Source organism: Notechis scutatus, chromosome 2 (genome assembly GCF_049901735.1).
Source record: "Notechis scutatus isolate UNSWTSFEM ecotype Mainland chromosome 2, rNotScu1.2, whole genome shotgun sequence".
NCBI classification, from domain to species: Eukaryota; Metazoa; Chordata; class Lepidosauria; order Squamata; family Elapidae; genus Notechis; species Notechis scutatus.
The window spans coordinates 62,762,698-62,834,786 of NC_142010.1; the positions used below are offsets into that span (position 1 = coordinate 62,762,698).

At 38.3% G+C, this 72,089-nt stretch overlaps 2 long non-coding RNA genes across 3 annotated transcripts; both read left to right on the forward strand.

Annotated features, from left to right (window-relative positions):
* Positions 1 to 6,457: 6,457 nt before the first annotated feature.
* On the forward strand, positions 6,458 to 48,384 carry LOC148132042 (uncharacterized). Of its 2 annotated transcripts, none has more exons than XR_015747534.1 (3): positions 6,458 to 6,583; positions 39,192 to 39,273; positions 48,258 to 48,384. It is a non-coding gene; the product is annotated as an uncharacterized LOC148132042 (long non-coding RNA). The 2 variants fall into 2 exon arrangements; XR_015747533.1 differs by lacking the exon at positions 6,458 to 6,583 and adding an exon at positions 33,362 to 33,566.
* A 12,781-nt stretch (positions 48,385 to 61,165) lies between these two features.
* LOC148132043 (uncharacterized) lies at positions 61,166 to 67,581 on the forward strand. The gene is made up of 3 exons (XR_015747279.1): positions 61,166 to 61,350; positions 64,030 to 64,122; positions 67,354 to 67,581. It is a non-coding gene; the product is annotated as an uncharacterized LOC148132043 (long non-coding RNA).
* Positions 67,582 to 72,089: the final 4,508 nt, after the last annotated feature.

Sequence of the window (72,089 nt, forward strand, 5' to 3'; positions counted from 1 at the left end):
GAATATAACTACCACACAGGTGTAATGTTTAGAACTGCCTATGAGAAAATTCATTTGTATTTGTTGCAGTTTTAAGGATGGAACAAGCCAAAGAAAAACACCGGCCAACTTTTGATGGGAAAACTACTTTTATTATAAAAAATAAAGTTATCAGATCAAATACTTCGATATTCTATTTACAGTGAAACAACATACACTTTCTTAATTGTATGTGTTATTTTTCTATCTCCTGCCATATTGTTTCTTACGTAGTTCTTACCTTCATACTAACCACCTAAATTCCTAGGGTTCTATTTCTAGATATCTTATTTCTATTGTCTTCTCTTATTTCTACTTTTTTATTTCTACTTAAGAGAGAAGTAGCCTATTTGATTTGTAGATCTTGTCTTTTATTTCTCCTCCACCGTTATTCTTTGGTTTTATATTTAGACAATTCCTTTTCTCCCTTTCCTTTCTTTCTTTCCTAGCTATCCAGATCTCATAGCAACCTATTGGGCTCTAATTAAGGACTTAGCTGTCCTTGCCAATCTGCCAACTATATCATAGAGGAGAAATCAGCCTTGGCCTCCATTACACCAGTCCTAATTTCTGCCACACAGTCCTGTCACCCATTCTTCCTTGTGCTGTTTTGCTGAGGGCTATCATTGGGATCTTTGTGAATCCTGGCTCATATTTGTTGCTTTGAATGCAGCAGTTGTTCTGCTGCTTCAAGTTGCTTGTAGGTTGGAAGGAAGGAAGGAAGGAAGGAAGGAAGGAAGGAAGGAAGGAAGGAAGGAAGGAAGGAAGGAAGGAAGGAAGGAAGGAAGGAAGGAAGGAAGGAAGGAAGGAAACTGCCAATGCTCAGAAAATTCATGGGTCCCTATTGCCTAGTTCACCCTCACCCTACAGGCTGCCCTGGATGCCACTGATTGCTTTCTGCACCCTATATGGTTCCTTTTTTTGAAATTTAGCTGATCTCCACTTGCTACTCTTCAACTGACAATACCACTCTCAGTCACCTGATCTTCTCACTTCTCTACTCCAATCATCAGTTTTCTGTCATTAGTCAACAACGGCATTTTGAATGGCTGATTTCTTTCCTGGGATCATCTTTCACCCAAGACAAGATCACCCTCCATTCTTATGGCTTTGGCTTTCCTAGGTGATTAAGCAGGTAGAAAATGATCCGATCTATTGATTGTTATTGCTTACCATAGTTTAGGATTTTACTGGTTTTTACTTTATTTTTCCTTGTATTGGGGTTTTCTTTTTGTAAAATGTCAAAAGCCTCTGGTGTAGGCTGATTTATAAATCTTATAAAGAAATAATGCGTACATACATGCATGTATTCTTCAGCATTTTTGATTGCCTTCCATCATTCAACTCAACAGTGACTGCGCCAATATTATTTATTTATTTATTATTTTTAAAAAATGTTAAAACAATAAAACGATATAGCCTTCAGCCTGCCAGCAAACAGCAACTACCTCTCAAAAATAAAAAAAAACCACAACTTTATTGAAAAGTGTTGTGTACTTTGGCTTATCTTCAACAAAGGTAAGTGTATACATGTGGAATGAGCTGGATGTGTGAAAGGGAGGTGCAGGCAGCTTTGCTGCTTCAATTATCATTTTGCAAGATTATTTCAGATGGATGTGATCTTTGTGGGCAGGAAGCAACTGGAGACGGGAGAATAATAATAAGCAACAACATATGTTCACTTAACATATGTTCACCCAGCCTCAGCAATTCTGTGGTAGAAGAAAGACTCCAAGCAATAGCTATAGCACTTAGACTTATATACTGCTTCACAGTGCTTTACAGCCCTCTCTAAACAGTTTACAGAGTCAGCCCCCAACAATCTGGGTCCTCATTTTACTGACCTTAGAAGGATGGAAGGCTGAGTCAACCTTGAGCCGATGGGAATTGAATTGCCAAACTGCAGCCAGCAGTCAGCAGAAGTAGCCCGCAATACTGCATTCTAACCACTGTGCCACTCAGGACTCTAAGGCTTGAATTTCATAAGGAAACATTGAATAGCCAGTAATCTCAGATGTTCATCATGCAACAAGGCTTCTATTGTTGCTGACTTGCTAAGTACATGAGCATTTGAAAAAGTGAGCTGAAAAATCACCTCTGATATAAACAAGTTAGGATTTTATGATGTGTCTCTCAGTAGGAGATGGATGCACAATAGATAGATGAGAGATAGATGAGAGATAGATTGAGATCGATAGATGATAGATAGATAGATAGATAGATAGATAGATAGATAGATAGATAGATAGATAGATGCAGGACTTGTAGCAGAGATGGCATGTGCTTCTACCAAAGAGTGCCAGACCATGGCTGCACTTTGGACAACTGAAGCCCCATGTGCCATTCATTGCAGTAATCCAAGAGAATGGTGATGAGGGCATGAGTCACAACAGCAAGGTCTTGTCACTCAGGTAGAGCTGCAACTGGCATTCTAGCGAAAGTTGAATAAAACCTCACCCTTTCTGTTCAAGCAGACATTGCAACTACAAGAAAATCCCCAAGTCATCAAACTGCTTCTTCCCCAATAGTGTTTTCCTATACAGGCACACCACTGGACATACCAGAGAAACCAACAGTGACTCTGTTTTACTAAGATTCAGTTTGAGCCTGTTCTCTGACCTTTCCATATACTGGGATAAGAGTTCAGCATTATTCTAATTTGGTGTATTTGTCTGATTGATTTATAGTGGTTTATTATATTGTCTTGTTATTATTCTTAGCTGCCTAGAGTTCACATGTAAGATGGTGGGCCATATAAAATTTCTAAATAAGTAAATGAAGAAAAAGCATCAGCATCAGGGCCTGGAGTGGTGATGTAGGATTATCTTCAAAATATCAATAATATCTAACACTGAACTGCTGAATGAATTGTCCCCGTGGCTTCCTGTAGAGCCTTGATGGATTTGCCTGTCAATTTGTTGGAAAAGTTCCCATGCATACACCAGAATTCATCTGGAACCATGAAGAATCTTGGAGGGGCCAACCAAATGGATCCAGACCTGCAGACGTGACAGACAGCTGTCTACATCTAGACCAGTAAATGATCTGACTGCAATAAAGGGGTAATAGCAATGCCCTCCATGCCCAGATCACATAACAGTTTTCTACTACAAGGTCTAATACACCAGCAGGTAGAACTTCAATTCTAACTGGGACAGAGATTTTTGCATGTCAGGTCCAAATTACTGGGGACATATCTAAGGTTGCCATAGAAGCTATGAACCTCTGGTTTCTCTTAGATCTAGCCACCACCACATGGATTATTGCCTAGGAATGCAATAAGAAGGGATACGTTTAATGTTTAGCAGGCTATAACGCATGACATCATTAATGCATTTAACTTGGTATATTGTTGTTTCACAGATTTGCATTACTTTAAATATTTTAAGAAATGCAGCATAAAATTATATTCATTCATTTATTTATTCATCCTTCAGTAGTCTTCAAGAATCTATTTCAGGTTCTATTCTGACCATTCTGGATCTAAGCAGCCATCAAGCTGCTGAAATCTGTTTCCTGGTCTTCTGAAGGACTAACTATTCACATACAATTTCACCAGAAATCTGCTCTTCAAGAAAATTGCCTTTCACCTGGTATTCAGGTAGAAATTAACTATTTTTAAGGCAAGAATCAGCAGGAATTCGATGAAAATTTACATTTTATGCTAAATCTTGATATTTTCTCTTCTAGATTCATTTGCTAAAACGTTAGCATTGGCATTGAGTAAGATTTAATGAAACACATGCAGTCCTTGGCAGTAATGATCAGATAGGAGTAGGGGGTAGGTGGCAGCAAGACAAATAAGGAAAGAAGGACAAAAACTAAATTTATTTCTGAAATGGATACACATACATTCAAGAACACACATGCTCATCCGATTCAAGAAAGTCTGGGACATATTATAAACTGTCTTACTGTTGGCCTGCTGCTTTTTTCCTTGCAGGCAAAATAACGGGAGCCTCATAGGAAGGGGCCAGAGAAAGGGTTTTTCTCTGCAGCTGCATAAGCTTTTCTGCAAAGACCCCACTTGGATGCTTTGCCTTGTTCTTCCAGCTCAGGTTAAGCTGAAGTCACCTCCTCTCCAATCCCTTAATGCAGAGACAGTGTTGCCAACAAAAACAACGTGCAAAAGATCAGCCCTTGCTCCTCTAAGTTCTGTATTTCATTGATTCAATCAGCATACAATTAATGCTATTAACATATACATATATAATCGTGACTATTGAAACACAGTGGAGAAAAAATTGCAAAAAGTTTGATGTTGAGCATTTAATGGAATAACATGTTTCACTGATATTGAGCCCACATGTTAAAAAATGCATTTACTGGTATTTTTACCTATATTCTATGCTTGTTGCTTTCTCTAGTTGCATACAATTCACTGATCTATTCATCAGAATATATACAGTGATAATCTTAAGGTTTTATTCCCCTTTTCTCTGTTGTTGGTTTATTTTTTATTAAGTTTTAATTACACACACACACACACACACAAATTAAAGCTTGAAAAAAACCTATTTTATTGTGGCGTGTGTGTAAAAATATTCCCATTCCAATTGAGATACCTTTTTTCAGATTCATGCTAATAGTTGTATGATTACCACTCGATGAAGTAGAAAAATCAATGCAATTTCAACAGTCTAATCCCCATCATATGCTGTAAAGAACTGCGCAAGTTGATCTCAACTGCTTCAGACTATTTAAGGACATCTGATGAAATGAAAAAAAAAATATTAAAAGCTGTTACCATTGCAGCAGCACTATTCAGAATCCTGTGGTGATGGAAAATGTGGAAAAAAGAAAACCTTATCAACATTATTATGTGGGTAATCCAAATCAGAATCTTATTCTTTAAAACAGGGGCTGGTTAGTAGTCATCTAGATTTTACATCCCAGAGATGGTCACCTACCCCATATTATTAATGGGTCAAAATATCCAGCCTGAGGATGAACAAGACTGCATTTTGCATCTCAATAGCAGAAAAACTTATCAATACATGTTCCATAGGAACATCAAGAACCATATAAGCAAAACACAAATGAACAAACAAATAGGACCCTGAAGAGGAAGCAGTGCCTTCAGACACTGAGGAAGGTTTTTCAGCAGTAACTGCTCCCTCATCTTCCCTTGAAACATGCATCAAATGTTCTTTCAGTGCAAGAAGAGAAGAAGCAGCTGTGTGCTCTCCCTCCTTCCATCATGTTAGCCATCCCCAATCTCTAAAACTGGAGAATATTGGTGCCTGAACTCTCCTGCCAGAATTGGGTCCTGGGGCCCAGGGAACTCCATGCCTAGTCTCCCAATCACTTGCATTAGATTAAAACCAGTTATCTGAAACCATGTTTTAGGAGGAAAGTCATTTTCAGGGATATCTGCAGTGTGTGTGTGTGTGTGTGTGTGTGTGTGTGTGTGGTGAGGGGAATAAACAAAACCTAATGAATGTAAAATGGGATGGGGCTTCAGTGACACAAGTGTGGCTGCCATCTTGACTTTTTTGGCCCATTCTTTCATTCCAGTCCCTAATGTGAGGAGAATGTAAATAGACTCTTGGTGGCATTTTCCAAAATCTGCCTCTGAAGCTACTCAAGAATTTGGGGGCTTCAAGTGCAAGGAGAAAGATTAGTATTCAAAGTGGCACCAAACAGCTTCAGGATTGTCCCTGGAACACAATGCAATTAAAATTGTCTGGGCCTTTGGTAGAAGTTAGCATAGTTTTAAGTTTTCTTTAGAAGCCTTTCTTCTCAGTGTCTCTCAAAGCAGTTCTATTTTAGCTAGCAGCCAAAATAAGAAGGGCTTTTGGAAGGTCTGCCATTGTCACAAGTGAATTCACTCCTTTCAGTTACCAGCTCCCGTAATTTTATCATTGGCCATCTTGACCATGAACAACAATTTGGGCATTATCTCCAGGGCATTGCCTTGAGGAAGGATGCTTTCCAGGGCTTTGTGTCCTGAACATGCACATTTGCTATAGCCTTCCCTCCCCCCTTTTAAATCTCCCAGGATGGGTTATCTTAATATTGCTCATAGTATTCAGTATAATTGAAAGCAGCCTTGGAATTTTGGATTGGATGCTCCTTGGGACCTTTGTCAACAGAGCTGCGTGTATGAAAGAGGTTTTGTGTAATAGTTACCTCACTGATTTGGATTTTGTTCTGTTTCTTTGTGGGTTTTTTTTTTAACTTGCAGTTATGTGTGATTAAATAAATCTCTTGCCAAAGTAATCATATCTTGAGGAATGAGATTTTCTCATCCAGATACCTCCTGTAGTCCTGGCATTTATCCAGACAGTAAGCAGCAATCTAAGAACATTTCACAAAGCTGGGACAATAAACCACTGGTGAGAGACTTCTGGAAAAAGATGCCCATCTTTTTATCTATTTTGTATTTTTCACAGCACTCCTGAACAATTAAGATTTCAATCCTGCTTCTGGCTGATATATGGGATTAAGGATATTTTGTGGGAAGTGAGAAACTGGAAGAGGGATCCTTTTAATTCTCCAGGACTTCTTAATTACCTTTTGTATTCTTGACCATGAAACTTCCCAAACTGTTTGTCAAAGCTGAGTAAGTATCATCTCACTTCTCATTTTTTTTTACCAGTTCATATCCAAAAGGTGGAGCTGAATGTTGAACTTCAAAATCTCAGTATTTTTCAAATGTCTCCATAAATACAGGTCTGTACAGAAGAGGTTCTTCCCCTGCATAAATTCCAAAAGATGGAATGTCTTTCTTGGAAGTAATGGTTGATGTGTTTAGAAAAAGATGATGATGTATCTCTTTCCCTCTGCATGGTTTGAATAGTGGTTTTATTAATTGTGGATGTATTTAATTTTTCCTTATGATGTTGAGTCTCCATGTCTGAACAAGAATGGAGTAAAGAAATCAAACCAATAAATAAACAACTAGCAGCAACCAATCAATCAATAAAAATAGCAGAAAAAACCAACAGCAGCAAGCAGAATGTTCTTAAGTTAATGAACAGGAATGCATGTGAAATATAGATTTCTTTAGTTTTTCCAAAACCAGTTCTCTCTGGGTGACAAAAGGCTGGTTCTGTTTTGTTTTACTTCATTTCAGTAACCCGTGGTCGGATTGGTGGTGGTTGAGATACCGGGTGTTTCGGCTGGGTGTACCTTGTTGTGTTTTTTTTTTTTTTTTCTTGGTTCCTTGCTTACCTCATGCGGTGACAAAAGGATACTGGATTCTGTTTTATTGTTTTACTTCATTTCAGTTAACCCGTGGATCATTTACCAAATGGAAATTGGTGGTGGTTGAGAATACAATTCGTACAAGATACAGTTGCAAAGTTGGCACCAGCCTTAAATCAGTGATGCCTATCAGTCCTGACATCTTTTCACACTGATGTCAACAAACCTAAAGAGGATCAAGTCTAGTGCTAAGCAAAATAAGGCAGCTTATCCCATTGCATTGGCAAGGTTTAGCTGTGTCTGGGCTGCTTTCATCCCATCTCCTCATCTTCCAGTTCACAATAAACACTATAGAATGGCAGTGCTACTCTAGATTAGAGATGAAGAACAATTGACAATGACAAGTTACTTCCCTAGCAAAAAGTAACTAGCCAGGATGTACACTAGCTAGTATTGATCCTTTCCCCAAAAAAATCTGTGAATTTTTATAAGGTGGCTATTGTTCCTCATGCCATTGGTTACTGAATCTACTTACCTAATCATAGCTATTTACAAATAAAGGCAGCTTGGCTTAATAAATAACTGTTTCATGTCAGCACTCAGTTTTGTCTTGCTGGAAGTAGATGATTTTGTATATGTGTACAGGAATAGCACCAAAGCTGTTGCCTTCTTGGTTTCAAGCAAGTATAACTAAATTTTACTACCAGATTCCTTGTTGTTAGACATATATATTCCCTCACATATGCATAAGTACTAATGTTTGGAAACAACACGCAATTAAATATACATATTTGTTTGTTTTGATTTTTAATGTATCATCCCTTAAAATCTGGCAGGCCAGTTAAAGGGATTTGAGTATATCTGTTGCCTTTAGCAAAGTTTCTTAAGAAATATAAGAATGGGAAAATAAATCTCTGGGTACAAGATAGCCCCTAAAACTGGACTCTTTTCTCCCTGTCTCCCTGGGACTATCAAACTCCACAAACAAAAAGGCTTGTTGGAAGTAATCATTTCATCTTTTGGGCCAGAGAACTGGCTTGACTGCTTGAATTTTTGAAGCTTAATAGATAAGATGAAGGAAGCAATTTTACCTCCAGCAAGTCTCTTAGGCACAAAAAAAAGCTGTCTTTGTGTTGAGCTGTTTGCTCATTTTTGGCTTGGACTCCATTTCCTCAGTCCTGTATGTGGTGTCTTATGTTACTGCATTTCACTTTCCCCAAGGCCATCAAGGGGGCCAAAATCAATTTTCCAAAGGCAAACAGGCCAAAATATACAATGGGACTGGAGTTCTGAATACAGGATAATTTTACAGAGTGGCAAAACATGTTTGTCACACTTGGCCTTCTATGAAGACCTAATCAAAGTGTAAAACAAGCACCAAATGGTTAATCTCAGAATAAGCAACTCCAACAAAGCAGCTTTTGCATATGGATCCATGTAAAATCCTGCTGGATCAGGCTGAAAACTCAGCAAAGCATCTGTTTCCCACTATGATCAACAGGATGCATCAAAGACATCTGTAAGTAGGATATGAACACTCTCAGTCATATACCTTACATTCATTTTTGTTTTTGCTTTTTGGTTTTAAAAATGACCTACTAGTGATGGCTACATAGATAAATGCATAAAATGTTCTTTGCCAAAATACATAAATGATTTGCCATTGCTTTCTTCAGAGGGATTTTGTCAACTCTCCCATTTAGCCCACAGCTCTGGTATTTCCTAGTAGCCTCCTATCCAAATACTAACCATGTGTGACCTTACTTAGCTTTAGGGTCAAGAAAGCTTATACCTACTGTAGTTAATCTATCAAATCAAAAGTTGATTTGGGATATGTAGACATCACTAAAAGCAGCCATCATCAAAAATGTTACCCACTGAATTCCTATGACAGAGAATTCCATAATTTGTCTACTATGTCAAGCGGTATCTCTGAATCAATATTTAGCTCCACTAGATAAGCTTACCTATTTGAATTAAGAATTCAAAATTGAAATAAGACCAATATTTCTCTATTCATTTTATCCACAATTTATGTACTTAAATGCAAGTGTCATATTCCCATTCACTTTCCATTTTTCCCTAGTATTTGATGTAATAACCATGGAGTCCAAGCTGGGAACCTCTCAGAGAGGTTATTTAGAAATAAAATATAGGTCCTGTGGGAGAAGGTTCAACTTAATTTCTAGAAAGACAAGCCCTATAGAGCATGGGTCTCCAACCTTGGCAACTTTAAGCCTGGCGGACTTTAAGCCTGGCAGACTTCAACTCCCAGAATTCCACAGCCAGCCGGCTGGGGAATTCTGGGAGTTGAAATCAGCCAGGCTTAAAATTGCCAAGGTTGGAGACCCCTGCTGTAGAGCAACTCTTTAGAATTCTTTGGATGTCAACTAATTATTGGCAGATATTGTTTACTTGAACTTTCAAAAGTTTTTGATAAAGTCCCTCACCAAAGACATCTTTGCAAACTGGGCAGCAACAGGACAAGAGAAGAACTCTTAGGAAAAGAAGAAAAAGCAAAGAATAGCAACAAACAAATACTTTAGTCTCTGAAAGGATGTGACTTTGGGGAATTGGTCAAGGATTAATGAGATTGAAAAATGTGCTAAAGTCAGTGGTAGGTTCCCAGAAAAATCTCTCCAAATTGGAGAATTGACATCAATTTGGAAAATGCAAATCAAAGTAAGCAAAAAAAAAAATCAATATATCCCAATTTAACATATGATTATGGAGACAGACCAAGAGATCCTGAGGTCATGGTTGCTAGCTTCAAACAAATGTTGATTAATCATTGACTGTGGTTTAAAAAACAAAACAAATTGGGAAGTATTGACATTTGTGTAAGACTTCCATACAATTCAATTTTATGAGTATGGTTAGAGTACAGAGTACAGTTCTGATCAGTGTGATTCAGTTGCTGAATTGGAAATGATACAAACAGCAGCCTATTTAGCAAGGATAAATCACATTAAAGAAAAGTCACATGCTGTTACTCTTTACTTTAGAAAAATGGTGTGGGATTGGCAAAAATGTTTAATTTAAATCCAAATTGTTGGAAGTGCGGGAAAGAAAAAGGCATTTATTTTCATATTTGGTGGACATGCCCAGAAGTGAATAAATACTGGAATACAATCAGACAATGGTGAGAGGAAATTATAAATCAGAAAATTGAATTTAATCCAGAATTTTTTTTATTAGGTATAATAACACAAAAATGTAGTAAAAAAGATAGGTACATTATATTACGTATGCTAACTAGCTGCAAGGATTTCATATGCACAACTTTGGAAGGAGAAAGGGATACCATCAGAGGGCATGGTTATAAAGAAAATAATAGACTGTATAGAGATGGACAGGCTAAATTAAAACACAAAGAAGATTCAATATATCATAGAGCCTGGGATGCCTGGTATGAGTGGTTTAGAAATAAAAAGAAAAGAAAATGGCAATAAGGAAAAGAATGAGGAAGTATGTAAATATGTATATAGGTTATAAAAAAGATTGAAGTGTAAGATGAAATATATTGATTTGTAACAAGAGTAAGATGTAATGGTAATGAAATAAGTCACCCTATATTGAAAAATGTAAGGAAATGTAAAAGATGTCTTGATGTGGATAACAATGCATATAGTTTTATTTTATGTTTTTAAACTTTGGAAAATTAATAAAATATTTAAAAAAAGAAAAAGAAAAATAGTGTGGGAACATAATAGAGATGCATAAAATAATGCATCATGGGAAATGGAGAGAAAGAGAATGGTTCTTTCTTTTGCTTTTACACTAGGCTTTAAGGCCTAGTGATGGTTCAATATTATCTGAATACCAGAGGCAGCATGCTTCCAGCTGAGATAATTTAACAGTGGATCAGTTTCTCCAGGTCCAATAATCAGGACGGTCAAGTTCTGTCTCCAATATTAGAGGCAATCTGTCTCTTGATATCAGTTGCAGTTAAATTAATGGGGAACGTTGCTGCTTTCATCTTATGCTTATGCATTTTCCATAGATCTCTGTTGCAGCTGAAGAAACAGAATGATGGACTAAAGAGTCAATGAATATTTCAGCTTCAACCATAACAATACAAGAGCACACAATAGATACAAACTCAAGGTTAACCACACCAAACTTGATTGCAGGAAATACGACTTCAGCAACAGAGTGGTCTTTTTCTGGAATACTCTACCTGACTCTGTGGTCCCTTCCCCAAACCCCAAAAACTTTAACCTTAGACTTTCTACTATTGACCTCACCCCTTCTAAGAGGTCTGTAGGGGGCGTGTATAAGCGCACCAATGTGCCTACCGTCCCTGTCCTATTGTTTCTTTTATTTTTCTTATATGTATCCATGTATTCATAACTTATGTTTTTACTTATACCTATTATCTTGTAAGCAATTGACAAACCAAATAAAATAAAATAAAAATAAATGTCCTTAACCTTTTCACATAGAAGAGATGATCCAGCCCCAGAATAATATTGCTGCTTTATTCAGAGGGGCTAACTGGCTACTGAGAATTAGGTTTATACGATCAGATGAGAAGTTTACCATAACCCTATAAATACCCTGTGCCACAACTTCTGAGTTTTTGCAGCTTTCTAGTTCAAAGAGGAACAATTAAGATTTTTTGGTTCTTTATTTGGTGCCTGTTTCAGAGCTTGTTTGTGCCATGCCAGAGGTCAATTGATATTCCTGGTTTTTGCATTTCTCTTGCAGAGCATGCAACAATACTCATACATTTCAATTATTAAATAATCAGTTAATCTGGCTATTTAGGGACAGTTATAAATATGCTCTAAAGACAACATCTTTTAAAAGCTGGTTACCATACAATATCAATAATGAACTATGACAAAACAATCCAGTAAACAATTTTAAAACTAGTAAAAATCTAATTTGCCAGACTAAAACTTGCCAGAGATAAATCAGTAGAGAACATCCTACATAAATGACATTTATGTAGGACAAGTCCTACATAAATGTCAGCAGGAAATAAGTTTCATAAGTGTGATGGCACCACTTTTTTTACTGGTGCTTTCACCAAAAAGAGCTTTGTTTTGGATCAAATGGATATTCTCAAAGTTGGGCAAGTCAAACATGACTTAGTTGGTGATTTCAGAGATGGGGCAGGTTTGTAAATAAATTAAGACTGAAAACAGTTTAAACAGTATTGACTCTCTGAAAATGAGCTTGTCTCCTACTGATTACATGGTGATGTCCCATATAGAAATTGTTTGCTATTAACTTCTTCCAATTTTATTTTTGAAACGTCCCAATCTAAATGACAATCCTGGAATTTCCTGGTGGAAAGTACTGGCCGGACTACCTCTCCTTAGTCTAAGAGGTTATCCAAAATCAACTAAATGCTGTCACTTGATGTGACTTAAAGATACAGTATATAACAGCACTGAAAATTATGTTTGGTTAAATAATTAGTTAACCAATGAAGTACCATTGAGATTTATTAGACTTAATTATTTTCTTAAGTGTATAATTCCACTCAAGCTAGAGTTGTGCCTGATGTCTTTTATTTTAGCTGTTAGGAAGGTAGCAGAAAAATAAGCTTCAGTAAAATTGTCTTTGTCTTTCATCATCACTTCTTTATAGCAGTATGATCTGTAGAACATAAATATAATTGATTTCAGTGGAGTGTAAGTGCCCTTCCATTCCTGGGAAGGTATTTATTGACTCTAACTAACTAGCAGTCAGCACGGGTTTGTTAAAAACAGATCATGCCAAACCAATCTTATTTCATTCTTCAACGCAGTGACTAAATTAATAGACCAGCAAAATACCGTGGACATAATATATTTAGATTTCAGCAAGGCATTCGATAAAGTAGACCACAACCTACTTCTTAGTAAGCTAGAAAAAAGTGGAATAGATAGCACCACCACTAGATGGATTCGCAACTAGCTGGCAAACCGTACTCAACGAGTAGTCCTTAATGGGTCTAAGTCTACATGGAGGGAAGTAAGCAGTAGGGTGCCACAAGATTCCATCTTAGGCCCTGTACTTTTCAATATCTTCATTAACGACTTAGATGAGGGAATAGAAGGGGAACTTACCAAATTTGCAGATGATACTAAGCTGGCAGGAATAGCTAACACCCAAGAAGATAGGCTCAAGATCCAGATGGATCTTGACAGACTAGAATACTGGGCCATATCTAACAAAATGAAATTCAATATAGAGAAAAGTAAAGTCCTACACTTAGGCAAGAAAAACCAAAAGTACACATATAGACTGGGTGAAACCAGGCTCAATAGCAGTAACTGTGAGAGGGATCTTGGAGTCTTAGTGGACAACCAGCTAAATATGAGCCAGCAGTGTGCAGCAGCAGCCAAAAAAGCTAATGCAATCCTAAATTGTATTAACAGAGGGATACAGTCAAGATCAAGGGAAGTACTAATACCACTCTATAAAGCCTTAGTAAGACCACACCTAGAGTACTGCATCCAGTTTTGTTCACCACATTATAAAAAAGATGTTGAGACTCTAGAAAAAGTACAGAGAAGAGCACACAGGATGATTAGGAGACTGGAGACTAAGGCATATGAAGAACGGTTACAGTAACTGGGCATGGCGAGTCTAGTGAAGAGAAGGTCCAGGGGAGACATGATAGTGGTCTTCCAATATTTGAGGGGCTGCTACAGGGAGGAAGGGGTCAAGCTATTTTCTAAAGCTCCTGTAGGCCAGACAAGGAATAATGGATGGAAACTGAACAAGGAGAGATTTAACCTGGAAACAAGGAGAAACTTTCTGACAGTGAGAACAATCAACCAATGGAACAGCTTGCCCTCGGAAGTTGTGGGAGCGCCATCAGTTGAGACTTTCAAGAAGAGATTGGACTGCCATTTGTCAGAAATGGTGTAGAGTCTCCCGCTTGGGCGGGGGGTTGGACTAGATGACCTACAAGGTCCTTTCCAACTCTGATTATCTGTATCTGACTCTCCTGCATCATGTGTTCTGTTATCTGCAAAAGGATAATGTTTTTATTCTTTGTTTTTGTATTCCAGTGGTATGGCCCTTTCTTCAGGAAAATTGCCTTGGAGCACATCTTGGATAAGATCTATAGACCAAATTAAATTATCTTTTTGCATTGCTTTCTATCAGCCTTTCATACCCTTTTAGTACTTTTATGTTCCAATATGGCAACTTGAGATATGTTGGATTGAAACTCTTCTAATTCCCTAGTAAAGGGGTTATACAGTAGTAAAATGCATCTGAAAAACCCCAAGTTGTAGAAGACTGCTTCAAGTTTTCTTTTTATTGTGGTACAATGAATTCTTTAAAAAGAAGACATTCCTTATATAAGTGTACCCTTATCAGGAGTGGCCACTTATGGAAAGACTGTTATTAAATCTAGGCAACCCTCATTTTTAAGCACTTGGTTTTTTGCCCATGAATATCTCCACTTACTTGTTGCCAAGGTGTCATAAGATGCCGCTTTTTCTCCCCGAACTGCACTTTAAAAAAAAAAAGTCTGTCATTTTCATATCATTACTGTGATCGAACAATAAGGCAAAACCTAATGGCTTCCTTCAGGACCTCTGGAGAGTTTGAAACTGAAACTTCAAAGACATAAGACAGACACGGAGTAAGAAAGCATACCAAACAGACATTGTGGGTACAGGATGTTCTTTAGAGTAGAATAGCTACTTAGTCCTCAGTGACTTATTGTGATATTATTGGACTCATCTGTACTCAAGAACTCTATTCAGAAATTATTAAAATATTTGGCCATATCTGCACGCCGGCGCTAAGCCATACCACCAAAAGTTATATATGTTCAGAGGCAGGGAAAGTGAAAAGGCCAATAGAGAAGGACCATTCTCCTATTTGCTCATTTGTAGACCTGCTGCACCAGACAGCATTACCTGATGGATCTTCATGAACCTTGACAGAAATTAATTAAGGTCAGGCTTACTTAGATGGGAGACCACAGGAAATCTCAGGACTATAGCTAGTCTAGGACATCAAACAAATATCCTGGCAGAAGGTAACATCAACTCGCTTCCATGTTATTCTCAAGAACTTGTGAGCTGGGGCCCTTTATTGTCACTCCTTTGAATTCCTGTGGAGATTTTTTTGCACTTTTTTTTTTTTTTCATATGATAAACATTCACAGACACCCAAATCTGCAAAGAGAATACTGGCCTATGGCAAGAGGAGGAACTGTTTGATAGATATATAGATAGTGGAGTTACATAATGGCACAGTCCTATTCCCTGTGAGTATGCCTTGAGAGCAGGGGTGGGATTCTACTGGTTCAGACCAGTTCGGACAAACTGTATGTTAAACTTACATCTGGTTCGCTGAACCAGTATTTCAACCAACCGGCTGGCCCCTCCCACCCTGCCACTCCCCTCCCAGAGTCTCCACACAGCCCATTTTCGAAAACGGCCTCCCCCGGGCTCTGGAGGCCCACCGGAAGCTGGAAACAGGAAGTTCCAGTAGGCCATGCCCACCATGCCCATGCGCACCAGCAACTGGGCAGGAAACCAGTTGCTGGGATTTTTGAATCCCACCCCTACTTGAGAGAGCCCGTATTTCATTTTCATATCATGCTATACTGCGTTGCAAAACACACACTTGTTCATTGTAGCAAAGGCAGGCATTACATTTCTGTGCAAACGGTTCACCAAAGACTCTTCTTGAACTATTGTTTGTGATGCCAATAGAACTTTGTGCCCTTATTACAAAGTAAAAATACAATTTTCATTGTCTTGTCAAACAGTTAGAGATATTGTACTCTACAGTTTTCAACATTCCTGCAGAAAGTTTATTTTGCCAACCAGACCTATGTTCTGATGTATCTGCTGGGGTAGAAAGGATCAATTCACACAAGCTATTTAGTTGTGGTGGTGGATTCTGAGCATGCCCACCTTCAATTATTTAACCATGTTTGTCTATTAGTAACTATGACTGTCAAAAACAAAAGGCTCAAAATTTGTTTTGAGTCACAAATATACTTTTAAAGCATAATTATAAGGAAAGCACACACCAGGCACAAAGAATCACCTGTTCAGAAAATTTACTGCTCAAGCCTATACACAATAATCTAGTCAGCTAAAGTTCCTAAATTGGCATGAAGGGTCAATGGAATTCAAGATGGGTTGGACTTAGAACGTTTGTGACAATGGAATGACTCTAGGCTGACGACTTGTTTAGCTCCACAGCTGTCCTTCTTCCACAGCTCTGCCTGTTCTTCTCCTACAGCACATAAATGCATGAAATTAGAAATTTATCATTCTTTCTTTTTAAAATTAGCAATATACTGTTTACACAACACAAGACTCTCACTTGCTATACCAATTATTGTTTTAATGGATTTTACTGTTAATACTTTGTCTTTCATTTCAGTAAGATGCATAGGCCTACAAAAAGTGAAAGGGTAGCATAGTTAAACATTTTAAAATATGTATTTTTTTGTTTTCCCTATGTTTCTCTGATTTTTTCTTCTGTCATATATTAAAGCAACAGAAATTAAAAGGAAACATAGGTAAATAACATCACTGTTGCACTTTAAGGGAAAAATAAAATTTGTTTTAGTGGTCATTTAAAAACTATTTTTTAATCAAATCTAATTCCATATGAGTAGTGAATTTCAGTACTTGTTATGTCATTGTCTACACCAAAACCACAGAGGTGATTTACAGAAAGGCAGAATAATAGCATTAAAAACATTGGAAGATGAAGTCTTGGAAAACTTGAGTAGCTCTGAAATGTATGGTAACACAATTAATGGTGAATTCATGAGGCACAGTAATTCTAACATAATGCCTACTGTGGGTACAACCTGGGAAATGTTTTGGCCAATATTCTGACAAGATTTGCACAATGCATTAAACCATAATTTGTTTTCTTGGTTTTTTTTTCCAGCAAAGTTTAACACCCTTTTGCACACATAATAGCAAGGTATAATAACTGCATTCACAGTAAATCAAAATAAAACAGACCATATTACGTCTTAGCACAAAGCTGAGTCTAGGCATTGAGTCACCTAAAAATGCTCATCGTGTATTACGCTAAAAATGAAAGTTGAAGAAAGTTTCTTGCTGGCTACACAGTTCCAGTGCTTTACACCAGTTGGAATAGTTCCTCTAAAAAGCCAGGCTCCTGAACTTATGCAATTTGGAGGAACTGAAATATCAGATCATAAACTTCCACTTTTCCTAAACCAAAGCGCTTCATCTGCATTTTAAAAGCTATTTCCCCTTTTCCATTAGTCTTAAAAATATCCGTTTTCAACTCCTTATACAATCTTTTGAGTTTGAATTTCCTCATCCTTCTGCAAATAACAACAGCTTTCCCCCCAGCATCTGTCTGCACACTTGCTACCCTTGGGAGGTGTGCTTGACCTTTCCAAAGAGAAAGCTCAATCAAGTCTCAGAGGAATCTGGCAGCCAGCAATGCTGAGAAGGAATTCTAGCACCTCCTCAGAGAGGAAGAGGCAGACTGTAGCTTAATATGCCCTCATTGTATATGACATAGTAGGATTTCATCTGAGTCAAGATTGGAATAATAAATACAAATGAATAATTGAAGTGAAACCTGTTCATTGATATGTACTGGCTAGTGCATGAGTGTTGGATTCTGCTGTGTGCTGTCCAGCCAGTGTATGGGAATTGGATAGTTAGGTGGCAATTGTGAGCTGTCCCCTTAAGGGAATGCATCATGGTGAATGTAGTTAAGGTATCCTGGGAAATGTAGTCCATATCATGTGACCACATCTGTAATCCTGATTGGTCACTAAATTGATCCTCGATGGGTTGGAGGAGGTTTCCTCACTCTTGGCTGAACTCACAGACTCGTGGTAACTGTTCTACTTCTATCGCTACCATATGAGGGAAAAAGGATAGAAGATAACCATCTTTTTACCTACAAGACAAATATGCAAAAGATTGGTCATTAAAGAAGAACTTCATCACAAATGTGAGTTATGAGTATACCTGATGAACCAATAAAAGTACTTTGTTATGGATGTTTTGTTGAGTTTATCTATCTGCATCTGTACAGAAAGACAAATCTACCACTGTACAGAATACAGAACATGCTGGCTGGTTGTCAGTTATACTCTATTGACAATATCCTGGATATGTGGGTAAAATAATTCATTGTCCTCAAAAATATTTAAGTGCAGAAACAAATAAGCAATAGAATCAGAGGAAATTGAGAAACCGTTGGAAATAATGCCCTGGAGGATCGCTGAGTTTTCCAAAGTCATCTTCTGACTAAATTAAAGTGAGATTCATATGGAACCCTATCTTTCTGGCTTGGGAATAACCAGATATGTTGCAATGACAATTTTCATAATTCTTACCAATATAGGCAGTAGTCACATTGGCTGAAAATTCCTAGAGTTTTTAACCGAACACATCTGGATGGGGTCAGATTGGGGTAGGCTGAATTACACTGTAATAAACTCCTCCCATAGAATGTGGTTTCTTAAATGCCTATCTAACAACCAGTTCACCACCCAGCAGTTAATTCACATGGGTATTTTCAAATGAGCCAATAGGAAGAGTTGGCAAGAATAATGAACCATTCCAGAAGTATTCCTTGGGTGTTTGTTATTCCCTAAATTTGTCTTTCTTCTTGCAGATGTTTCATTACCAAACTAAGTAATATCATTGATGCATGGAGCTTTGAAGTCAACATACTGTATTGAAGAGAATTCAGCCCTGAGCTACAGATAGTCTCCAGAATTGTATTAATCCAGGCATGCTAGCTGATGGAATTCCACGTTGGCATTGCTTGGAATGATTCATGTTTTCCATGCCAATAAGAATTTGCTATAGGCACCATAATGTTCAATTCAATCAGGTTTAACTGAATCAACTAGCCAATATCACCCTATTGGTGCTTTTGTCCTTCTTCCACAGAGCTTCAATGCTATGTTACCAGTAGTGTAAACTTCCTCCATGATGAATTTTAATTGTCCATTCAGGGCTGTACTCTAAAAGCTAGCAGATGGAAAAAATTTTTTTATGATATTTTTAGGAATAAGGATAAAAAAAAAAGTATTAAAAATAAAAGCTAGCAGATGGAGATGGGACAAAATTGTAATTTATATTAATTGTCCTGTTTAAAGAAGCCCTAAAAATCTGGCTCTATCCTCGGGCTGTGAATCAGAAAGGTAAATCTGTATGATGCCTTGCCCTTTTGAATAGATGTTCAATAGGGGGGCTGGATCTTATTTTTGTTACAGTGTAAATCTTTATTTCAATTATTTGCTCTTTATTGCAGTATTTTACAAACTGCAGAGTTAAAAACTTAATTTTTTTTTGTTTGTGTTGGTGGGGGGGGCTTAGAACAGATAGAGGGTTAGGCCTTTACAGATTCCACAATCTTACACATTTTATTTGATATTTAATATGTTTGCCAGTTGCATTACTAGTCAAGATCTTTTTTTAGATATTGTCCTAATTTCATCACATAGAAATAATGATTTATAACAAGTTTTGGACATCTTTAGAATTTGAAGGACGCTCCCAGATCCCAAAAATCTGGCTCTATCCTCGGGCTGTGAATTAGAAAGGTAATTAAGCCTGGATCTTATTTTTGTTACAGTGTAAATCTTTATTTCAATTATTTGCTCTTTATTGCAGTATTTTACAAACTGCAGAGTTATAGAACAGATAAGGGTGGCCTACAGATTCCACACACAATGTAATAGTTAATAGTTTCAGTCATCTAGTGTTCTTTTTTTTTCTCCCATCACATAGAAATAATGATTTATAACAAGTTTTGGACATCTTTGTAAGCCAGATCCCAAACTTTCAGAAATTAAATGTAGCCTCAACTTATACACCTTTATTTTAATGTCTACAAAATTCCACATATGCACCTGGAAGAGCAAGAAGCTTTAAGATGGTTAGGCACTTATGAGAAGTTTATTTCTAGAAATGACTGGTGGATAATGTGCAGAAATGAAGTTTTAACATGACACATTTACAAGCATTGAGAAACTAATAAAGGAGAATATTCGTAGCTCAGAGTTGACATGAAGGGTCCTTGGTGCTCTCTGAGCCTGCTTGTTTTCTTGTAGACATTTTATTTATGTTTATTTATGTTTATTTATTTATTTTTGTCAATTGCTTACAAGATAATAGGTATAAGTAAAAACATAGTTATAAATACATGGATACATATAAGAAAAATAAAAATAAAATAAACAATAGGACAGGGACAGTAGGCACGTTGGTGCACTTATGCACGCCCCCTACAGACCTCTTAGGAAAGGGGTGAGGTCAATAGTAGACAGTCTTAAGGTTAAAGTTTTTGGGGTTTGGGGAAGAAACCACCGAGTCAGGTAGAGTATTCCAGACATTGACCACTCTGTTGCTGAAGTCGTATTTCCTGCAATCAAGTTTGGTGCAATTAACCTTGAGTTTGTATCTATTGTGTGCTCTTGTGTTGTTGTGGTTGAAGCTGAAGTATTCATTGACATTTGGTTATCCTAACTAGGTAACATCATCAGTGCTAGTGCTAGATTGCTAGTACTGCTGATGTTTCCTAGTTTGGGTAATGAAATGTCTGCAAGAAAACAAGTAAAGGGAAACTTGATAGTTATTAAGGACAACTGTATCTATACCAATTTAATACAAAAATAGATTAAAAAGTGGCCTAAATGATTGCAGTTGGCATTAGAACTTTGGGAACAATCTCTCCAGTTCACTGTGACATATTTCCGTAGCACCAAAAGGAGTGGAGGTTGAGTAGGTTTTATGCTAATTGTTAATGATCATGTTTCATGGTGTGTTTATGTCTCATGATGCTAACTGCCAGGTGTCTAATGATGGCAGTATATAAAATTGACAAATAATAAAGAAATGGGATGTCTAACAAAAAGCATATGCCCATGGACATTTTCCTTGGTATCTGCCTGGCTGCCTGTCCTGCTTGGCTTTAATTTCTATTAAAGATTCATTTCTAGAAACAAATAAGAAAAATCAGCATATCTCAATTGAAAGTAACTGCCTGTAGTATATTATTTTTATTTACTGTATCAGAATGCATCTAGGCCTCATGTTGAACCCGCTGACTTTTCTTATAAAATAAAAATGCTTATTGCAGCCTCTCTACTTTCTCTATGAAAGAACATCCTGAAATCTAAAAGCAGACAACCTGAACTAGAAGAACAATGCTGGGAATCTAGAAGAGATTTCAGAAGTCATCCTAGTAGGTTGATTATTTTAAAACTAGATTGCCTATTGTGACAGCTGTTGTATGAACTGGCAAACTGTACTTCATCATAGTCATTTTGTGATCGTTGATGGCAGTGTTTCTCCATCTCAGCAACCTTAGACTCCCAGAATTCTCCACCCAGCACAGGATTCTGGGAATTGAAGTCCACAGATCTTAATGTTGCTGATATTGAGAAACACTGATCCATGACGTGCTCTCAAAATTCCAAATATGTCTATTGACCTCAAATATTCCTATCCCTGACACAGCAATTTCTTCCAGTCCTCATTAAAGGCCTCTAGTTTTTAAACATTTTCTATTTTTATGTTAAGATTAGCAGAATTGGCATTATCTTCCTTCTATTCACGTTGAAGGTACACTGCTTGTACACTTCTGCATGTACAAAAATAAATCTGAAACTTGAAACTTGGATGGTTGTTTGATTTATTTTTTCCCCATTTTGGAAGGTGAATTAAGACTGTTATATATACATTGTATCCTCTTAGAATCTTAGAATAACAGAGTTGGAAGGGACCTTGGAGGTCTTCTAGTTCAACCCCTGCTTAGGCAGGAAATCCTATACCATTTCAGACAAATGGTTATGTAATCTCTTCTTAAAAACTTCCAGTGTTGGAGCATTCACAACTTCTGGAGGCAAGTTGTTCCATTGTCAGGAAAATTCTCCTTAGTTCTAAGTTGCTTCTCTCCTTGATTAGTTTCCACCCATTTCTTCGTCGTGCCCTCAGGTGCTTTGGAGAATAGCTTGACTCCCTGTTCTTTGTGGCAGCCCCTGAGGTATTGGAACACCCTGGAAATCCTATCTTCCTTGCCATGCATGTGTGTGTGTGTGTGTTTGTGTTTGTGTTTGTATGTGCATATTGTAGTTAGCTATTTATGTATCAGAGTGGTGTGATTAATATGGAATGTATTTCAGGGACGGGGGACAGGATCTGGTTATGGGCTTCCCTAGAATCATGTTTTTGGGTCAGTCTTAGGAAATAGAAAAGTGGATAAGCCTTTGGAGTTTTCTTATGCCCCTGTCCTGCCCTGAGTTTACTATTCAAAAGATGGTATGTGTTCCATACTAGCAGGCTTGTAGGCCTGCATTCTGATTGGTCCGGAAAAGCCGGGCCGCGATTGGACGATATATAGTAATCCTGATTGGTTCGTATATGGGTTGCCGCGATTGGGTAAAACCAAGCGCGGCAAGCTCAAAAGCCTGTCATAGGCTGCCTAGCCGCAGCCAGCTCTATAAAAAGAGCTGCCATGGCTAGGGTTTCGTCTCAGTATCTGATTTCCTAATAAAGAGCTGTTGTTACTATTTCGAGTCGAATCTCTCCTTGGGACCCACCGCCCAGACTTAACAGTATGTACAAAACTGGGGCACTTCAGCTCTTTTTCTAGAAGCTGCTTTCTGGGGGGAAAACTATCACCTCTAGAATCCTTCACAAATGTCTTTGAATTGAAAATTAGTATGACAGGTCGGTGCAAAAGCTCTTTGTAAAGATCCTTTGGGAGCCAAGATGAAACCACTATGGTCCTATGGAAAGATAAAAAGCTATCCGTGGACATTTTGCGTGGCCTTAGGCAAAGGCCACACGATGGGAGCAACATGAATCACCAAGTTGTTGTGAGGTGAAAGGAATAAAATCTGTAAAGGGCTGCAATGATGATTAGCTATAAGAACAGGGTGGGAAACATCCATATTGGCAGTTTTTAAACAAGTCAGATCACCAATCATTACTATTGCTCTGTATGTGCCCTCATTTACACCTGGTCTGCTGAATACCACCTCTGCTCCAGGGCCATGTCTATTCTCTCCCCAAAGTTTCAATTCACCAGGACATTTCTCAAATTTGCTTCTGTGACAGAATAAAATAAGCAAAGAGTCATGTTTATATGACAGCCATTTTTATGTACTGGTTAAGACCTCAAGCTAGAAATCTGAAGATCATGAAATCTAGTCCCACCTTGTGTATGAAGCAAGCTGGGGGATCTTGGGCCAGTCACTTACTCTCAGTCCTAGGAAGGAGACAATGGCAACCCACTTCTGAAAAATCCTGCCAATCTTGCAGGGACTTGTCTAGGCAGAGAGTTGGACAACATTGAATGGAAGAAAAATATGCTTATGTGTTACTTAATCTAAAACAACTTTAATCAAATGTACATTTGGATCAAAGGATCTGCCCCAAGCTATTTCTTTATCCTGACCCTCATACTTTTGGGAATGCAACTTTTACCATACCTCTCAATAGCAAACCACAACTCTTTCCACTCTTATTCCAGAAACACTGCACTCCTGTCCGTCTTCAAATGGTAGAGATGTGCCAATAGGCGAATGGACCTAGCCTTCCTTCAACCTCAAATCCCTTTCACCTGAAGGCTCAGGATTAAAGCATCTGCTTTGCATGAAGAAGACCCCAAATTCAATTCCTGGCATTTCTAATATAGCAAGAAGAGCTGATGCGTGAAAGTTGCTGCCAGTCATGAAGAAAATGCTCAGCTGTTTCATAGGCGTGTGTTAAATCAACCACTTTAGGATTTTTGATTATACAAAAATATGCAACCATATTGCTACATGTTGACTCCCAACCCTGCCAGTTCTAATGTGCAGCTCCTGTGGTACTGCTCTAATTTGGTCATCAACAACAGTTTACAAATGGGGGAATTCCTTCCTTCCTTCCTTCCTTCCTTCCTTCCTTCCTTCCTTCCTTCCTTCCTTCCTTCCTTCCTTCCTTCCTTCCATATGGCTGCCCATCTCAACAAGTGACTCTGGGTGGCAAACAAAATTAAAAACAGCATAAAAACAATGACAATAATACAAAAATTAAAATATTCTACTTAGTAGCTAAGGGGGAAAAACATGCACCATAATCACTAATATAATTAAGAAATAGTCCCTGCACACCCCCAGAGCCCCAGCCTGGCTCTGCGTCCACCCCAGATTCAAGCTTAAAAATATCTCCCCTTCCTCCTCTCAAAAGAAAGCACTTTTGTGGCATATTCCGTTTCACCATTTTTATACAACTGGAGCCATTCACATATCGGGAGCACTGCATTTTACCTCCTTTGCAAGAGCAGGAAAACTCTGTTAGTGAAGGTACACAGCACCCATCCAACTGTGGAAATGTAAACAAACTGATTATGCTGTTCAGTCACAGTACCATTAGATGGATTGGTGGCTTATTGCAGTCCCTTGCCAGTTTGGAATTTCCACCTGGAAGTGCCTCCAGTTTCATATTGATTTTTTTTGGGGGGGGGGTAGTCAGCTGTCTTTCTGATGCTTGCACACTCCTTGTCTATAGAGGATATAGAGGATCTTTCCCCTATGATTCTTTCAAAGAGATGAAACACAAATCCCGCCCCCTCATATTTTTTTTAACACAAGGGATTTGGGTAGGGAGAAATATGCTTCAGGGATTCTGACTAGCATTGATTAGATTCTTTTTACAAGCACTCATTTCAAAATGCAGTGATCCAGAGCACCTTGTGCCTCAACAAGGTGTGAGAGATGAAGCAATGATTAAATTGAGACAGTTTCCATAGCACTGGAGAATGATAACAGTGCATGTCACATTTTTTACAGCCATATTTTATTTTTTTTTTTGATCTGTACCATTTTCATCTGTACAGCTGAGAAGATGAAACTGGACACCGGTTCAACGGGCATCCTTATAACAGGAGAGATTGATCAATATCAAAGCAGCTGAAAACTCCTTTAGATCAAAGCATCTGGAGATTTGATCGTAATGTTCCCCAAACTTGCTCTACATTTAGGTAACTGCTTCTGTCAAAACAAAAGCCCCCTTCCACAAGACAATACCTGGTAGCCCTCAAATACTGCAGCACTCAAGAGCCTGAACTAAATAGTGCTTCCAGGAAAGGTAAATGGGTGATGGACATGTTTAAAGTCTTAACTGTCATGAAATGGATGCCTACCACCAATTCAGTCTTTGACTTAAGCTCTTGCTGCTGGGAAGAAGTGTTCCACTGAGAAAGTAGCTGCTTGTGCCCCCACCCCACCCACCCACCCCACACTTAACATAAAAGGGTTGAAATGCAAAATACCCACCTCCTTTTGATACTCCTTTTAGTTCATCAGGCTGGCCACCCTGCTTCCTACTGCGTAAATTCTTTACTGCTACTATGAAAGTCTATGGAGATTCTCAGTCATCCACGTCATGGTTGTCCCAGAGGTGCTTTTTTCAAGAGGCAACTGGACTTTCTGGTTTTTCTTTGAAAACCTTTCGCTTCTCATCCAAGAAGCTCCTTCAGCTCTGACTGGATGGTAGGGAATGGAAGGATCAAACAAAAACCAGAAAGTCCAGTTGCCTCTTGAAAAAGCACTCTGGGTACTACTATGAAAGTCACCTTTGGAAAAAGAATGGAATACCATGGATTAAGCTGTTGCATGACACTCTTCAAGCATGAGGGAAGATTTTGTTTGTTTTTTTGGAATTTTCTTCTGGCTGGCGGCGGGGGGGGAGGATTTATTGGAAAACAGTAATGCAGCAAAGTCTTCCAACAATGCTGCACTATTATATTCTTTACAGTACAGATCCAATTTTACATTTTATTTATTTACAAATATTTATATGCCACCTCCTCCCTGGAATTCTAATTTAATATCTTTTAATGAATGAAAAAGACACAGCCCAGACACTTACTATTTTATCCTCCACTTTGTGCCTTCTTTTGCTAGGAATTTCTCATTTCAGTGGAAATGACTCGTAGTAGTTGGACTCCAGTGGAAGCAGAGTCCATTTTCTTATATATTTATTTCTTAGAAAGTGCCTTCTGGAGAAGATTGACCATGTTTTTACTATTGACCTGATCTGACCCAACATTTTTTTCCAATGCAATTTTGGTTCGAGGAATCATTACCTAGGTTTAATGCATCAGGGGAAGGAGGAGGGGGGTTAAAGTGTATGTTACAATGCAGAAAGTCAGCAACTATGGGACATGAAAGTGATGGAAGGTTTGTGAAAAGTCCTTCTAAGGGTCATCTTTTCAGTAGTCTACTTCACTGTTCTTTCCTTGCACCTTCCTCCTGAACTCTTAAAACCTTTCCAGACTGTTAATAATATGCTTGTAATGTTTAAACCCTTTGTATATCATATTTGCAAATTCAGAGTTGTGACCTAGACCACAAAATTAATGAACATCACTGTGCAACTCTTGTCTGACTCACAGAGCAAACGGGTTTGTTTTAAAATGCATTTTTAAAAAAAAAACAAAAAAACAATCCTACTATATGGAGGGAAGAAGGTTCTTACTGGAAATCCTCAGGTAAAAAGCTTGGCAGCCATTAGCTGAGAATGCTTCAGTTTTAAATTTTCTGCATGAAGCATGGTACTGATTTATATTTTCCTCTCCACCTAAACATGGCCATTATTTTCTTCCTTTGAAGAGCCCTAAAGTGAAAGGTTTGGCGTATTAATGTGATGTGCATGTGATGTGATAAAGGAGCAATCTGTACGGTATGGCTAGGGAAAGACTATATGGTAAATATAGAGTACAGATTATTAATTTTGGGGCAGAGTCAGAAAATCCATGAAATCCAACAACAGTAGATTCTACTGAGTAAAAGATTCTATCTTGTTAACATATTTCCATGCAAATAAAATCTGCATCTGTAACACATGGGGAGTTTCTCCTTCACCTTGATATCACTCATTTTCCCATTTATGAACATAAGAATGCAGAATGCTGTCCCTACAGTAGAAAGGGACAGAGTTAAGATGAAAATAATTACATAGCTGGAACTTGTTCTCCAGCAACTCAGACAACTAACTCTGATACTGCAAATCAGATATAGTTATTCCATTTCCATAATGATCAGCCAGATGCCTACAAGAAGCCTTCAACAAGACATGGCCCAAGGGTACTTTTTCAAGAGGCATCTGGAGTTCCTTGTTTTTCCCTGAAGATATTTTGCTTCTCATCCAAGAAGCTTCTTCAGTTCTGACTTCAACAAGACAGATTTATAAAAACATATTCTTACTGATGTTCCTCAGCAATGGGTAGGTAATAGAATATTGTCTTCAGTAAGTATATAGCCATCATGTTTAGAAGTCATTTACAAGTTTTTGTCTTCATCCAACTTGATGATCATTGCTACATTTAATTATTCTTGTGATACACTTTATCTGTACAAATACCAACCAATGAATAATACCAGTTTTGATAAGCTGTGCATTCAAACATTGCAAATCCGTTTTAGCAATTCCAATCTAGTGGAGGTTTCCATGGTAGTTACAGTGCAGGCAGCTACCAGCACTGTTTTAGTGTTTGCCATCTGACGTGTTAGATGATTAGACTATTTTTGCAGGTGAGCAGAGAGTGCCCGTCTGTTTGGAAATGCTTTGTTGCTTTTTTAAAAAATAATAATAATGATAATCCTGGAGACATATGTTAGAATGTTCATAGTAAAACATGCCTGTGGGGAAAAGAAAGAAATGAAATGAACACGGAACGGGGTGGGAAGTCCTATAAGTTCATAACATGACAGCTAGAGAATAGATATATCTTGGATTATCAGGACGTGAACACTTTCATAAGTAGCTGCTAAAAAATTAGCAATTCCAACCTGGCAAAATACCGAGACAGGTTTTACCCCTCCACTTTAAACTCGATCAACAGCTTCAGTTAAGAACTGCTGTGGGAGACCGGTGAAAATGTTTCAATTTTTTTTTAATGCTAAGTGGGTATTATTGAGCAAGATAAAATATTACTGGAAACTCTGTGTAAAAATAAAAGACAAATGCAGCTTAAATCCAAAAGCTAGTGACAGCAAGAACTGTTTCGGAAGATGGCAGTGTTTGGCTCATATGTACGTGCAGAACATTTTCTCTATAAATAGCAAAAAAGATTGAGATGTTCTTTTAATCAAAGATATTGCACCATATATAGCATTCTGGGGGGGTGGGAATCTCATTCAATACATAAACTCATTTAATATTGCAGAGGGACAAACTGCTGGATCGTATTCAGATCAATGGGCAGCAACAATAAAAGTCGGAACAAGTAAAGAAGCACTAACAAAAAACATGGCTAAACTGCTAAACCAGAGTGGGACCCTCTCTGTCAGTGGTTGACAGCTAGTTGGATTGGCCAGTGGGTAGCAAAAGAATAAGTAAGTGATATACAGCACTGAGTTTGCAGCCCTGTTGCTCTCCAGACAGGGACAGACAGTAACACGCTGCCTCAAAGAATTTCTTAGCCCTTGTCTTACTATTCCAGGGAGCAGTTTAATTGGGGGGGAGCATAAATTTCAATTTCAATGTGGGGAAAATGTTTGCTTTGTTTTTTTAAAACAATGGACATATAAAGGGACAGGACAGAACAGGACATGACAGGACAGGATAGAACAGGCCAGAAGAACAAATTTTTCTGATGACTTGAAATTCTTGATCACCCCTGGATCTTAATCAAAGTGGGGAACAAGCAAGAATTGGAATTATAGTAAACTAATCAAATTGATTTATAAAATTAATTGCAATGTTCGATTTAATTTAGAAAATCAATCCAATTTTATTCAGTTGGCTAAAATCTCTCAGTTGGACTAGATTGGATCCAGATCATTAAAAAGCAGGAATATATAAGGAGAAAGTTGTCTAAACTGGGTCCAATAGGGCTGAATTAATCAAATGTACAATATTCCATTTGATTTGATAATTTTTTATAGTCCAAATCAGTCCAAATTGCTTTGTACCAATTGCAGTATAAAATGTTGGCATTGGTCTACTAAGGATACCTAGTTCTTGCTTTATTTCTCTACTAGCACCCAATGGTGAAAAAGCACACCATTGTTATTTAGCTATTTTGATTGATTTCAGCAAGACAATCCCAAGTTTTTAGTCGCCATATGTGGCCCAGTGCTACTTTAGGAGGTATGATTTCATGAGTAGTAATGCCAGAAAAATAATTCATTAGTTTTTAAACTTCAAGGAAATCATATGATCAGAGTGCCAGGTTTTATTCATAATGTTACAGAAGAGGAGGACTTTTCAGGCAACCAGGATCTGCAAGAGATGTCGGAGTCAATTGCTATGAAATTAGACTGATCTTCTAAGAAAATGTCCCTCAGTGATGTGCCTTTTTTTGTTACAATTTTATTCCTGGTTATTCTGATATGCTTACCCATCCCCATAATTATGTTTGTTGGAGTAGAGGTGAAAAGCTGAACAAGTGCAAACAAGACTTTAACTATCATGGATTGAGGCAGCTGATTTTTTCCATCCATGATATCAAAATAACCCATTATTGTCTGTCAGCTAAAATAGGAGAGCTAGAGAAATACTCACTATTTATCTGTAACTGGGTCATCACAAGTCTTTCAATATCATCTTCTTTTATGGGAAACAAGATTATAAGAAACTGCCATTATAAGAATGGAAAGAGAAATGTGATCCTGAAAATGAATCAACAGAGGAAAAAATCACCTTAAGGGTTGCTAATGCTAGGTGGCAAAACTGTTACAAAAAGGGCATTTGATGGATGCTCAGTAATTGGAGCTATTATGCAGGCCAGATCAGATGGTCTTTTTTAAGCTAATGATAAATGTCATCTTTGCTGGTAATAATGATAGTTGTAATGTCCATATTAAGGCAAGCTGTGTTACATTTCTAATATAGCAAAGCAATTTCTGATGGTTGATTATGACCCAGTAGGGGATCCAACTTCTGATGCCAAATAATAGCTTACCAGCTGTGGGAGAAAAGTAGTATAGAAATCTGTATTAGGCTTACTGTGGCAATGAGTGCGTCACTGCGAAACCCACATAGTCAGCCCCGTTACTCTTGTTTACTACATAACAAGGTGGAATGAACTAACTTAGTGCCACAATCATAGCTCATGGATCTGACCTCCTTCAGTGTCATAAGCATTTCCTTTGCTCATGGTGACTCATTCATAGCTTAGTTGCTTCCCACTGGGATTACTGCAAATGGACTCAACATGGAGCTGCCCTTGAAAATCACTTGGAAGTTATAGGTGCAGAATATAGCGGTGCAGGCAGCTTTTGACATTTTGTTGCACCCACATTACAACACTGCTCTGCTGCCTGAACTGGCTTTCAGTGGGCTACTGGATGCAATTCAAGATGCTGATTGCTATCTATGAAGCCCTACATGACACGGAGCCAGCTTATTTGAGGAACTGCCTTTCCTCTTCCCGTTATTTCTGCCTTCCTCATCAGTTCTAGCAGAAAAGGTATTTCTGAAAATGTTCCATTAGAGACAGGCATCTTGTTGGACTTGGGAGTTGTGGTAGCATCTGCCCAGTAGAAAAACATCCCTTTGGAAATCTATATAGTTTTTTTGTAAGACACTGAAGTCCTGCCTGTTCCCCAGGCATTTGATTTACAGTAATGGGTTAGGCAAGTTCTGTTTATTAAAGTTGTCTTTATAAATTGAGATTATCATTTTAACTTCGGATATTGTGGTTTAAGTTGTGGGATTGTTGCTGTTTCAAATTTGCATGCTTCCCAGAGTCTCTATTGTGAGATTGGGGGGGCAGGGGGAAGACATATAAATAATATCCAGCAATAAATTGTGTAAATCATATAAATAAATACATTTTATAGAGTTTGGATTTTTTTTATTCCAAAGCTGATTCTGTAGATGTTTACATACAAATATACAGTACATATTATACTATATAATAAATAAGTAAATATTCTTCAGACATGATCTAAGGGATTGGGGAGGTTTAACTTGAGAAAAGTTTCCTTTTCTAAGACAGAATTACAAGTACCTATCTATCAATTCTCTGCAATGTGCTGTTCATAAAATTGGTGGTAGGAATATTACATCTGCTCATGTCCAATTATAGGAGCCCCAATTAGTTGATACTTTTGGAAAATGAATTTCTGACTACAACCATGCAAAAATTAAAACAATAAGTTCTGTGTACACAACTTGAAGTACAACGTGAAGTGTACAATATAAATCCATGCCAACCAGAAGGATGAACAGGATCCAGGCCTTATACCCATTACTAGAAGGGTATTTCTCAGCTTGGGTACTCTTGCAATATATGGACTAATTCCTAGAATTCCCCAGCCAGAAGACCTATTGCTAAAAATGATGGGAACTGAAGTCCCCATATCCAGAAATTGCCAAGATTATAGAATTTTGTACGATAGTATTCCACAATTTGCCTTTCTTGGAGTTCAATGCCTGTCATATCCACATGCATGCCTACGACTCTAGAATGAGAGTAGAGTGCACTGCTATGATTTGTATTACTACTGTAGTTAATTACTACTGCTTACTGTGCTTGCTTCTATCAGTCTCACTGCAACTTCTTTCACCCTGAGAATATGTAAGGAACAGTACTTTAACCTCTTCCCTAATTTCTTAATTGTCTTTTGCTAATAGTGCCTCTAGAAATAATACTGTTTCATGTTATTGGGCCACACCCAAACTATGTTCCAAAACGAAGTTGGTTGATTAAAGGGGCAAAATAGAACCGGGGAATAAAGATGGGCCCATTACCCCTTGAAACTGTCTGCAAATTCTCATCTTAAAAAATCTCCATATCATGGAATCACCTTAAAAATTCTTCTTGCGTAGGTGACAAAGGGTAGATGTTTGGGGAGAGAGATTTGACTCCAGGATGAGTCAAATCCCCTTTTAGCCTTGTAGCCTACTCATATATTTCCTTGTTCATTTCCTTCTTTAAAATAGAAGCAACCTTTCTATTCAAGTTCTATTCTTTTTATTCGAACACCCAAGTTGGCTTACATGTTCAAGTAAGAGAGAGAGAAAACATTGAAATGAGAGTAGTAAGAACACCAAGCAGAGGTGGTATTCAGCAGGTTCTGACCAGTTCTGGAGAACCGGTAGCGGAAATTTTGATTAGTTTGGAGAACTGGTAAATACCACCTCTGACTGGAAATTTTATAGTATCCTTCCCCTGCCACGCCCACCAAGCCACGCCCACAGAACCAGTAGTAAAAAAAATTTGAATCCCACCACTGACACCAAGGTAAGCAAGACTCGGCCTCATCTTCTCTACAAAATCATTGGATAAGGAAGAGGAAGGAGGCTCTGTAAATTGCTTTGCCCTATCGTTACTTTACAAGGGAGGGCCTCGAGATTCAAATAAAATAAATAAATAAATAAACTGCAAATGCAATAAAGATCATCATACTGGCTCTCTGAGTGCTCTCTCCAAAGGAATTTAGGGGTGCTCAGTGATATAGCCCATAATAAAGTTTCTGTTTCACAAATCAGGACATAAATCTACACTGGAACTGCCTACTGTACGTCTTATGTAAAAATAGCTCAATATATTTTGGGTTCATCTTATTTTTAGAGATTTTGCACTTCAGAATGTGAGAACCTTTGGATCCAGAGCAAAGGGAATGAATGATTCATGCATTAATGATTCGGCAGCAAGACTAAATCATGTTTTCTTCTATCCAGGTGCTTCATATCCATGGTATACGAAGAATGGCAGCGAGATGAGTTTCTAGGCTTGTGGTATGTTAATGTTTGCTAGATCACCTTGTGGTACAAAGAACTGAGGAAAACAGAAGGAAGAGCTATTCTTCTCCTAGCTTCCTGTTCTCCATAATAATAATACAGATAAGAAGGATAAGGTTTCTCTTTCCTCAAGACACATCTTATCTCTTAATAAGCTTTTTTTTTGAAAGTTTTGTTTCTATCAATGGGGTGACTAAAAGACAGAGGGTGGGTGGAAAGGAGTACTTTTCCACTGTTTCAGTAAAAGCATTTACGGAGTCATACTTTGGGATATTTACTAATCCTTTTATAGCAAATTAATTGCTTTGGGACATATTAGACTGATCACTTTACCTGGCTATTAAACCTTCTTTGGGTGGAATGGAAACAATGTGCTCTTTGCCCTGCTTTACGCACTCTGACTGGGTAAACACTAAAATGGCTAAATTGTGTCAAAGAGGAATGTGCTCACCTTAAGGACCTGGGACTAAGGCGGCTTCCAGCATTCAATCTAAGGCACTGACAGGAAAGGCAAAGCAGCCATATCTGAATCACAGCAATGCCCCCCTCCATCCCCTTGCAGATTAACTTCCTCGGAAAAGAAGACCCTTCCCCAATCAAAGCTCCCAGGGTGTTTTAGTTCTTTCTAAGTACCAGACAGACACTAGAGAGACTCCTTTCCAAAAATTTCCATTTCATTTCCCCTTTCTGCTCCTCATTTTCCATTTTCTCTACCCAATGGTAAGCACCATTTCCAATATGCATGGGGGATTTGGGGGTGGATCTTTTTTTCATTTTAGGGGTGTGGAGGGGGATAAGGAAATGAAGCCCTCTTGCTGATATTTCCACTTTTTCCTATCTTTGATTACAGTTTGGCTACTCAAAAATCCATAGTCAACTCACTATCATAATGTCCATTACCGTGACATCAGAATAATGATAACTGCATTGTGACGTCATCTTTGAAAAATGCAATTGTGTATTTGAGGCTTGATGGCTTATAAACATATTTTAACAAAAAGAAATAGTCTCTGAGGTTGGCAGGGGATATAATAATATCTTTGACAATACAGAAAGGGCAGCAATTGACTGTAAAGTCCATTATTTTATGCTGGAGTTGTGGGATCTTTTTTTAATGAATTAGGTATGTTAAAAAGTACTGTATGCCATTTAAGAGGGTGTTGTTGTTTTTTTGAAATCCATTAAAAGAGAAAAAAAGCCAACCACCAAAAAACCATAGCTTTTTTTACAGACTCTCCACATCCTAATACAGAAACTATTCAAGTACAGTTTTTGCCTAAATTGGAATGGAAGTTACTCTTTTTCTTTTGGGGTCACGTGAAGCATTTTCCTAATGTTGCAGTCTTACTCATTGGGGAGCATCTTGGGAAACTTATTTTTTTTTCATGTCCCTCTGCCATCTCTTCTTTTTATTTCAAATACCCGCACCCTCATGCTTGATGCCCTATTTTTGAAAACATCTCAAACCACAGCCAAAATTTGCAAGTTTCTTTGTAGGTGAGAAACAGAAGTGGAAAGGAACTTAAACAGGTTTTGATATAAACAACGCTAGGTAAATAAGCTTCAGATTTTGGAATTATATTGAGGAAAGCACTGATAACTTTGAAAAAGCCCTTCCCTGTCACTCCAGGTCTTCTGTTCAGAGCTGTCATTGTGTTTTTCCTTGGAGATTAATATTTGAAAGATAAAGAGGCAGATTAGAAATGGTTGTTTGCTCTGTTTAAGCAAGAGTCACCTTGTTCTGTTAAATCACCAGGATGAAAAGGAAAAAAAGAAAAGAAAGGGGAGAGAGGGAGGGAGTAAGGTGAGTCAACTTGCCAGGTAGCAAGATAGGAGCCACTTCAGTTCTCTGTGTTCTCTTTAAAAAATGCAGAAACGCACAATTCGGGGGGGGGGGGGGGACAAAAACAAAAAACCCTTGCCCTTGAAACAGTCTAACTTCCTATAAAAAAACATGAACAACCACTTCTAGTTTCCAACAGGAAGTATGGGTTAATTCAGATGTGAAGAGGAAGTTTAATTTCCTGCCTCCCCAGGAGTTAGTAACATTTAACCTTCCTGTCTTTCAAAGAACCTCACTGAAATAGCAATTGAAAAAATGATGCCTGAAACTGAGCAAGTCATACTCGACTGTCCTGTGCCATTGAAGTATGGAGGAGTTCTTACAGCAAACAGAAACCAACAGAAAGTGCAGGCTAGACAAGGCATGGGGACAACATACCATGTGGAAATTCATGCCTTGTTTCACTCCAAGTCTGTGTGTGCGAGTGTGTGAAAAGGGCTAGAAGAATCACTGGCCTGGAAAAGGGCTTCATAGGCACCCCTTGCCCCCATTTAATGCAGGAAATTCTAGAACTACAGCATTTGCATCAGATGCTTAGGCTTCTTTCCAAAATCCTGGAGTAAGGAAGAGCCCATCACTCTGCAAATAATTTGTTCCCTTCTTAAACTGCTCTTATGGAAGTTCTCCTAACGTTTAACCCAGTTCCAATCATGCAACCCCAAAAGTCTTGTATTATGGGACAACAGAGAATTTTTTCTGTGATTAGAAGAGTCTTTGTTATTCCTTGTAATTCCTTGTAATTTCAATTATCTTGATTCCAATGTAGTCATTTCTTTCTTCAAATTAGCAGAATGAATTCCTTTAAACCATCTTCTTTAGGGACAGCAAACTACATATTTATTGATTGTACAATTTTCATATTCTCTATGGGAAGTACATTGCCCCAAAATAGGGCTACACATAAGATGGATGAAAGTACAGTATCCTGTGAATGTTACTTATTGAGACCTGGACAGTACTGTTCTGCTAATGTAGCCTAAAACCGCATTAGCCTTTTTTGCAGTTGCATCTCACTGTTCATTATTTCATTTCCTATATTTCATAGGGCTTGGGGGTTGCTGTCTGGAACTCTAAGCTTCCACTATGGAATTCTCTCTAGGAATTAAGGGTGGAGCCCAGGTGAACAAGAATCAGTGCAAGCTTAGAGCCAGAAAAAAGAAACCTTGTTTTTCTTTCCATGAGACTTATGCAATAAATCAACATCACAGAATTTTCTTGAGAAAAAAATTCTTTCTACAAAAATTTCATTGTTTGCTTTATCAAAATAATTCCCTCAAAAGGGATTTATACAGGGCAATTAGAAAATTTTCCCTGTCTTTAAAAATATTCTCATCCCATTTTTCTCTATAAGGAAAATGTATTCTTTAAACATTTAATGAAAATATTATAGATTTACATTGTGGATTATTTTTCACATTACATTTAAAACAAGGACAAGCTTAGGGAAGCATAGATATTCATTTGGAGGCCTCTGGGGCATGAGTAGTTTTTCAATGCCAGCCCCAGGAGGGATGGCATTTTAGCCTTTGGGAAAGAGAGTTTAATGGATCAGATAGTGTGCTATATTACAAGAAGGTTTAATGTATCAACATTTACCTTTTATTTAGCAAATAGTTACTAAAAACCATGCTGCTACAAGTCAATAATTTTACTGCTGAATTTTAAGGACATGATCTCAAGGACTGGAGACTCCAACTTGGAAGTAAATACTTGACGGCCTATGAGTTGACAAAACTTGCACTAATTTGAACTTGAAATTTGAAATGTACAGAAAGTCTCTGTACTAGCAGTCAAATTCATATAGATTCCCATAAACAGTCTTTGATATGCATTCAACCTATGGCAATCTATATACACCTGGACTTTGTGCAATGAAAGGAGTACTTGATCTAGGATCAATACAGTAGCCTAGTGTTCCCTTGACACTATGGGCCTTGCCAATTAAAGTCCAGCTTAGCTATTCTGCAGAAGGAATCTGTGAAAGCAGTTTTGCAGCACTTCCTTTGCACTGCAGAATGGGCAGTTTTCCATTGTTGGGAATTGACAGACTTAGGAATGGTTGAGAAAGGTTCCCAATGTTTGGTTCAGAGATCACTGGTGGTTCAAAGATATGGTAGGTGGTTTCTTGGTACAGAAGAGAATGTTATATACATAGTAATGAATGAACTCTTTTGAGAATGTTAAATCATGCAAGATTTTGGTATTCTCAACCAAAATCTCATAATAGTTCAGGTGGGAACATAAAACCATGGGCTTAATAATCTCATGAGATTTTAGTCCCTATTATTTTAAAAAAACACATTGATTAATTAATGCAGATCCACTTGGGAGAGGGACACATTTTCATGATGCTACAAATACTTCATTACTGAACTCTAGCTAGAGGATCTTCAAAAGCTTCTGATGGTGATGCTCCAGTCCCCATAAATGGAAAGACTGGGAAGTGCTTTTAAAGAGCACCTGAACCTTTATTGAATGACACATCTCTCTGGGGTCTTTCTCTCTATTTAGATTATCCTCATTCAGATAAAAGACAGAGAAAAGCAAGGTGAAGAAGCCTATCACAAAAATGTAATGGGATTTTCTGGAGGTTCTGCAATTTGCCTCAATTAATCACCTGCATTATTTATATCTACCTGGCCAAATCCTAGGTAGAAGGACAACTGAATTAATTGGGGCTTTATTTTGATTAATCGGATTCAGAAGTCTGCTCTGATCAGACAGTTTTAGTGTCCAAAGACCACTCAAAAGCGTGAGCTATGTTTTTTCCTGCAAACATCCAACCAACCTCCTCGGCTGAGCACTTTCTATCTACGTGTCAGTGTTCAGAAAGAGCAACGGGAAAATATTTTTGCCTTATGGTTACAATAAGGATAGGATTGTTCACATGAGACTACTGAGTTCTATATTTATCCTGTCTCTAATTTGTCTGGATCATAAATGTTTAAGTGTGCCTTATGCATTCAAACTGAATATGCATTGATGTATTACATCCAACCAAGTTACAAAGGACTCACAGCTGTGTTACGCTGCATAAGTTTCCCATACTAAAGATATGAAATTAGCACAAATAAACACCATTCCTTCCCACTTGACTGATTTCGCCCCTCTCAAGTTGGAACAATTAAATAATCACCCTGAAAAATTATTACATTTTTATTCTATTCTTTTTCCTATCTTTCTTCTAAGACACATATTGCAATGTTCTGTTCACATATATTATAATAATAAAGAGAGGGAGGGAGGGAGAGAAAGAGAGAGAAAGAGATAGAGAACCCATTGCATGAAGCTAGAATGTGGTCTGGTTTTCACTTAATATGTTGTGTCATGCTGCCAATAGAGATTGTAAGTGAGGGTTGGGTTGTTGGGTTTTTGGTATTTTCTGAGCTTGCTTCTCTTCCTGAAGATGTTTCCTTACCGGGCTAGGTAACATCACCAGTACATGGAGGAGTGCTGTTTGCTGAGTGTTTATATGGGAGAACTTGTCCTACCAACCCTGATTGGGGTATTATTTCCTTGATTGCTTTGTGGGTGGGGTATTGTTTCTTCTTTGATTGTTCATATGTATCTGGTGCTGGTTCCTGCTTATCTGGGTACTGGTTAATAGGTGGTGCAATGAGGAAGAGTATATTTAGGTCTGTTTGCTTTCTTTCTTGAATGGCTCATAGATGAAACTTATCTCAATTATCTGTTATTTGTTAACGGCTGATTCATTTAAGTGTCATGCTGTAGAAATTCTGAATCTGACTTGTTCTGAAACTATGGTTGAACTTGTGGTTGAACTATATGGGGCAACAGGCAAAACTGAGAAGACACATCCACAAACGCCAAGCCACAGTTAAAAGACACAATGAAAACTCCTTAATCTTATAATATACTGACAATAAATTTTAAACTGGGGATGGGGGAGTTATAGAGTTTTCCACTCAAGAAACAATTCATGTTTTTTCCCCTCTTTTCTTAAGGTGTTAAATATGCTATGCCTTTCAAGAAATTGTTGAAGTCTTGGTTGTCTTCCTAGGCCTTGGAGACAGGGTGTTTGTGAAGTCTTCCTTTCTGTTTCGGTTTGTTTGATTTAATTCAATTTGGTTCTTTATTGTTCTTCTCATCTGTCGTATTTTTCTTTTAACAAGTTGGTTTTCAGTTGTAAGCTACCCAGAGTTGTTTGGAAATTGGCTGGTCAAATAAATAATAGGCTGCAAAATGCTTTCTGATTGACACTGCTAGGAATCCTCTGTGGCAATTACACCTTAAATGTAATTGAACTCAGTGTGGCATAATTTTCACTAGACATTCATAAAATTACATTGTATATTTGCTCCTGAGGAAGTCTCAATTCTGTATGATATACTTTCTATAAAAGCACACAGCGGGTACATATGCATTTTCTAAGCCAACTTTTATCAGTTGTACTCTGAAAATAATTTGTTGTCCAATTGGGAGGAGCATGATTCTTTTTATTTGGATCAACTAAAAAATAAGCTATCTCTTGTGTTTTTCAGTATTTCTCATGGCAGATGATGTAAAAAGAATCAATGCAAAAAAGAAAACGAAGAACTGTGGGCCAAAAAAGTATGTAACTAGGTGAGCTAATAGAATGCTTGTAACTGAATCTCCTCCATCATGACTGCGTCATGACAAATTTTATGTAACAATCCTACTTGCTCTCTGGGTTTGACAGCTTTCTTTTCTTTGTCTTTACCTGACACACAGAGTAGCAAATTCAAGCAGAGTTGATTCAAACAAAATAACCTCTGATTCAGCACCATTTCCTTTAAAAATTCTAACATATGATTCTACAAATCAGATGTTAATATAATAATTGTAGATAGGATTCAAACTGAATTACTTGCCAGTTATTAGCCTCAATGTGAATTATTAGCCTGAATGTGACATTATTACAACCTTTTCTCTACCCAACTCTGTTTTATTAGTAGTGGGAACTTGTAGGCCTCTAGAAGTTGCTGAACTGCTATTTTCAGAATTCCTGATCATAAGTTGGTGGGCATTGGAGTCCCAATAGGAACATCACAAGCTCCCCATAGTTGCTATATCATATTATGATAGAATTGAGGCAGGATATTTAGACCATCCACTTTTGGAATTGAGAGTGCAAACCTCCACATGAAAGCATCTCTGAAAATTTTTCAATATGTCCTCTTGTTAAAAGATCCCATGGGGAAAAACATTTCCCCTGATCATTAGTTCTATTGTTGAGCTACTGTAATTCTACAGTTGAACCTTACTGTTAAATACTTTTTCCAAATATTCAACTAGAATCTACCTTCTGAAATTTAACACGATTATTCCATATCTGACAATATGACTCAACAAACACTGGTTGGTCTTAGGTGCGTGTGTGTGTGTGCGCGCGCGCGCGTGCATGCGTGTGTGTGTGTGTGTGTGTAAAACATGCCTTTGGATACTTGAAAAGTACTATTACCGTATTTGCCGGCGTATAAGACGACTGGGCGTATAAGACGACCCCCAACATTTCCACTCAAAATATAGAGTTTGTTATATACTCGCCGTATAAGACTACCCCCTCTTCCACACACCTTCCACTTTTGCACTTTTTTTTTTTTTTTTGACGCACTTTCTGCTTTGGACAATTTTGAAATGAGCTAATCCAATTTTGAACCAAGAATATGCAAATAGCTATGGAGTTTAGAAATGAGTTTTAAAAATATTTTTCATTGCTTACCATTAAGCGTAAAATATGTTGTAAATAAAATGAGAACACAGGAAACGTTCTCTTCTCAATACAGCTGATCTCTCTCTCTCTCTCTCTCTCACACACACACACACACACACACACACACACACACACACCGCTCCCCCCCCAGCCTTCCTCCCGGCTGCAACTCAAGCTCGAAGTGGGAGTCGGAGTCCTCCCGGCGTATAAGACGACCCCCCCACTTGGAGGCATGTTTTTCAGGGCAAAAAAGTCGTCTTATACGCCGGCAAATACGGTATATCTCTTTTCAGTCTTTTTTCTCTAGGCTAAACCAACTTTGTTCCTTCAAGTCTCTGTTTACAGCACTTATGGGCTCCTTATCACATCATTGTGTTCCTTCCTTCCTGTTTCAGTTTACTGTCTTATGAAATACAGAAGGAATTTGTATTGGTGTGGTATGGTATTATATTATGCAGTGTCTTTTGTATTTTTATAATTCTTGTCTCTTTGTGACAACTGTTCATTTTGTAGCCTTGGTAAATTAGTCAATTCATTTTCTTACTTCTAACAAATATTATGAAACTCTGAAAGTTTGAAATAGTTCAATGGAAGCTCCTGTAACTAAGCAAGGGTGACCTCCATAATTAAATGGATGCCTTGTGGACTTCACTTCTGTACAGACAAAATTCAGCAGTGGACCTTGATCTCTTTATTAAGATAGGATATGGAAAAAGAGAGTTTCTCTCTACCAGCACCAGTTTTGAACTCTAAAGTCCAGACTTTGTCATTATCTGGCAATGGGGAGTGCAGAGCTGGCTTTCAGGAGAACTGTAAATATTGCACACTAGCAAACTGTAAACTTGTCTTGCATGTCTAACAAGTTAAAAAGAAATGGAATGCATTCCAGCTGGCATCCTTGCAAGCTTTCAGACTGCAGCCATTTATTCAAGGTAAAAGGAAGGAGAAGGAGCAACAAACGAGAGTAGCAACAGCCTGAGTTTTCCACTGCAGGGTGCTGGCAGACAGCAGACTTCTAGGCTTTGTACAGCCAATAAATCCCTTTTAAAAATCGTACTTTCTCGCTTTGCAGCTGAAGCTGTTCATGCTGTACATCTCTAAGAAGCCAAATCCAGACCAAGTGTGTAGTCCACAGCAAACTGAGCTCATTGGCAATGTTGGCATGGTACCATAAGTATTGTTCCTCAGATTTCTCAGCTTAGTTTATGTGTTGGGTTGAACTACTTTCAAAACCACCGCCACCACCCCTCTCTCTCTCTCTCTCTCTCACACACACACACACACACACATACACTCACTCACAAATGCACCAAAGAGTGCATAACGAAATGGCCAAGATAACTGCTGACTGTTATCTTTTCTTAAATTGTCACTTTGATGTATTGTAGGAAGTGAAAAGGGAAGTGGTCATCTCTGTACTGCGATCAAGAACACAGCTGTTTATCCCACCTAGCTAAAAATAATAATAAATCTGGCCTAGTACTGTATTGCAAATGCCATTTTAATTTTCTCCAATGTCCTAAGCAGTATTATATCAGGACCATTAAAATGTTGGTTGATTTGGTTTCAGATGTTGTGGAGTTCACTTAAGATACTGAGGAAGTACAATCTCTGGATTATAGATGCAATAAGGGCATTGGATAAGACTGCATCTGAGTGGCCCCTCTCCTCATTTGCTGTGAAATGATAAAAGAGACATCTAAAATAACGTGGATGAAAACAAGGAGCATATATGACTGGACGTGGGCATAGGTTCTGATCTGAATCAATACCATGATGGTAAAAATGGTAAAACACGGCACAGAACAAGTTCAAAGAAATCCTAAATGATATTGCAAGTCATTATCCCAGACAGCTCTTTGGATTCCCAGCCAATGCACAACTCCAAGCTAAAATGGATGTGTTTCCCCCCCCCCCTGAAAAATAGAAAGTCAAAAGATCACCTTCCCCAAAAGAGTGCAATTCATATTTTTAAAAAGTGTTCTTGAAGGGCATTTTGCAGATCCAGTAAAGGTGGAGAACTATTAGGGTGATTTAGTCTGAGACATACAGCTGAACTGAGGTAATCCTATGTTTTGCACACCAACACAAGGGCTTAAGCTGGAGTTGCTGGGCTTGTGATCAACACTAAAACAACTTTTTAATTCTCCACATTATTTTTTCATCATAGCATTGCTATGAACATGATTAATCTTTTGGGATCCATAAACTGGGTTCTTTCACAATCACACTTTGGCAACCGCAAACATTATCTTCAGGCTTTCCAGAGCACAAGGAGAAAGGAAATAGTTTGTTACTTTTGGCAGAAAAGTTATGTATTCTTCTAGGCAAGAGACAGCTAGAATACTCCCATAATGACTGAATGAATTCTTCTGCAAGTCTGAGACTATTTTGATTCCAGCCCTATACCAGTGCCAGACACCTTTAAAGGTGTCTTTCACATCAGCACAATTAATCCTCTGCTTCTCCAGAAACTTTTTTTCTGAAGTAAACTATTTCATCATACTGAAAAACAGCAATAGCAGTAACGACAATATGAAATTACTTTATAGCTATGCTTCCAGAAGGAAGCAAACACTACTTTACCTCTGGCTGAAAAGTCTATTCAAGTGGAACAATTTGCAGAAGGAGAACTGGGAAGTTGTGAATTTTGTCTGAAAATTTAGACAAACAGTTGAATAATGCCTTCATTATGAAATAAGAATCCAGGAGGAAAGTTTAACCATATCCTAGTTTAGTTTCTCAAGTCATGTATTTTATTATAACTATAGATTTTTGTGCCACTGTACACATTTTGTATGTTTTCATTTTTACATAAGAAGAAACAGCCTAATAATGAAGATATGTTACTAGTTTCAAAAATCCCCCAAAGCTTGCCAGTGCTTGGAGACTGTAAAAAGTGTAATTCAAAACATCTGGTGAATACCAACGCTCCTAGGCCTGCATTGGGATCTTCCATTAGTTGGTATGCTGTTTTTTAATATACAAAAGGTTAATTATTCATGCTCCCCTGCATGTTTTCTGGATTGCTCTACACCAGGGGTGTCAAACTCGATTTCATTGAAGGCTGCATCAGGATTGTATTTTACCTCGGAAGGCCAAAGTGGGCGTGCCCAGAGTGGGTGTGGTCAGCTCGACATCACTCGTGTCAGGGGTGCCTGTGGTGGCCCAAGCCCTCTGCCAGAGAAAACAGGCTCCTGAGCTCCATTTTCGGCTACAATGGCCTCCTGTAAGTAACCCTCTGCCAATGAAAACAGAGCTCAAGAGGGCTGTGTGCAGCCCACCCGAGTTCTGTTTTTGCTGGCAGAGGCACCGCAGGCCAGTCTTTCGCCATTTCCAGGGTGCCCCTGCGGGCCAGATCTAATCACCCGGATCTAATCACCCGGGCCTTGAGTTTGACACCCCTGCTCTACACCATTAGGAATAGATTTTAAAATTCACATGGCCACAAAGATCGTCATCTCTGAAATTCAATACGGAATTATTTATTTAGGGGGCTAGTAACAATTAAAAACATTTTTAAAAAACATAAAAATAAGCAAAGAACCACATAATACCAGGAACAATAACTCATCTATCACATATTAATGACTCCTTCAATTTGAGTAATTGTTGAAATAATAAGTATTATGAATTATGAAACTCCTCTTCACAACAACCATTAGCCTTCTACCAAGTGAGGAACATGGAAGAAAAAAAACCACAGTAAAACTAACAACAAATCCAGATTTGTTACCAAATGTGTCCCCCAAAAGGAAGGTTGCTTGGCTCTTTCCTGAAGATACCTCTACATTATGGGCTACATTCTTGGGCTGCATCTTGACACATTCCAAGGAAAGACAATGTACATTTCTACTTTAGGCAGGAGATGAAGTTTTTAAGATTTCCTAATTAAGAATTAGAAAGAGGGGATGCATGACTGGGCTACAGATGAGTCTTGTTCTGCACTGAGAATGGACTTTGAGTCAAGGAAACATGTAGTCTTTGCTAGAAGATTCTCAACGCCTGGTCACTTTTAGGTTGTTCTGCCTATCCCAAGTGGCTCCTGGTGGCTGAGCACTCCTTGCTGTCTGACATGCCGCATAGAGCTAGTAGGATTCCCTTGGGCTGAATGGACCAAGTTCCAGTTGCAGGTTGAACTCATGGAGACTGAGATCAAGAATGCGGGTTGGATGCTGCAGTTTGGATCTTGCATCAGGTTCCCTGAGTGCCTTCACTTGATTCTCCTCCTGTCTGGAAAATATTTCCTCACATTGGGACAAAACACTTGTCACAAGCATTCACAGAAACACTCATTGATTGACTTCACACTTTACATTTTTAGCTGCACATTTGGAAATATAAAGTGTATAGCGGGCCACAGACTGGAAAAGATTGGGATTTGGTGAGGAAAGTCAGCTGAAGCAGATTAACAACTCTCTATGCTTATTGTGGCTGAGTCATAGGCATATGGAGAGGTGGGCATATTTAGTACATTTTTCCTGAACTAGAAATAAATTATACAGTGTTCAGAAATAGTTCCTGTATAAGAAAGAGAAAATTTAGTTGTCATGCCCACACCGTAAATCTGAGAGACTCCGGTCAATTAAGATGAAAGAGATGTAAGTAATATATGTAGGTGGTAAGACAGACTCACACATCTGCATGCAACCCAACAGCCACAAAAGAACCAGATCAAACCCTAGATAGCTGGAGCTAATTTATGTGGGTTAACATCTCAGAACAATTCAGCAATTGTTCTACAAGACAAAGGTGGGGAATTTATAGGTGGAGGCTGTGAATATTATAGAAGACACTTACTTTTCTGCTAAGGATTTGAGTACCAGTTCAACCTGAATGCAGAAATAGGACCGCTGAACAAAATAATGAAATATCTGACATCCGAATGTTAAGGAAATGTTTTTGAGAAATAGCACTGTGAAGTGGTGAATAACAGGCTGAAGAAACAAATCCTGTTTTTTCTAATTTACCAGTGAGAATATTGCTTGGTTTCTGGTCTTGGTGTACATCATGCTCCACATTTAAACTTTGAAGATATCTTTTTAAGGGAGGGAAGGGGAAAAGTCTGCCTATGAATTGGCATGTAGTTGTTTCCCCTCTTTCAGCCCAGCTCACCTCACACGGTGATGGTGTGAGGAAACTAGGACTAGGAGGGAGGGTCAGGTATATTCATAGTCCTGAGTGATTTACTAAAATAATAACGTGGGATGGGGGAAGGGAGCAGGAGGGACCTTTTGGAAACTTTTGAGCAGAGCTATTGAGCAATACTAGGGCACTTCCATGAGAGTATTGTACCATTTTAGGATATGCTCAGGAGCTCTCTAATTTCACCATATTGGGTATGATAAAGAACTGAGTTTATTGGTTTGTTTTCTATAACCACCCATCTCAGTGAATGATTTTGGGTGGGTTTACAATAATTTATGTCTAATGCAAAGAGAGGGCAGCCCATTCCAAAATAATGTGAATACTATCCCTTAGTTCAGTGTTCTATTTAATAACATCTTTCAATATCTTGTCTAGATTTAATTTTACTCATTCATTCAACTCTATAATTAGAGCTATTGATATAAGTGGGTGATTGCAAAATTGTCAATGCATTATAATTTCACTGCCACAGTTATAGGGACTTTTAAATGAAATAGAGGCTTCTGGCTTTGCATCTGGAAAGCTTCCATTCATGGTAACTTCCCAGATTTTTTTTTTTTTAAAAAAATCATCTGACACATTGGAAAAAATGGAGGATGCGGTTAACAGTTTATTTTATTTTATTTCCTTTTGGTATGAAATAGGTGTTTTTTATGATTTCAAAACCAGGGATTAACTCACAGGGGTTGAGGTTCTGCTTGAATAATTTACTTTATATTTTTCTCTTACTCATCCCTCATCAGTTTGATTCAAATCACTGATTTATCTCAGTTCAATACGATATTCTGACTTGATACGATTTGAATTGATTCAAATTTGGTTTAGAGAAATGTATCTGTACAACCAGCTGTGATGATTCAGTTTAAGGGGTAGGGAAATGGAAGCTCAACTGATCAACAGATAATCAGAGTTGGAAGGGACCTTGTAGGTTATTTAGCCCAAGCGGGAGACCCTACACCATTTCTGACCTGAACTGACTTGTCTTCAACACAATTTCTAAATCAAAACTTCACACAGTTTCAGTGAGCACTGACTGATTTGTGATGGGGAACATGTGCACTGATTGCTTCAAGATATTATTTGTGTCTTCTCTATGCTTCAGGATTAACAGAGGTAAAAGTAATTGCAATTTAATTTTAAAGAACCTGGGTGAAAAACTGGATGATAAAAAGGATGAAGTATGAAAATGACTCTCATCTTATCACATGTGACTTGTACATACATACCATATACACACATAGACAATGGCTCAATTGGTAATTTTAAACCCTGGACATATTTTTACATGTTTAGCACTTTAGCCAGCCCATGTAAATAATTCTTAGATTTGTTTTAGTTGTGAAATATACATGTAATATTTCTCTTTTCCTACAACCCAGAAGAATGTCAAATATAATAGAAACAGATAAATTTGACTCTATGTTTACCCACAATTATAACTCTTTGCTAACACTAAATTAAGAAGATACGCCTAAGTTTACTCAATTCACATGTTCAGTTCACTTAAATCATAGCACTACCATAACCGTAGGAGATTATTGATGCTGCTGTGCTGCTTAATACAGTCATGTAGAAATGAGAATGGGTAGAGGTACATCAAATGGACTAGCCCATGGGATTGAAATTTTGGGAAGTTGTGGCTGCTTCAGTGCTGCCACAGTTTTGTTGTGATCATTTTATCCTCAATTTCAATGTTCCCTAACATGGCTGCTTGCATAATCTCTTACTCACTCAATCCCCCATCTAAAGGAAGGGAAGAGGATTTCTGGTGCTTCAGCTTCCCTCAAGGAAACTCAATGGGAAAGCCAGCAGGAAGTTGGAGGCTGTTCCCAATCCCACTGCTTTTTTCTCTTTTTTTTTTGCCTGCCTGCCTTTGGTCATTCTGCTTCTCAGTTTAGATAAGCAAATAGCTCTGAAACAATGAGCCAGGGTTTGCCTAGTGCTATATTTTAAATTTTAAAATGGTAACACAACAGTGGTGGGATTCAATTTTTTTTTACTACCAGTTCTGTGGGCATGGCTTGGTGGGCGTGTCAGGGGAAGAATATTGTAAAATCTCCAGTTGGAAGTGATATTTGCCAGTTCTCTGAACTATTCAAAATTTCTGCTACCGGTTCTCCAGAACTGGTGAGAACCTGCTGAGTACCACTTCTGTAACACAACCTTTAATAATGTATGTATATGCAGATGAATTAGTTAAGAAATATTGCACTGACTACCATGACTCTTGTTTAGCTTTTACATCTCTAAGAGCTGGCACCAAATACTTTTGCTGTTTCTCCCATAAACGCCCAATCTGTGTAGTCATTTGGAGCTATGCTGCAGCCATAAAGCCGTTCTTTTACCTGACTCCTTCACACAACAAGTACGTATTAAGGCAAATGCCTTCTTGGGTTAATACAAGGTCACCAAATGGTGCACAGGTTCTCATATTCTCCACATTCCTACATCAGGAATATATATATATATTTTTTTTTAAAAAAAAAAAGGAGAAGGAAGTTCTAGAGGCCTTAAAAGAAATGCCCGGCCTTTCCCACTCCATCTGAGAGAAACAGAGCAGCAAGAGTTCAGTAAACGAAATAACTAAAAAAAAAATCTGAAACAGAGACACACACATACACATAAACAAATAGTTCCTTTAATTGTTTATCAAATTTAGGAAGGAAGTGGAACTCAGATATAGAGATCTGTAGTTGCTGACCCATCATATGACATTCCTTTTCAGAAACAAAAAACGCAGCCCTCCCACACAGGAAACAACAAGAAAGGTCTTGACGCGAGCTGAGGACATCCTAACCACACCCTGGAGGTGGCAAGTCCATCCAAATTGTTACCAGGAGATTAATAAAAACCACATATGAAATTGATTTCAGAGTGTAGGAGGAAACATTTCTTTTTTATAGCAAATGTCTATGACCTATGCTAGTCTGAAGCAATATCTATCAGTGCATTTCTTGAATATCCTTAGATATCTGCAGTATTATTTCCATAGTCTTATTATATTCATATAAAACAAATAAATAAAAGTATCCAAGTTTCACATATATACATGTTACTGTAGATACACACACATAAATCCTAAATTATTATTATTATTATTATTATTATTATTATTATTATTATTATTATTATTATTATTATTATTATTATTATTATTATTATCCTTCTCCTCCTCCTTCTTCTTCTCCTCCTTCCCACTTTTTTTCATACCAACTGAGTATTGATCCATTGGTGGTGGCAACATTGACCAACCAGCTAGTTGTGCAAGCAAGATGGGCTGATAGAGAGTGACTGGCCCAAAGTCACCCAGCTGTCTTTCATGCCTAAAGCCGGATTATAAGTCATAGTCTCCTGGTTCCTTAATCACTAAACCAAACTGGTTGTCTCCTTAAAAAAATGTATATACCCAAATTGGTGATGTAATTATTGAGAAATTAAATTCCCATTCCCGGAGCCAGTTCAGGTGACCATTACAATGGGCCTTGGCTCAAATGTTAAGAGAGGTTCAAATAAATTTAAATATAGGTTTCCTTTCATTATCCTGGCTAATTGTCATGAATAAATCCCAATGTAGCTCTTTGTAGGTCAGAAGTGATGTTATATGTGGAAAGCAAACCACTCACAAGATAGTAGAATCATAGGTAATTCCTGCTGAGGTAGGAATGTTTGCTTTATGCAGCTCAACAAATATTAGCCCAACAAGTATCTTGTATTTGTTGTACCTGTGGGCAAATTTATCTAGTCTGTTCATGACCTCTGGAACAAAGGCTTCAGAACAATAGTTGCTTGTGAGGTCTACAACCGAAAAGGGTTACTATGGGGAATATATTCTCTTAAACTGGGGAGAGAAAATTTGTCCTGATTCTGTCTTCTGCCAAATATTTAGGTATCTATTTCATATCCCATGTCAATTTTTAAGAACTGCAAGATCCTTTAAAATCCAGTTCTTGGACTTGAAGATCTGATCAGTCATCATCCTAAACCTACTTGGGTCAAGATAGGAATATATAAAATATTGTCCTGCATTTAGCCTCTGATACGCTATAGTACTCTCACAGGACTCTATTGCCTGAAATTTCATGTGTGTTTATTTATCATAGCAACCACGAAACCAAATATATGTTCATTTGGAACATTACAGATGAAAAGTTGGGGAAGGATGTTCAGCAGAAAGGTTAGATAAAGTTTAAGCCTTCCTTCTGGAAGTAACTTTTAGCTTAATCTTTCTGAAGTGAATATTTAGCTTATATTACTTCTTTATTTTCAATCCTTCAAGTTAAATGTCTAAGTTGGCTTGATCATATGTTGGTGTCTGTACAAACATAATGGACACAATCATGTGATAAAAGAACATGAAAAGGGATGGGACTTCAATTACACAGTCACAGTGGCTGTCTTAACCTTTTATACCACTCCTGTGGTTGACCTTCTATGGTTGGGACTATGATTTTCAGATCTTGGAGCATCAGTGATATTGTTACTTAAGAGGTAAAAATCTAACAGCTTTGGATTTCACCCAGTGTAAACTTGGCCGGCTACTGTGCAAAACCCAGGGCAACAGCAATGATGCCGATCAACATAAGTAATACAAAAAAATAGGAAGACCGAAGCAGACTTCCTACCAGTGACTGCACTTCAGTTGGTTGATGGCTATACAAACAAAGGACAAAAAGCAATAAAGGTGATAAGGATGAAAGAGCACAGTTTCATAATAACGCTAACACTGGTTATGCAAAACTGTCTTTTGTAGTTGACCAGGGTTAACACGTTCCTGGCAACCCCTTCAGGGAAGGATAAGGCTTCCTTCAGACTTTGATGCTAGAAGAAAGTCATCTCCAGGCTTTGTAATTTTGCTTGGTGATCAGGGGCAAATGACAGGATCACAAGTAACCTAGACACATGGCTTATTTTAAATCTTTTATCACTCTCTGCACAAATGTTCCATTTCAGAAATAAGTAATCTTTTTCCTAGATCATCATCGTCATTCCCATATATAACAGTAGAATGTTGGCCTTCATATGTGATTACATGCTTTTTAACTATCACACATGGAATCCAGATGGCAAATTATAACTCTAAATAAGAAAACATGGCTCGGGACATTCAGGGCACATTTGTTATTCATTGTTCTTTGATAGGATAAATCCAGTTTGGTCTGGAATGAAGCTGAAAATTGGATTTGTTGTTTAAGTTCCTAAATAAAATGGAACTTGGCCTTTTCCAATCCTTATTATAAACAGCAAAATACCATCTTCCAGCTAGCCCAGTTTATGAGTCACATTATTCAAAAAGCTTTCTTCTGACAGCTTTTTAGTGAAGGGTTTTTTTTTAAATAGAACCCTGAGATGATTAGCAAATAAATTTGATAAAGAAAGAAGAAAGAGAGAGAGAGAGAGAGAGAGAGAGAGAGAGAGAGAGAGAGAGAGAGAGAGAGAGAGAGAGAGAGAGAGAGAGAGAAAGAAAGAAAGAAAGAAAGAAAGAAAGAAAGAAAGAAAGAAAGAAAGAAAGAAAGAAAGAAAGAAAGAAAGAAAGAAAGAAAGAAAGTGTGAGGTAATAGAATATTCCAGATTAGATTTTTCAGTATTGCAGCTCTAATGGGTTCACAAGAGAAAGTTTATTGTTTTATATTTATTAGCTAAGAATTGTTGCCATGACTGAATCAGATCTCAGAGACAAGATCTGAATCAACTTTGCATCACCTTGAATGCAGTGAAGTAATTTCTCCTTTCTGCTGAATGGTTCGATCTCAAGGGAAGTACATGAATAGGTATGTGAGGACCAAGGAATGAGAAGGGAGAGATCTCTCTCTGCATTATTGGGCAAGGAACCAAAACAAAGAATCACCAAATTCTTTCAAAGGTTACATTTGTGTTTGATTAGAGCAATGTTTTTCAACCTTGAAGAAATGTGGACTTCAACTCTCAGTATTCCCCAGCCAGCTATACTGGCTTGGGAATTCTGGAAGTTGAAGTCCTCACATTTTCAAGTTGCCAAGATTGAGAAATACTGGATTAGAGAATAAGTGGTCTTAATGGTTGAACCTGATTTTTTGACAGCAAGCAACATAATTGATGAAATCAAAAAAGCTTTAAAAATGCCATTATATTCTCAAGTGTTCCTTCTTTCACAGAGTTACAAGACTGATTCTTGCGCAGGATAGGCCTCACCATGACACACATGAACCCTTCTTATGCAAAACTGGCCTCAGGGCTGTCCATGGGGAATCAGAGAAGGCATGTATCATGTGTCATACCACAAGTTAAATTCAATTACACAGAGTGTGCTATTGAAGAAGGAAACAATTGATGTAAAACCAGTCATTAGAAACAATTTCAATGCTTATAAGTATGCTGATGCAGTCATCACCTGAGTACAATGGGAGGGAATTTAGAGTTACGTTTCCCAATATCATTTTTGCTGATTTTTCTCTTTCATGCTATTTTTTCCTTTTTTATTTGTTTATTTCTTTGATCTCTTTCGTTTATGTGATTAGGTGCATTTTTTTCTTTGGAAGCATAGCAAATAGTGATGCTATTAATATTAGTTTGATGTTCAGAGTTGTATAGACATTCCTAGCAATTTCTTCAGATGGTATAATGAACATAATTCTCTACATTTAACTTAATTTGACATTAACTTTCAATTTTACAGTAATTATATTTACTGATATTTTATTAACGGCTCTGTCCTTTTCTATCTTCTATTTTTAATTTGTGTAGCTCTTCTGTTCCTTTAACTACTCCAATAAATAAATAATTTTTTTAAAAAGTCAGCTAGAGCAGAGTTCCTTAATCTTTCTGGTTCCACATGAGCAGCTGGCAAGCATGCATGCACACAGCTCCATAGAAAGTTAAAAATTTATTCTGAGCTTCTGTTTATCTATCATGCTGCCTGTTCTTTGTCTAAGAAACTTAATCTGAGGTCACTTCCTTCTTCCTAGGCACACAAAGCAATGTCTCTTTCATTTTCTCCCAGGAAGATAAGTTAGATAGAAGCTAAGTTTTACCTATCCCCATAAAGTATGTCCTGTAAATAAATCTCCTCTCATCAAAATCCAGCTGCAAAATCCAGTTCAGTATATTGATGTGAGCTCTTTTGTATGTGCATTGTATCCAGAGATTTTTAGGTAGAGAGATGCTCAACAGTTTATAATCCATTATTATTTGAATTATCATTTATCCTCTCAAAGAAATCCTAATGACGGATGTTGACAAAACAGAATACATGTATTCGTGAAATTCACATTAGCTTTCATAATTTGTTGCAATTAGGGACATAGCTTGATCCCCTACATTAATTATTGCAGTATATGTAATATTCTGATTTCAATCCTCTTGTGATCTTGTTCTTATTTAGATGTAATTATTTAAGAGTTTTAAGTGGCTTTATAATACTGTATGTTTATCAATAGCACTTAGACTTATGAACCGTTCCATAGTGCTTTACTTCATAGCACTCTTTGAGCAGTTTACAAATGTCAGCCTATTGCATCCAATAATCTGGGTCTTCATTTTACCAACCTCAGAAGGATGGAAGGCTGAGTCAACCTTGAGCCAGTCAAGACTGAATTCTTAGTTGTGGGCAGAGTTAGTCAGCAATACTGTATACTAACCACTGCATCGCCATGGTTTCATTGCTGGTTTTATTACATGTCGCCCAGAGTTACTTTGTGTGAGATGAACAGCCATATAAATTTGATAAATAAATAAATAAATAAGTAGTGTACACTTATGGAATCAAATACACTTATTCATATACAATGGTTTTTCTGAGCCTAACCTTTGCCCTTTTTCATGTTTTACTTGCACTAGAAAAACAGATAAGGAGCAAGACTTGTTAGAAGAACTGGCATTGTGATCTCATGTGATTAAGAAAGCCACAGTTAGGCTCTCATCTTAATTGTTTGGTATGACAAACCAAACTGTGGTGCTTATACAAGTGGAGGTGGGCTTTTCTACATATTTGGATTTCAAGGATGGAGACTCGGCTAGCTTGGACTATAGCATAATCTACTGGAAGATGGCTGCAGTTGCCTCTTTTGTTGCTTTGCCTGTTTGTTCTGCTTTTTGGCAATTGCTTTTTCTAACTTGCATTGGCAGTGATTGGACCTGGGGCTGCTTTAGGAATTTGGGGGTCACTTTCTGGAGGAGTAGATTGAGGAACTGGTGAGAGGACTGGCTGTGCTGAAGACGGCTGTGCTTGTTCTCCTCTGTTCTGTTGGAATTGGATTAGCACAGACTTTGGGTTTTAGAACTATGCCATCTTTGGTACTGGATGTGGTTGCAGTGCCCAGACAGACACAGTGTGCAATCTGGAGGTCCTCCTAGATTCACAGCTCCTGCTTGAAGAGCAAGTGACAGATGTCATTAGGAGTGCCTTTCCATAGTTTCATGTGGTGTATCAGTTGTGTCCATTCCTAGATTGGAAGACTCTGCTCACAGTCACTTATGCCTTGGTTACTTCCAGATTGGACTTCTGTGCTTTAGAATGAGGCTGCCCTTGAATGTATCCAGAAGTTTCAGCTAGTGCAATATGTAGCAGCCTGGGCAGTTATGTGGGTTCTCAGAACAGTACATATTACACTTCTGGGCCGCAAGTTGCACTGGCTGCCAGTTTGTTTGGATGCTGGTTTTAACCTTTAAAGCCTTTTGTGGCCTGGGACCAGATTATCTGAGAGAATGTCTCTCCCCCAATTACATGGGCCCAAGATCTGGCAGAGAAAATATGTTGTGAGCATCATCTATTTTTATTTGATGACTGCCAGGAAGTGGGCTTTCTCTGCTGTGGCATCCTTTGAATGGAACATTTTCCCCTGCTAAGTCACATTCCCAGTCCCTGTTAGTATTCAAGAAATCCCTCAAGACTTGGTTATGTCTCAGAGAATCAATAACATCTTAAGATGGCTCCAGTATTGATACGTTTACTTTTTCTCTACCTATGGTTTGCCTATATTATTTCTTCATATATTTTATTTTTAATAACAATTCTTTTATATTTTATGAAGATTGTATTTATCTTTTATTTGATTGTTGTATGCTACCCAGAGCCATTTCATGTCAGATGGGTGACAATGTGATTACATTTAATTAATCAATCAATAAATTACTACATCCCAGTCAGCGAGGTGGGACCTATGCACAGAACTGCACTGTTTATTATGTATGTCTTTCCAAATGCAAAACTAGATAAGGATTGTGGTGAAAGGCAAAATAAAAACACATAAGGCTCATCACCACAGTTTGTTTCCTTCCTCATTCCAAATACAGACCATGATGCTGAATGTGTAAGTGATAAACATCCAGAATCTGGTGTAAACAAAGAGACAGTGTTTTGTCTATAATTGTAACATATTGCTTTCTTGAAAACTGTTGCCTGGCACGCAGTCTCAACTTCCCTTTCACCTCATATTTTTGTCTCCGCACCTTTGCACTATTATTATCGGTGAGATGATTCTCAGAACTTTGAGTTTCCTGTTGCTTGATGCCAGTGCACACGTACCTTAAAGCACATTAAAAACTGTACTGCTGGTTAGAAATGCAGGAGATTGCTGTGTGTCATTTTGAATGCGATCCATCAAGTTTAGGTCCAGGTTAGGGTTAGATCTAACCCTAACCCTAACCTTAATCCTTTTCCTTTTTTGGGATTAGGTATCTCTCTAGAATCACACTGTTTGAGACAGGATTTCTACACATTTTCCCATCCTGTGCTACTATGCCTATTGAACAAAGAGATTTGCATGCAGATTTCATTGCTACTCCTTACCTGGAGCCCATCAACATCACGAATGCCTTCTTTCTTTAAATAGATGTTCTGAGATCAGTTTAAGAACATCTAGCAACACTTTCTTGCATCCCTCTTAGAAGCCAGCAGGCTGAAATTCATTCATTGCAAGCACATACATTTAGGATCTATCTCCTTACCTTTGTATAGAAAGGCTTTTTGAATATATGCCAAGTTGGCACAGTTTCTTCTGAGAGTATCTGGGAACTAAGGTACATCATTATGAGAGCAGTGGGGCTTTAAATTGTGGCAGTTTGAAGGAGGACACATGTCTTTGCTTCAGATATTATGTACTGATCGTTCTTTGTTGCTTGCCAGATGGCATCTGCTGCGTCTTCCAGCTTCCACATTTGACTGCAGTTGGCATGAATCAACTAAAAATGAAGGTCAAGGTCCCTGGAATAGTTTTTAACCCCCACTGAAATGCCCCTTCCCCATCTGACACTTTCCAAAATAGTTTAACAGTTCCAATCAGCCCCAGACAGCATTCTTGATATCCATGGTTGCTTCAAGAACCAAGGCCTGAAAAACAACTGTAGCTTGTGGGTACCAAGCTAAAGAAAGTAGAGTGCTCTGATAATAAGATGCCCCAGATCCTAACCCTCATCTGCCTATATGCTGATTGATAGTGTCGTGTCCGGTGCAAGGAAAAGGACTCGGAGCCAGTGACTCAATTCAGCTCATTTATTGGTCCCGAGATCGGCTCGGCTCGCAGATAGTAATTACATTTTTTTTACCAACCCAAGAGTCACTTTGTGTGGAGGACTATCAATTTCAGATTCAGCCAGATTCACAAAGATATTTTCCAAAAGACTGCAGCATTAAGAAATCAAGACTGGTTCAAAAAGCAATGTAGGAAACGTATTAAATTCATACCTGCAATCAAATCGCCTCGAAAACAACTTAAATCAAATAAAAACAGAGACACAAAAACATGCATATTCCGCAGTCAGATTAAAATAATCCATTAAAATGCAACGGTTGATATCAGAAAATGGGCAAGTTTTCTTATCCACCCCAACCTCACCAAACAACGGGCCAAGCATGTCTTCCAAGGGAAAGAATCCCAGAGTTTGGTGTCATCTCTGAAATGATCCTTTCTCACATTCCTATCAAATGCTGCCTGAATGGTGAGGAGAAACAGCCAAGCGGAGCCTCACCTACAGAATAGAGAAAATAAAGGCAATAGAAAAAGAGGCCAGCAGGAGAAATTGTGGCTAAGTACTATTGCTAATACCACAAACTGAGCTCACAAGAACTGAGAGAAGCAGTTCCTGAACAACAACCTTCATAAACTGTTGCCCAAAAGGTCACAGAGAATTGGAAGCGATTGACTGACTCAAGAACAACAACAATTTACAAGGCAGGCAGAAGTGGGTTCCTATGGCCATAACTGTCGTTGAAATCCCACCCTGTTTTATATGCATGGTGCTGGTGCTACATAGAATTGCAGCCATCATCTTGGCCATTTTGATATACACACACACACAAACAGACACAAACACATTTCTCATGCACTCCTTGTCTTATCTGGATTAAGCTTTGGTTATTATTTCTTCATCCAATTTGCTACCATCATTGAAGCCTTAGACCAGTGTTTTTCAGACTTGGCAACTTTAAGATATCTGGACTTCAACTCCCAGAATTCCTCAGCCAGCTGTTGAATAGGGAATCCTGGGAGTTGAAGTTTACATACCTTAAAGTTGCCATGTTTGAAAACACTGGTTTAGATGTGACAACAAGCATAGAAAGAATCCAGTTCTATCAGCTTATTGGCTATTCTCAGAATAACCCAAATCCCTGTTCAAGTTGCTGAACAATAGAAAAGTTCACTTTCCTTTAATCTGATAAATACAACAGTTTTCACTGAGCACTGCTGTTTTTCTTCCCTATTTTGTTTGATTTGTATCCTGCCACAGAGTCTTAGATTGGTTGTGGGATCTTCCGATATTATGGCCTTTCAGGGCTGAGGGTGCACTTAACGCATAGTACGATTAAATATAAAGCAACATTTTAACCATTTCCACTCTCATTCCAAACACATGTTTTCTATGTATCAGCTCCTTTTTCCTGTTATTCTGCAGGGCTATTTATTGTTCCATAGGGAGAAGACTGCATTCCGAGGTCTAGTCTGGAGAATCAATCTGGCTGCCAGATGTGAAAGCAAGTCCAAGACCCCTGTCTAGCCCAGAAATACCCCATCTGAGAGCCCAGGGATTTGGGGGCTCTTGAAAATCTTGGGGGCAGTCCCCAGAACTCTTGCAAAGGTTGTGCCACAACTTTTGCAATATTTGTTTGCTTGTCTGTGTGCAGAGGTTGTTAGGAGTTGATATAAACTTGAAGGCATGTGATCAGTTAAGAAAATGTTTATTAGACTAATGTATAAGTCTCTCCAACTTAACCAACCAACACCAAAACCAAATTTGGGCAGGAAACAAAATAAAAAATAAAAACAGTTACAGTGTTTAAAATGGCTTCCTTCTTCAAACTGTTTAATCCAAAGTACTGCTATGAAAAGTCTAATTTATCCATAAGTAGATCTGTCCTTTAAAAAAAAAAACAAATTATCCCATAAAGTATAGCTGTTATCCATAAAAGGGTCAAAGTTATATTTCCAATCCAATCTTTTCTTTAGATTTTTCCGTTATTAAATGCCAATATTAAATAAGATCCCAGAACAAACAATTATCCCAATAGATGTCAGGATTTTAGTACAATCAAATAATTATTCCAAGATAAGCCCAAATAAGAACCAGTTCTGAATTTTCTTATTCCAGTTAGTGATCAAAGTTAAAATGATGCCCCAGTGACGGCTCTGAAAATGTAGGAGGTTAAATCCAGTTTTGTTAATGGTTAATTTATTAATTTCAACTATTTATATGGTTTCCCATCTTAAATAAAGAACTCTGGCTTGGAATTATCATTTTGCACAGTGAAAAGTCTTGCAACAAGCTTTTGCAAAAAAACAACAACCTTTATATATTTATTGAAAATAATATAAACAGAATGGAATAAACCTTGAAAGATCGCTCAAAATGTAATTCATCTAAAACACATCTATCTAAGAAGAAATAATTAAACAGCAAATTGAATTAAGACTGGAGACTTTTCTATTAGGTATAATAATGGGAAAATATGATAAGAAAACAGAGTATCTAATGCTACATCTATTAATGGTGGCAAGAATAACTTACGCACAGAATTGGAAAAGTGATAGTATGCCACCAGAGGAAAATGTGATTAAAAAGATACTAGAGTGTGCTGAGATGGATAAGTTGACCATGGAGATAAAGGAAAGAGAGGAAACTGATTATTATTTGACATGGAATGTACTGTATGATTGGCTAAATAATAGATATATAGATGAATAGAGAAATGACAATAGGGTAATAAGGTAAAAGTTATAGTGGACAAAGATAGATTAAGGAATATAGACAAATGTATGGATAGTTAAGATTTATGTAAAAGTATGTATACCATCACAGAAGCATAAGAAAAATTGTTTAATAGTTTTTTAAAAAATAAATAAATAAAACACATCTATCTAGATTTTCTTTCATTTGCATCAAAACAAGGGATAAATTTATTTCTATCAATTGGGGGGGAATGTCCTGGGAATATATTTATGACAAACAAACAAATAAAAACATAATCTGAAATCTTAGTCCTATGGTTTTATGACATTCTTGATATGACTCCATGGCATCAAGTCTGATTTACTCCATTATATACTGTAGTGTAACCAAAGAGATTATTGTTGAATGTATAGCTGAATAAAACGTGATTAAGGCTAACATTTCTGATCTATTTATTAAACATTATCTGCATTTATAAAATAACATATAGTAGAATAATATGATCTGATGTAATTGTAGTAATGTGTTCAGAAGTTCTAAATAGACAGGCAAGAAAATCTAACACATTTTTAAAGAAAGAAAGCAGATATCCTTATTGTGTGCTTTAGCCTAAAATCCAACCAAGAAGAAAATATACTATGATCGCATGTTATTTAGGATGGAATGCATAATATCAGTGCAAAATATAAACCTTTAGGAAAACCTAATATGTCAAAAACTTTCTCACATCCCAAAAATGTGTATCTATTTTGAGTTGGAGCAAAACCATTGATTAAACATAAGATATTGTCAGACTCTATCTAAATCCAGCCTGATTTACAACAGTTGTAAGAACAAACTGTAATCTGTAGACCAAAGTAGTTGTTAAAATCTTAGCATCCACATTTATCAAGGAAATAGATCTATAATTACAACACACATAGCTGGATTTTTGCCTGGTTAAGAAATAATTATGTTTGTCTAATTAAAACTAAAAGGCAAGGGTTTGTGTATTCAAAAAAGCTTCACCAAGCAACAGTTTTTCTCAACCTTGGCAACCTTGCCTGAAGAGCAACCCACTGCTTGTCATGGTTTCATTGGCGACTCTTCAAGTAAACTGAAAAGCAGGATACAGCCTTCTTGTGTTGTTGTGTGGGGTAGAAAAAATAGAAACTATTTTCTCCATAACAGAAGGGAAAAGCATTGCAAATTCCACTTTGAATTCCTAGAGCAGTGCTTCTCAACCTTAGCAACTTTAAAATGTGTGGACTTCAACTCCCAGAATTCCTTAGGCAGCCAGAAGCCAGCTTGCCAAAGTTGAGAAATGAGGAAAGGCAAAATACATGGAACACAAATAAGTAAATCAATCAGTCACCAACAGTGATCCTCCTAATCTGTTGCCCTCCATGTCTATAGTATTAGTTTACCTTGAAATAATAATTAAATAATTAACCCTGGATGTTTTACCATTCTACCTGAGAGATAGGGAGAGGGAGGATGAGAGAGAAAGAGAGAGAGAGAGAGAGAGAGATTAGATCAGCATATTATTGAATAAGGAAACTGAAACAGCCCATTTTCTTAATCTTCAAAACTTAAAAACATATCACATCCTTTTTAAAAAAATATTTGCCCAAATAGAATGAAAAGAGTTGAAAAGAGGAAGAAAACCAAGCCAGGCCAAATGTGAACGTATATGATAAGTGCCTTAAAAAAACCCTGACTTCCTCAATGAGGAAATTACATTATCATTTGGGCAAGGGTGGGGGATGTCTTGGTTTTCATGGGTAATATTTTTATGCTCATTTTTTTTTAAAAAAACAAAACCTTAAATTAGTTAACATTTTGGAAAACCTATTTAATCAAGTGGTGGACAACTTATGCTTTCCACTTGTTTCAAAGTAACATTCCCATAAGCCCTGACCAGTCACCTCATTCTCTGGGATTTATGGAAGTAGTTAGTGATTCAAAGTATCTGGGGGGGCTCCATGCTGCTTATTATTGCCATACTAGTTTCCAGAGGATACCAGATGGAGGCAGACCATTGAAACAGAATGAAATTAGTATACTGATAAATGGTAGGAGTCTAAAACGAAGATGCTAGAAGGAAAGATCCTTAGAGAAGTATCAAAATAGTTATTGTAGTCCTTTTCAAATGTTTTAGGAGGCTACGTGGTCCTTGATCTTTTCTGTTGTCTATATTTATCTCAAGTGCCCAACTCACATTTGGAAGAGTTCGCAAAGAAAAAAAAGAAAAGCACATTTGACAGTAAAGGCGCATTTAAGCTTCATTTTCAGGACATGTGTAAAGTTTGTTTATGTGAAATACAAAGCAGAGAAGGACCATTTTTAAAAGGAAATTAGACAACCTAGGAAGTATAATTGAGTTACAAAATATAAAAAAAGGACACACAAACACACTGCTTTGGAAGCATGGATGTCATTAATAGCCCAACAAATTTTGTTTTTTCCCTGTGTTCTGAAAGTGCTTCCTCCATGGACTTCATCTCTTTCTTCCAGGATATTCCAAGGTTCCAAACATCCCACTCATTTTACATGTTGCAGAAGAATTGAACTTCAGGCTGTGCATTAGCCAGGGAGAGGACACTCTTCAGGCAGCATTGCACTCAACGGACAAAAGAAAAAAGGCATCAAATAGCCTTCTCACTTTTGCTACGCCCTTGACAGGCAAAGGGACAAAAAAGGTACAATATGTGTGTGTGTGCGCAGGCAAAATAAACATAGGGAGAAACATCAATCAAATCAGCAAATTTGGAATGGGAAACAAGAAGAAAAGGTTCATTCATTAAAATAAAGTTGCAGAGCAGGTTTTGAATCTGGTTAGGAGGCCTAGCCAGCCAGCCAAGCAATGAGGCTGACGTGAAATTCATAGGTGTTTTAACAGAACAGATCAAGGAAGTATATTACACTGATCTTCTTTAATTTTCGTCAGTTACCAGATTTGTTTTTAATTTATCAAAACAAGGACAAAAACTTGGGAGGGCGGGCTGGTTATTACTCCTCAGATGCCCTGGGTTGTTCCATGGACTTTGTCGTTTACTGAAACCAAAGACAATCCAGAACAAAGGGCAATACAAATATTTTTTTTTGAACAAATTTTTATTAATTTTTAAAGACATACATAACATACAAAAATTCAAGACATAAAAACATAAAAAATCTCTTTTCTGAAAGTTGCTTAATCCCGGGTCAAAACTCTTGGTACAGACACACATTCAAATTCATATTCATTTTACATACCATTCCATATCTTATTACATTTTCATTTTTCTATATAGCTTCTCCTTTCTTTTAAATTTTCTCAATTTTATTTTATTTATCTCCTCTCAATTCAAATCATAATATTTATTCTTTGTCTGTTCTATTTCCAACTATCCGTTTATCTTTCTTCTTAAAAGAAAAAAAAGAAAAAACCTTCTCCTGTACACTGATTGGAGTATGACGCCTATGTCTCTTTCCCTATATTTATAATACTTGATTTAAAGTACATAACTTACGTTAGGATTCTGTCTGGTACATTCTGACATTATACAATATCATCAAAACCAATACAAATCTATTCATTAATATTAATATTTATTCATATCTTAAACATCTAGCACATTTCTTATCAATTAGGTCACATATTTCTATGGGAGCACCTATTTGCCATATTAATTCCACCCCCATCACATATTATAAATCATTATTACATTACATGTTCCCCTCTCCTTCTTCAAACCTCTCCATATCTTTATGGGAACACTTCTTATACTTTCCAAAATTATTCCCCCCCATATCACCGATCTTAAATCATTATTTCATTAAAGTACTCCCCTCTCTTAACAAAAATTTCACTAAATTATACTAAATATTTATCACATTTTAAATTGCATATTATTTCCAATCTTCTATAATTATTTCTAAATACAAATATAAAAATGCAATCTTATGTACCCTTCTAGAATCCCTTTTCCAATAAAATCTATCCATTATCTCTAAAAACTTTTGGTTTTTGCATTTTGCTCCCCACCATTAAAGCTTCTCATCCCTTCCTTTCTCCCTTGCTTCTTCTTCTCCTTATCCTCTTTACCCCTTGTCTCTCCACCTCCCTTTTATCCTGTTTTCCCTCTTTCTGTTGTTTCCTAACACGATATCCTCTTTTCACCTTATTCTTCTCTTTTTGGATTGTTTTCCCAGGTCTTAAAGTCTTCTTCTCCTTTTTCTCCTCCTTCTTTTCTTCCCCAACCAAAGTCACATGTTCTTCAAAAATGGCTTCTTCTTTATCCTGCTCATACGATTTTACATAAGCACAGACCGCCATTTCTATAAACTGAAAAAGAGTGCCAAAGACATCTTTCCCTTCTTGCTTTTCTCTTTCATATTTTTGATGTATAAGTTCTAGTTCATCCACAACTGATGCCATTGTACAGAGAAATTTTTTTCAAAACAACCACCCAAGTGCTTTTAGTCTGAGATAATTCTCATAAAATCCAAAGTCATCAAACAGTCCAATCAGCTGATTCTTTTACTACTTTCTCTTTTTCCACTTTCTCTTTTTGGGATAAAGTTTGATCACAAAGTTCTCTTTAAAATATATCCTTAGGAAATCTTATTGCTGTTTAATAGCTCTTTAAAATTAGCTTTTTAAAGTTTTAGGCAGTCTTCTCCTTATTTTCAGGTTGCTCCATTTTTTTTTTCCTCTCCCTTCCCACTCACAGCCAAAAAAAAATTCTTCTTTTTTTTTTCCCCCTTTGAATATTCAGAAATCCTTGCTCCTTCAATATTCATTTACCTCCAGAACAGATTCCCGGATTTCTCTTATGGTTCCACTGCTGTCACGTTAGGGAAGAGAGTGAAAGGCAAGAGAAAAAAAACTTACTCTTTTGAAATGTTCGCCGCTTGTATCTCTTTCTAGAAACAAAGTATCCTTAGCAGCCTTCGAGGTTACAGGAACTCTCTCTCTTAACTTTATCCCAGTCAGAAGCAACTTCCACAGCTCTTCCCTCTTCCTCCAGCACAAATCTTACCCGGCTGCTGGCTTCTTTGAGGCGGCCATTACTGACCGCCGCTCCACCACCTCAGGAAAAAGGGGTTTCCGGCTGGAAAGGGGGTCTGCGTTACCCCCAAACCTCTGTCCGGATCCCCTCTCTCTTGACTGCCTCTACAAGGCAGCCATAGCCCCCAGACCTATTTAGTTCGGGGGCAGCGAACGCGGCAGGGATCGCAGAGGCGCGAATTCCTGCCGCTACCGAAGCCACGCAAAACCGGAAGCCAAGATCCGTAATGCTCTTCGCAATACAAATATTTGTACACAAACTGGAAATGAAAAGTTTTCAGTGGGAGCTGAAATAATATCTCCTGTTTCTTTGAATCCATTGAAGATAGTACAGATCAATACCTGAACTTCAAGGGAAACTGCATGGAGGAGAAGAGCAGAGTCCCCACCCAAGGAATAAAATCCATGTCTAAGATAGGTAAGCCACAAGAGAACAATAATTGACTAGATGTTTGGGATTCCATTAGCTCTGGAAGTACAGAATATTGGACTGAAGGCCAATTAATCATAATACAGTATAATAAAAGGAGACTCAGAGTCTTTAACATAAAAGTATATCATTCTTCAACTTGATATTTTTGCTTTTTTTCCCCTTCTCCTTTATCCTTCTTGGCTAATTTGATGTAGTGATAAAGGTGCTGGCCTAGAAACCAGGGAAATGAGTTCTAGTTCTTCCTTAGGCATGAAATAAACCAGCTGGGTGACTTTAGGCCAGTCACACTCTTTCAGCTCACCTCACCTCACAGGCTTGTCATTGTGAAGAAAATAGGAGGAGGAAGATGTGTTGGATATGTTCATCGCCTGGAGTTACTTCTAAACTTAATAAAGGCAGGCTAAAAATATAATAAATAAATAAAATCTTTTTGAATATTTTGAAATCTGTATGCCAAGCTCTTCCCTACTAGATATCTCAGTAATAATTGCAGCAGAGCTGACAGCAGACTCAGACAATGAGGAGGTTGGGGAAGAACTTGGGCCAGTTCTGGACCCTGGGGAAGGCTCTGATGGATGCTCCGCGTCGGACACAGCGATAGAGTCAGGGCTGCCCTGCATTTCCCAGCCAGAGAAGCAGCTGCCTTTGGAGTCAGAGATGAGTGAGGAGGAGGAACAGCTGGGGCCTGTTCCAGATGTGGATAAACACAAAGCAAGATAAGAGAGGTGCACAACAGAGGACAATGAGCTGGCTCGGGAAGCAAAACAAATATAGATGCTGAATGGCTTCTCCCTCACTGGGGAATAAATAGGAGGAAAGGAGAGTGATTTGATTGTTGCAGACAACCGTTCTCAATTCTAGAAAGTTTGCTCCTTGTGTGTTTCATGTGACAAAGACTGCCTTGCCAGAATTGAATTTTATCTATTTCTCTGTTTGAGCTAACTTAATATGCAGCCTCCCAGCTGGGAGCTCACAGCCTTACATTTATCATAATGAGCTGATAAAGACTATTTATTGTTTCAATTAACTTCTTGCAGGACTCTTACCTGGACTTTCTGTTGGTGAATGCATTAATTCCCAATGTGTAAATAAAGAGGGGGTTTTCTTGGTGTGGAGTCCGTTTCTTGCTTCTATGAAGGCTGGGTCAGAACAATAATGCAGAAGCATTTTCTTAGATCACGTAAAGGGAGAAACGAAAATAGTGATACCGCCAGTGACCATCTCCTTTGCTAGGAGTTGACAAGGTTCAGCCAGGCTGCTGCCAAAGATGTGGCAACAGATTGGTTTGCAAAGTGGGCATGGAGCTGAATTAAGGATGATTAATATCCTAAACAAGCTCACAAGGTGCCTCTCAGCTGTTCCATTGCTTAAATGGCAACATGTTAAAACTCCGTAAGTAAGTGCTGAAAACTAAAGTTGAGATGGGAGTGAACATGTTAAGGGCATGTTAACAAGGGAAAACCTCTGCAGTACCCCCATTTCCTTGGTATCCAAGTCTTGTGCTAATTTGGCTGAAGGTTTAACCCAGCACATGTTTCATGAACATCCAAAAGTCAAGAAACGTCTGCTCATCAGTTAGAGAAAGCCACTTTATCAAAAACTAATTGTGAGCTTGTAGGAGGATGAAAGAGACTTGATCTAATAATTCATTTGCATTATGAAGAAATACAGAAATCTAAAACGCATCATGGTCCTTCTGGTCTAGTAGAGAGAGTCCTCCACTTATGGCCAATTGTTTAGCAAATGTTCAAAGTTATGATGGTGCTGAAAAAAGTGACCTACAACCAGTCTTCACAGTTCCAAACATCACAGTATCCCCCACAATCTCATAATCAAAATTCAGGCACTTGGCACCCATCTATTTATAAGAGTTGCAGCATCCCAGGCACAAGTTCCCCATTAGAGAGACCTCCTCAAGAGGTTTCAACAAGCAAGGTTAATGGAGGAAATTGGATTTATGTAATGACCGTGGTGATTTGCTTAACGGCCTTGGCAAAAAAGATTGTAACGTCAGGCATGTCTCCTGTATCAATCGCCTTGCTTAGCCATGGAAGTTCCGGTCTCAATTGTGGTCTTAAGTCAAGAACTAGGAAGAAACCCAAGGTTCCATTCTAATTGAGAACAACAAACAAAGGAAGAAAAATGAGAAAATTATCTGGAAACAAACAAGCAAGCTTCAGTTATGTCCACATTTTACCTGGAACTTTATATTTGCATTAATTTATACTAGTAATTATATCCGGCATTGATTTGTCTTTGGTGTCCCAGCACAGCTGAGAATGCTTGTATTTACTTTTCAACACCTCATTAGTTACCTGAAAATTGCTTGCCCTACATCAACCTGCCTGAAATCTCAGATTCTCCTGAGAGTTCCCAGAGCTACCACAGAGAAAGTGAGGCAAGCAGCAATTACCAGCCTTTTTTTTTTTTTTTTTTGGTGAAAGAGATGCCTCAGAGAGGGTTGCCTGGCACTGGGTTTCAAGTCTTTTCAGTAACACCTGAATAAGGTTACCAGGTATCCGAATGGGCAAAGAAGGAGATAGACAAATAGAAAGGAGGGCAAATGGGAAGAGGGAAAGACACATTTAATGCTTAACCTTATTAGTTATTATTAGTTTACTTTATTGTCATTGCACCTCGTACAATGAGATCAAACGCCATCTTCAGTGCACATCATGACCATGGAAATGAACACAAACACACATCCTTCACACTCCACACATTGAACCGAAAACCCCCGACAACACACCAACACTGCACTATACAGTAGAATTCAAAAGAGCTACTGCCCTGGGTTAGAAGCTGTTTTTTCAGCCTATTTGTCCTTGTTTTTATTATTCTGTACCATCTGCCAGATGGTAATAGTGCAAAAAAAAAGGTTGCCCAGGATGAGATGGATCTTTGAAAATGTTTTGAACTTTCTTAAGGCGGCGGGAGCCATAAAGGTCTTCCAAAGAGGGGAGAGGGAAGAGATGGAGATTAACCTTCTTGATATCCATGGTAAAAATTATAGCAATTTTGGCCGTACAAAAAACTGCCAAGTACTTAGGAGTATGAAAAGCATTAGAAGTGAGGTGGGCAGCTATATAAATAGAATAAATAAATAAATAAATTTCTAGGATCAGAACATTGGTTTTTCAATTGTAATATTTTTCAATGAATGTTTATTTTCAAACTATATGATAATAACAATGCACTTTTTGAATTTCACCATAGGAATGTATGATGAATCATGTGATCTACAAACCGCAGTGATCACACAGTGAAAGGGATGAATGGAAGCTGATTGCTGGGATCAGGAAATAAACTGAATAATGTAAATCTAGGCTGTCAAATCTGTTGATGGATTAAGAAAACAAAGATGCAGATAATTTACAAGGTCACAATTACGCAAAAGCTTGAATGTCAACTATTATAAAAACAGTCAATAAAAGCAACAACTATTATTATTATTGTGATACATTTTTAAATATTTAGTTGACTGAGTTTCATGTTTAATGAATAAAAGAGATAATAATAATAACAACAACAATGATAATTATTATTGTTGTTGTTGTTGTTATTTAGTAAAAATGCCAAATCTAGTCTAAACATCTAGCTGACTGTGTGATGAACCATAATAAAAAAAAAACAAGCCTTCAAAAAGATGGGCAAAATAAAATAGATCTTTAGGCCCTGCCTGCTGGACTGAAGACATGAGGATAAAATGGACTCTTAAATAAGTTACAACCTTCAAATTGGGGTTCTCTTAGGTGCATCTATTGGGAGGATTGAAACAAATCAAGAGGTGGCCCTGACTGGCTAATCAAAACTTCACCCCTTTTTACACCCATTGTATAATTTAACATATAATTTTACATATATGTAAAAATGGGTGGGGCTTTATGAGGGTGGCCCCCATCTTGAAAGTTTTAACTTCTTCCTGTGTTACCCTTGATTTGAATGAATAATTTATTAAATCTTAGGGCAATGCAATGCTTTAAAGGGAGCTTCTGTTCGTATTTAATTCACTCATCCCACCCAAACCAATTTGTGAATTGAATCAGATACTTGCAAAAATCATATAACTATGAAGAATGGAGCCAGTCCCAGGTCTTCACCTAGTTCTCTATTCTGCAACTTCCTTAAGTGAAAAGTGAGTAGGCACACTAATAGTTCGGAGTATTGTGGTTGATGAAAAGGGCAGCATAACAGAACATGCAAAACTACCTCCATCACGCCAACTGAACAGCCTGTCTTCGTTTGGCATATTGTTGGCACTTTCTTCCAAGAGTACGGAGGACAAGGCAAGGAAGGTGACAAATGGAAATGCACTTCTGTGAGGGGAACAAAATATTATTTTTTTAGAAAAAGCAATTTGGAAAGCAAAAATATTAAAGTACCACTGCAGTAAAAATTCTATGTTCTGGAATGACTCCCTCAAGTTCCGACATACCCAAAGTTTACTAATTATCTACAAGTGCACAAAGTTGGACTTTTCTCCCAAGAAGTAAATTTGTATATAGAGATTCTCAGTCATCCAGGTCATGACTGTGCCAAAAGTGTTTTTTCAAAAGGCAACTGGACTTTGTTTTTCCTTGAAGAGGTTTCACTTCTCCTCCAAGAAGCTTCTTCAGTTCTGGAGAAGTTCTGGAGAAGTTTCTTGGATGAGAAGTGAAACCTCTTCAAGGAAAAACAAAGCCCAATTGCCTTTTGAAAAAGCACCTTTGGGACAAGAAATAAACTTATTGTTTACTTATGAGGCCAGGGAACTGCTAAATCCAATACTAGTCCATATTTTAGTCAGCAAGATCTGTTGTGACCTTGCACAAAGGGTAAGGCCTAGTTCCACTGATGAATTGTAATGACACAATAAGGAATATGCAGCATATTGTGTTGCTCCTTTGGGTTTATAAAGACAAAATTGAGCTCCATTAAGCAGAAGCTTCAGTATCCTAACCCTGAATAATTTAATGATAGCTGGGACAAAATTGGTGCCATTGCACCTAGTACACTAAATTACAGCACTGGAAATCCTCTGGCTTTGAGCTGGGCTGGGCTCATACAATACATTCAGCCAAAATCAAGACCAACTAAAGCATGTCATTGGTTTCTGGGTTGGGTAAACTCCACCTCCTCTGATTTCTTCTGGAAATCATTCACAAGCCATAAGAGGGATTGCGTGGCAAAGGGATGAAGAAAGCCTCTCCTTGTAATGGAAGCAGCTCTTGCATGAATCTGCCTGCAATGTCCTCATAAAGCTGATGTCAGATGTATTATTATCTTTATATGGAAGTAGATCGTTATAGGTTGTGACAGCCTCATACCATTTATTTTGGTCCTTATGACAGGGCAGCTGCTTTAGGCATGAAGCTCCAAATCCCCTCCCTTCCCTGCAGGTATCATTAGACTAATTGTGAATTTTCTCTAAACAACCTTTATGATCTAGCTGATGTTATTGGAATAAGTTAAGTTCTAACTGCAGTTCTGAACAGCCAGAGAAATGAGCAGTATGTTCATGGGTGGGCTTCTAAAATTTTTAGCAAAGGGTTCTCTGCCTGGTTGCTGGGTGGAAGTGGGCATGGTGGGCATGATCTAGTCGGCCTCCTGCATCACAGCAGAGGGGGGGGTTGCCCTCCCCAGGCTCTGGAGGCTTTCCTCGAGCCACTGGGAGGGCAAAAACAGCCTCCCCGGGCTCCAGAGACTCTCTGGAAGCTGGAAACGGGCCCATTTCTGGCCTTCTCGAACTTCCGGGAGGCCCGTTTTTCATCTTCCCTGAGCCTCCGCCCGCGCCCTGCATTTACCTGCATCCAAAACAGACTGTGGGGGAATTCCAGGGAGGGGCAGGGCAGGGTGGGCAAGGCCAGCCAGAAGTGGGATTTAGGATTCTCCGAACTGCACAGAATCTTAGCTAGGGACTCTCCCAAACCCCTGTGAACCTCCAGTAGCTCACCCCTGAGTATGTTGAGTGTTGTGAATCAATAAAAGTTAATAACTTAAATGCAAATCAGGGTTTGAAAACCTGCACACTTGATTGGTCCTTATACAACAACTTTGGATTGGGCCAGAACTAGTCCCTGATTGGCCACTATTTGGACTATTCTTATTGGTTATTAGTTTGAACTTGTTGCTCATATCATTGGGTAATAAGGTAGCAGCTAACCCTATAAAAGGGTTACTGCTGCCCATAGCCTTGCTCTGTTCTGTTCTATTTACTATTATTAAAGAGTTGAAGTCACTGGTCAGATGTCTGGTCTCCATTATTCTCCATACTTAACACTGGCAACGAGGGTGGGATACGGAGACCGAAGAGCTGACTAGCCTACAGAGCAACCAACAGAGCACGTGGTCGAACACGCACCATCAACGGCAACATGGCCAGCGGTGCCGTACCACCCGCTCCATTCAACCCAGAAACCGAAGACTGGGAGGCATACATGGATCGGTTCCAGATGTTTCTGGAGACCAACAATTTGAAAGATGCAACAACCGGCAAAAAAAGAGCTATCTTTCTAACTCACTGCGGGCCTACCGTGTTTAAAATGGCAAAATCACTTGCCAAGCCAGCAGAGGTAAAAGAGATGGACTGGGACGTCCTCGAGCCTTTACTACGGGCTCACTACGCGCCCACCGTGCCAACCTTAGTCAGAAGACATGAATATTACCAGAGGGATCAACGGAAAGGCGAAAGCCTTGCCAATTACATCGCGGACCTCCGCAACCTTGGAGGCCTCTGCGGATTCGCAGACTTAGAAGAAGCCCTCCGGGACCGCCTGGTTCTGGGCCTAGAAGACGGCACGATCCAGAGCAAAATTATGGCTAAGGGGGACATCAGCCTCACCGATGCCCTTAAAGAAGCCTCGGCAGCGGAGGCAACCAAGAAGTCGGCAGCCCGAATGCGCCGCACCAACGCACCGCTACGTAAACTCGCCACTGATACCTCGCCTCGCTCAGAGAGACACCCGGTATCAACTCATCACGAAGACCTAGAGTCCCCATCCGACAGCGATGAGGAAGAGGTCAACCGACTTCGAACGGAGCGAGACCAGTCCACACAACACTCATTTCGACCATGTGCCGGCTGTGGAGCCAATCACCCATGATCCGGCTGCAAATTCCTCGACGCAATCTGCCGCAATTGCGGGAGACGAGGTCACATCGCAAAGGTTTGCAGAAGCAAACAGAACTCCAAACCCCGACAGGCCGAATGCCAGTCTTCAGGATTCTTCGGCACACACCGAGAAAAATTGAACCACCAATGGGGAAACCACTCCTACAGAAATAAACCGTCCACCACTTCCACCAGGCGCGAAGAAACCCGGCGGGAAGAGACCCACCAAACAATCACCATAGGCCACGCTACATCCCTTGATGCCGGGAAAATCCGAGTAAAGGTCGCCATCGAAAACAAACCTTGTGTGATGGAAGTGGACTCGGGATCTTCCCTCTCGATGGTATCGTGGAAAACGCTACAACAGCTCATTCCAACGATTCGCCGCCAAGACCTTAACCCTCAAAGGGTTATACTCAAAGACTATCAGGGTAACAGAATTCCCGTCGTCGGGTCCCACAGATTCCAGGTCTCATTCAAGGACTGCCGTCACACTACCACTGACTGTCGTGGACCGCGACAGGCCTAGCCTTTTAGGCCTTCAATGGTTCAGACCGCTCGGAATCACTGTAGCCGGAGTCCACAGGGCCGAGAGCAGCGATTGGGAGGAAGCACTCGTGCAAGAATTCCAAGACGTTTTCGCGAACGGACTAGGCAAGTACAAGGGGACCCCGATCTCGTTTAACTTGAACCCTGAGATAGCACCCATCCACCTTAAGCCGCGTCGGGTGCCGTTCGCCTTGAAGCCTAAAATCGACGAACAACTCGATAAGCTAATAGCGCAGGGCATACTGGAACCCACCGACCACGCCCGTTGGGAAACTCCAATAGTGACGCCTATCAAGCCGGATGGGTCCCTAAG